General features: G+C 41.0%; 1 protein-coding gene across 2 annotated transcripts; it reads right to left on the reverse strand.

The window, feature by feature from the left end:
- Positions 1-6,330: 6,330 nt before the first annotated feature.
- Positions 6,331-39,314, reverse strand: IDS (iduronate 2-sulfatase). 2 transcript variants are annotated; one of them, XM_045820548.1, is made up of 9 exons: positions 39,098-39,314; positions 38,461-38,597; positions 37,654-37,831; positions 34,790-34,878; positions 31,030-31,230; positions 29,355-29,525; positions 23,671-23,797; positions 18,728-18,841; positions 6,331-7,241 (listed from the first exon to the last, which is right to left on the reverse strand). In XM_045820548.1, exons 1-9 carry the CDS (start codon positions 39,189-39,191, stop codon positions 6,742-6,744), a joined length of 1,611 nt encoding a protein of 536 aa, XP_045676504.1. In that variant the 5' UTR covers positions 39,192-39,314; the 3' UTR covers positions 6,331-6,741. The 2 variants fall into 2 exon arrangements, with proteins under 2 accessions (XP_045676504.1, XP_045676505.1); XM_045820549.1 differs by lacking the exon at positions 18,728-18,841.
- Between the last annotated feature and the right edge of the window lie 32,775 nt (positions 39,315-72,089).

Consider the following 72,089-nt stretch of genomic DNA (forward strand, 5'->3'; position numbering starts at 1 on the left):
TAATAGCATGGAAGAGATGAATTCATAAAACCTGTTACAGAATGATGAGTTTTGAACACAAATCACATGCTAAAGTTTCTTTCCAATACATACCCAAAATTACGATAAATTAGGGCAAAGGCAGTGTAAATGTCAGCCTCAGTCCTTGCTCCAAACCATCTTACCCATGTAAATAAATGGCCCTTGACTTTTATAGACAGAAAAAAGCAAAAGCAGTTTTCTCCTGGCATTTGCTCCTCTCTTTGCCTAGATCCTAACTCTGGATTTCTAGTAGATACCAAATACCTTGAGCCATTGCTCCCTGCTGGAAGTGGGACTCTGCTCTTCCTTCTTGGGCTTTGACACATGATTTTGTGCGGGTACCTGTAAGTGGTTTCCCGATACCTCATCCAGAGCCAGCCCAAGCCATGTTTGTTTTCTCCAGCCCAGATCGCACCCATCAGAGGCCTAGGAATCCATAGTCAAACAAGGGTGTCTTTCAGTGACTAGCACCACTGGCTGCCACTGATCTTGAGTAGTACATAAAACAACAGCCAGAAAACTCTATCACAAAGAAAAGTCCTTGAAGGTGGGCTTTCTACAACATTAGATTGCTTATATTTCAGCTGACACTCGAGAGAAAAATGACCCTACCCCACCTGGTGGGAAAATGGACAGGGATACCATAAGGGGTTTCAGTAGCATGGGGAAGGCAAGTCCTGAGGGAAGGAAGTATTCTTACCCATCATGGCAACACTATGGGCAATTCAAGAACACCAATTAGTGACAGCCTTCTCATCTTTAAGTTCTGAGCAGAGGAGAGACTGCTTGGGGAATGCCAAGGGGACACCAAGTGCATTGGGATGAGGAGAGGCTAAACTAACAGCATTTTCAACCACAAAAGGCTATACCTAAGACCAAAAGAGAAAATGGATGCAGGCCAAACAGGGCAGCTGCATTCTAATTCAACACTGGATCTGAGGCCAGAATTCGAGACTCTTCAGAGGGACTATAATGTACAGGTTGGACTTGGACAATGAGAAGGGACTGAGCCCCATTTGTGAATTTATACCCAAAGCCCCTCACATGGTAAGGTAGAAATCTGGCAGGCATCAGTGAGGTTGGCCCTAGAAGGGGGAAGAGCCAGCCCTTTCCATCATTCAGAGAAATCCTGGCCTCTGCAACCTGGGTGATGCTCCCTCAGAGTTGCCTTATCTATCATTTAGCATACAACCCAACATTTTTAAGTAATTAAAGATGAATATAGGCTGGGTATATACCCAAAATAATTAAAAGCAGAGAGTCAAACAGATAGCTGTATAGCCATAATCATAGCAACATTATTTCCAAAATCCAAAAGGTAGAAACAAAGCAGGTGTCCATCAGAGGTGAATTGATAAATAAAATGTAGTCTATCAATACAATCAGTCTTTAATATGAATCAGTCTCTAAAAGAAATCCTGCAATATGTTACAACATGGATGAACTTTAACAATATTATTCTAAGTGAAATAAGCCAGACACAAAAGGACAAATACTGTATGATATAACTTATATAAGGTTCCTAAGGTAATCAAATTCATAGGGACAGAAAATAGAATGGTGGGAGCCAAGTGTTAGAGGGAGGGGAAGAATGGGAAGTTAGTATTTAATGAGAACAGAGTTTCAGTTTTGCAAGAGGGATAGAGTTCTGTGGATGGATGAAGGTGACAGCAGCACAACAATGTAAGTGTACTTAATGCCACCAAACTGAACATTCAATAATGTTTAAGATGGTAAATTTTATGCTATGTATATTTTACCACAGTTTTTATTTATTTTTATTTTTTAAAGATTTTATTTACTTATTTTTTTAGAGAGGGAAGGGAGGGAGAAAGAGAGAGAGAGAAACATCAATGTGCGGTTGCTGGGGGCTGTGGCCTGAAACCCAGGCATGTGCCTTGACTGGGAATCAAACCTGTGATGCTTTGGTTCAAAGCCTGGGCTCAATCCACTGAGCTATGCCAGCCAGGGGCTACCACAGTTTTTAAAAGTGCAAACATAAATTTGAGAATTCACACACAAAAAAAAATAATGTAGGGAGGGTGGAGCAGTCATTAGTCAACTGCTAACCAAGAACCATCAATGACATGAAAAACCACACTAATGTTATTTTAGATTTAAAAACATCAGGATACAGGATTGTTTGTAGTAGATTTCAGTTATGTAAAGATAAAACTGTCCATATCTGGACTCATGTATGTGGAAAAAGAACAGAAAGAAATACACACATCAACAGTAGCTACATTCTGGACAGTGGGCTTCTTTCCATCATCACAATTCTCCACAATACACATATGTTTGTTACTTTGATAATGAGGTGGGGAGAGAGGATAAATCAAGTATAAAACCAAACCACAAAAAAGCAAAAGAATATAAATATTCATTCAATCTCCAGATTGAGAGAGGTCTTCATGTTTAACAGAAAAAAAGGCAGGAAAAAGACACACAGGAAAAGATCAATTTGTTTAATTACTTGAAAAGTATAACCCATAACCAAAATTAAAAGGCAAATTCACAGGCTGGAAATACAGATGCCCAACAATTGTAGAGAGAGAACATAATCAAAGTCACTAATGAGCAAAGAATTAAACGGTAAAACAGGATACCATTTTCATCAATCATTGTTAAGGGTGAGTTCTGTGGGTTTTTGTTGGTTTTATGGTTTTTATTTGTTTGCTTATTTGCTTTAGTTTTAGTTTTACTACCTTAAGGTATCATGAGAATGGGGAGGGGAACAAAATAGAGAAACTTTTGACAATTTAGCACTGAGAGGCTATCCTAATGGAGTAATTTGAAATACATAAAAACATTTTATTTAAAAAGGTGTTCATCACAGCATTATGCACACTACAAATTTGGAAATAGCCTAACCTTCAAATGACTGGAAGGTTATGTAAATTGATAAAAACTACACAATAAAATATGTTCTTACCAGCATAAAGCATTTTTGCAAAAATGTGTAATAACCACATATAATACTTAAATAAAAAAATAAGAATGCAAAACTACACAGTAGAGCACATAGTATGACCACAACCATATAAAAATTTACACTGCTAAAAAACACATATTAAGTGTCTATCTTGGAGTAAAATATTGGATGTATTTTCCTACCTTTTACTATATTTCTGTCTTCCAGTTTTTCTATAATTAATATAATTTTATGATCAAGAAAAAATACTTTAAGTAAGGGGACCACAAGATTCTTTAATAATGTTAATTTCTTCCCACAATGTAATCTAGAGAGTCACAAATTCTAAGCCTTTTGGAGGTAGAAGAATGGGAGCAGGGTGTGAAGAGTGACCATGAATGTATGGTAAATGGAAGAGGGGAAATCTAGGAGTGGATGGGGAGGCAGAGATTGACAAAGGACAGTGACGGACCAGTGTGCAAACTGGTCAGCCAAGGAAAAGGTCTTTGTGGAGTCAGGGAAGACTCTGACTGCTAGGGGAGGTCTGTATAGACCCAGTAATAGGCACTAATGGTGTTCTCAAAGGACAGGATCAAAGAGGAATTTCAGGAAGACACTCAGATTCTTTAGGGATGAGGGAGGAAAGAGGAAGGGCAGGTAAACTACTTGGGAAAAAGGTAAGAAGGGCTGAGGTGATGGCCATGGGAGTAGAGAAAAAGGCCAATTACCAGAGTGAACTCCCTATGCTATGTTTAAACAAACATACTTCACTCATGTGTGGACATGGCTTTGCAGGAAAACATAGGGTAGGGAATCAATGCACAGGAGGAACTTGCCAACAACCAGGTAGATACAGCTCAAATTCAGTTAATCTTAGAGTAGCTCCATTCAGTCAAATTTCTGTCATGACAAAAAGGTTCTACATCTGTGTTGTCCAACATGGTAGCCACTAACCAACCACATGTGGCTATCGAGTACTTGAAATATGGTGAGTGCAATTGAGATTCTGCTTTTGAAATGTTTCATTTTAATAATTTAAAATTAAATAGTCATATATGTGCCTAGTGGCCTCACCCAGACACACTGAATCAGAACCTTTATGGGCAGACCCAAGCACACTGGATTTTAACAAGCCCTTCAGGTAGTTCTCTGATGTGCTCTCATATTTGTGAGCCACTGAATTAGGACCATTGAAAATTTCTGGGAATACTTGTTCTGGTTTCAACTGAACTATAAAAGGAGCCCTGGTCAAGTAAAATGCACCTTTCTACAAATAAAGTGTCTGGAGAATAAATAATAAAAGATGTCCAGCTCAGTGGGATGAAATAAAGGTTTTGTGAAACAACAAAGATGCGGTTTATCTAAACTAAGGAACATGATCAGGTTTAATATCTGAAAACCAGAAGTGGCTGTTCATTCCAATGTGTGTTGGAGATATGCAAAAGGAATCAAGAAGTCACTCTAAATTGGGTTCAATATCAAAAACAACAACAAAAACAACCTCGTAAGCTGATTTAGAAGAGCATACCACTGAATGTGAAATGCAGCCTTTGCTTCTAAAAGGAGAGATTTTCAAAGGGAGGCCAAGAAAAACTATAAACTAAGGACAGCTGAAACATTCTGAGGCTACGTCCTCATGTAGCAAAGATAGGACAGAAGCACTTCCAGCAAAGACAGACCAACATGTAAAAGTACCCCATGTAGACCCAGACTCAGATGTAGCTTTAGTAATTCAGGTAAATTACTGACAGAATGGCAGATGCACATCCGATATGCATGTAATTTCACTCTCTTCTGGCATAGTTCAGCTTGTGACTTCAGCAAGAGTAGAATTTGAGGATTTCTGATGATGAAACTGTGCTTCAAGAAATGAAGTGAGAAAAAATGATGATGTGTATGTATTATAGTCAACAGGAGCAACAAATGAATGTGGAGTAATGCCCTGTGTTAAAACTTACTATAACTATGGAGTAGGAGATAAAGCTAAATATACTGAAAATATGTCATGAGAAATTTACAGAGTAGACTGTAAAAATCTTATGAAGTGATAAAAGCCATAAAGAGGATGAAGAAGGAAAAAGAAAAGACTGAGGGAAGTCATCTACATGTAAGCTGAGGCTTCCACAAAAAAAAGAGGCTTTAGGATAGGGGGAGATGAATAAAGCCCTCACGCCTGAAGTAGAAATTGTTGTTGTCAAAACACTGAGTCACTTAATCGCTTAGAAGGTCATTGTGTTAGTATATATACCTCTATTGTAGATTACTTAGCATGAAAAAACTTTTGAAATTTTATTGATTTGAAGCAATATTTTAATGTAATATCTTGCCTTTTTGGTTACCATTTAATATGCTGAAGTAACTTAACCTAATTTGCTGTATTTTGTTTCACCAATGAAGCATTTGCACAGAGAGAAATACTAAAAATTATTCATTTTGATATAAAACTATATTTGATGTTTATTTAGAAAATGATTGACTCTTCTGATAACTACTGATAATTTGATCAGCTGCAGCCTATTATAAATGAGTTGAGAATATTCTATCCTTTTAAAGATGATATAGGCTAAGTTTATCACTACCATCTGCCTTTCTGGCTACTTTGATTTTCAGAACTACATTCTGGAGGATTAGAAATGACCTGATATTACAATAATGGATTTTTCACAATTCTCAAAATAATTTTAAATTTAATAAAATTAATGCTGTCTTTAATCAGTAACTAATTAGGATATTTCTTGTTTCCTGAATAAATGGATGTCTGCAACCAAACACCCCTGAAAGAGAACACTAATAAAGTTGTGAGTGATTTGACTCATGCATGCAATTATGTCTTTAAATGTTTTCCATTGTAAATAATGATGTCTTTTAATACATGGCCTTTAGGTTCAAGGGTCATATTATTTACTAACAAATTATTATTTGGGTCAAAAAATATCTAAAAAATGTAACTGAATTTCTCATTCATGTTATGACTCTAGTTTACTGAACATTATTATTTGATATAGAAATCCACATTAATTACTTCATATATATTTTATCTTTAGATTTTGAATTTTGTGCTCTTAGAAACAAAAATTAAAGATAAGATTTTAAGGTCTTGGCATCTAGCATTATTATTTAACTTTATTTTAAAAAGAAATCTATATTACATATTGACATAATACTTTTTTATTTTTTTCAGATTTTATTTATTTATTTTTAGAGAGGGAAGGGAAGGAGAAAGAGAGAGAGAGAAACATCAATGTGCGGTTGCTGGGGGCCGTGGCCTGAAACCCAGGCATGTGCCCTGACTGGGAATCGAACCCGCAATGCTTTGGTTCATAGCCCACGGACATAATACTTTTAATATATTGGGCTAAATAAGACAAAAAATAAAATTATAAACAAAAGACCAGGAACTCAGTGTCAAATTTATTTTGATATATACTTACTTTTTGAAATGCACTAAATTCCACAAATAATTAAAGTATTTCTTAAATATAGTATTATGTTTGGCTGTTATGGTCTTGATATCTGAAGGTATGACAATTATAGTTTACCAATCTGTACTTATTCATTCAATAAATAAGCTATGACTCTTAAAAAAAAAGGAAAGAAAAGGTTCAGCCCAGACCCAGTTCAATTACCAATTAGAAACTAATAAAGACCAAATCAAAATATTTGGCTGTAGTATATTCTTTTGCCAAATTGTTGATGTACATTTTGATTGCATACCCCTTGCATTTCTTCCGATATTAAGAGTGATCACAAAATAACCCACTTTAACTCCTTTTGTTACCTGTCACAAGGGAACACACACTATGTATATATTATACCCCCTTTGTGGTTGGCACAACCCAAGGTATTAATGATTGAAGAAGGTCTCCACCTTGGGAGTCATTATACATATTATGATCCTGCAAAGGGTCAGAATCTACAAAATACAGTTCCCCTGCATGGACATCAGAAAAGTTAGCCAGAAATTCATGGGGATTAAAGCCAACCCACACAGTATATCTATAGTCTATTGTGCGTATGGAATAGCCCATGACTTTTATATCTTTTAAACTTGGCTTGTCAGAATTCCACTGAGGATAGTCTGTAGGTCGGGGGTACTGGCTATAGGCAATGGACTCATGGGGATTATCATGGAGTGTCAGATCCTCTTCCAAGTCCTGAAATCGAAAATGCTTCAGAAGGCTCTGGCCTTCTCGGCACAGCTCCACATGAAATGAGGGAATGGGGCAACGAGGTGGAACGTGCAATCCTGCGAGTCCCGTGAGTGTGGGAAACAGAGAGACAAGTTCCACGAGGTCCACAACTTGCTGGCCTGAGGAGGAAAAGACCCAACAGAATGAGTTACATTACAGAATCCTGCCACAGCCAGGCAAAATGAATAAATGAGCCCATCAGGGCTCCACAGTTTTCTTTTACAACATTTATTTTTAGCATAAAAACTTTAGAAACAATGCCAACTCAGCACCTCGCCCAATAGCATGATGCAAAATGAAGGTGCCCTCAGCCTCTTGGCACTTTTAAAAACTATTGAAACTTTGGAACCACCAGTTTATAATTGAGTCAAGCAAGGATCATCAATGGAAGCCCAAACCACTGGGTAGAAGTCCGTTAAAGAACATGACATTCCAAGTCTCATAGTAACATTCTGCAGGTTACCATTACAATGGCAAGACCTGGCTGACATGACCACCTTAAACAGGTGATCAAACCTGGCATCACTAATAATGGCACAGGCTGCCAGGAAGTGCCCCTGATCTGACACAATGGGAGCAAAAAACCCCACAAGTAGTGCATGTGTTTAAAATATCTACCCTGAATCTAGTCATGAGGAAGCAATCAGACAATTCCCATCTGGGGGCCATTGCACAAGACAATTGGCCTGGACACTTGTAAAAAGATAATGTTAGAAAGATAACAGGACTCGCTCCCACATAAAGCCTCACTCTCACTCTGCCTACCTGGCGCTAGGGGGTGACAGGAAAAACTATGTTCCCAGAGTAGGTGGGAGCTTTGAGTACCAGTATACCTGATGGAAGAGAAAACCCACCAACAAAGGAACCACCAACACATAACAATGAAAGAAGGTAAAGGAGGGAGTGGAAGCCACACTAACCTCAATCCAGGACCAATCTGAAATTACAACTAAACTGTGGAGAAATTACCCAGAACAAACAACTGAACAAGAGCGAGAGAAAAGCCTCAAAATTTTATACACACAGAAGAAACAGCTTCAACGCAACTTGTCTACACTTGCACAACAGAATACAAGATGTGGTAGGTGAAGTGACCCTCAGTTAACCAGCTGGAGGGAAGGACCCACCAAAGAAAGACCCAACAACGATGAAAATCCATAGACGTACAGAGAGCCAACATAAATGACAACCCAAGACCAGCAAGCTCAGGAGATCAAGTAGACTGCACTGTTGAATCTCACGGATCTTCTGCCATAGAAGTTCACACCATAAACCCTGGGGAGTCAGAACAGATCATATTAAGAAGCAGAGGCTAACAAGAAGAGTCTCATAAACAATGGGAAGACAAGCAAACAATCCCCAAATGAAAGGAAAGGAAGAAGCATCAGAAAGAATGCTAAATGAAATGGAGACAACATAACTATCAGATATTGAGTTCAAAGCAAAGGTTATCAGGAACCTCAATGTGCTCACTGAAAATTACCACAAACTACAGGGAAACTACAATGAACTCACTGCAAACTATATCAACATGAAAAAGGAAACAGAAACTATCAACAAGGGCCAAGAGGAAATGAAGAATACAATTTGTGAATGGAAAAACATAGTAGAAGGAATCAAAGCCAGGCTTGATGAGGCAGAGGACCAGATCAGCAAACTGGAAGACAAGGTACAAAACAAAACAAAACAAAACAAAAAAACCCACCCAGAAAGAATAAAATAAGGAAAAGAGACTCAGAAAGAACAAAGAGGGGTTAAGGGGAATGCAGGATAACATGAAACATAATAATATCCATATAATAGGGATACCAGAAAGAGAAGAAGAAGAGAAAGGAATAGAAAACCTGTTTGAAAAAGTAATGATGGAAAACTTCCCTAATTTGATGAGAGAAAAAGTCACACAAATCCAGGAAACAGAGAGTCCCAATCAACAGGAACCCAAACAGGCCCACTTCAAGACATATCATAATTAAAAGGGCAAAATCCATGACTGAGAGAATCTTAAAGGCAGCAAGGGGGAAACAGGAAGTAACATAAAAAGAGAGCCCCAATAAGGATAGCAGCTGACTTCTCAATGGAAATGCTCCAAGCTAGAAGAGAATGACAAGAAATATTCCAAGTAATGAGAACCAGAGGTCTGCAACCAAGGCTACTTTACCCAGCAAGGGGTAAACCCCTTAAGCCTTGCTCTCAATTAAGATGGAAAGTCAAGTAAGGAGCTTCCCAGACCCAAGAAGCCTCAAGGAATATATGTCCTCCAAACCAGCTCTGCAAGAAGTGCTAAAGGGTCTGCTTTAAGAAAAGGGAAAAAGAAGAGTGAGAGAGAGAGGAACACAGGTACAAAAAAAATGGTAATGAATAAGTAACCATCAATAATAACCTTAAAAGTAAATGGATGAAATGCTCCAATCAAAAGACATAGAATAGCTGAATGGATAAGAAAGCATGACCCATACATATGCTGGCTATAAGAGACCCAATTCAGAACAAAAGACCTACATAGACTGAAAGTGAATGGCTAGAAACAAATATTCCAAGCAAATGGACAGGAAAAAGAAAACGGGGTAGTAATATTCACATCAAACAAAACAGACTTGAAAAAAAGAGCCATAAAAAGAGATCCAGAATGTCACTTCACAATACTCAAAGGATGAATCCATCAAGAAGACATAAACATTGTATATATATGTACCCAACATAGGAGCACAAAAATACATACTGAAAATTGTGGAGGACTTGAGGAAAGATATTGACAACAACACAATAATAGTAGGGTATTTCAACACCCCAAAGTCAAAAATTGATAGTTCATAAAAAAAAATCAACAAAGATGTTGTGGAATTCAACAATATCCTAGATCAAAAAAACTTAACTGATATATATAGAACATTTCATCCTAAAGAAGCAAAATACACATTCTTTTCAAATGCACATGGAATATTTTCAAAGATAGACCACATAATAGGACACAAAACAAGCCTCAACAAATTCATGAAAAGTGAAATTGTATCAATAATTTCTTGGACCAAAAGGGACTGAAACTAGAAACCAATCACAAGGAAAAAAAAAAGAAAAAACATTCAAAGTCATGGAGATTGAATAGCATGCTTTTAAACAATGAATGGGTCAAAAATGAGAGTAAAGAAGTAATCAAAACATTTCTGGAAATGAATGAAAATGAACTCACAAAAAAACAAAACTTATGGGACACAGCAAAGGCAGTCCTGAGAGGCAAATTCATAGCAATACAGACCTACCTAAAAAAGATAAAAATATTTCAAATAAGCAACCTAACCCGACACCTACTGGCATGTGAGGAACAAGAAAACCCAGAGCAAGTAGAAGAAAGGAAATAACCAGGACCAGAGCAGAATTAAACACCATAGACACTAAAAGCACAATTCTAAGGGTCAATAAATCCAGGAGCTGGTTCTTTGAAAAGATAAAAAAAACTGACAAGACTTTAAGCAGATTCATCAAGAAAAGAAAGGAGAGGATCAAAATAAGCACAATCAGACATGAAAGAGAAGAGATTACAACTAATACCACAGAAATACAAAGAATTATAAGAAATTACTATGAACTATATCCTAAAAGTTTGAAAACCTAGGTGAAATGGACAAACTTCTAGAAATGCATAATCTTCCAAAACTCAGTGAAGAAGAAGCTGAAAGCCTGAACAGACCAATAACAGCTGAGGAAATCACAGCAGTAATCAAAACACTCCCAGGACACAAAAGCCCTGGACTAGACAGTTTTGCGGGACAATTTTACAAAGCACTTCAAGGATGAGATAACCCCTATCCTTCACAGACTATTCCAAAAAATCCAAGAACATGGAAGACTCTCAAACTCTTTTTATGAAGCCAGCATCATCCTAATCCCAAAACCAGATAAAGGCTTAGGAAAGAAACAAAACTTCAGACCAATGTCGCTCATGAACATAGATGCTAAGATCATAAACAAAATATTGGCAAACTATCCAGCAATACATTAAAAAGATCATACACCATGATCAAGTGGGATTCATCTCAGGGATGCAAAGACGGTACAATATTCACAAAGCAATAAATGTAATACATTACATAAACAAAAGCAAAGACAAAAATCACATAATCATACCAATACATGCAAAGAAACATTTGATACGGTACAGCATCCATTTATGATAAAAGTACTTAGCAAAGTGCGAATACAGGGAGCATTCTTCAACATAAGAAAGGCCATATATGAGAGACCTACAGCCAACATCATACTCAATGGTAAAAAACTTAGAGCTTTCTCACAAAGATCAGGAACAAGGAAGGATGTCCATTTTAACCATTTCTATTCAACACAGTATGGGAAGTCCTAGCCAAAGCAATCAGACAAGAAAAATAAATAAAAGGCATCCATATTAGAAAAGAGGAAACAAAACTGTCATTGTTTGCAGATGACATGAAAGCATACACAGAATATCCTATAGACTCCACCAAGAAACTGCTAAACCTAATAAATAAATTTGGCAAAACACTGGGATACAAAGTCAATATTCAGAAATCAAAGGCATTTTTGTATACCAACAATGAAACAGCAGAAGCAGAAAACAGGAATAAAATCCCATTTGATATAGTGACAAGAAAAATAAAGTACCTAGAAATAAACCTAATGAAGGATGTAAAAGACCTGTACTCAGAAAACTATACAACACTAAAGAAAGAAATTAAGGATGACACAAACAAATGGAAACATATACACTGCTAATGGACTGAAAGAGTTAACATCATCAAAATGTCCAAACTACCCAAAACAATTTAAACATACAACGCAATCCCTATTAAAGCACCAGTGACATATTTCACAGATATAGAACAAGCATTTAAAAAATTTATATGGAACCATAAATCACCCTGGATAGTTGCAGCAATTTTGAGAAAGAAGAACAAAGTAACAGGGATCACAATACCTGATATCAACTGTATTACAAGGCCACTGTAATCAAAACAGCCTGGTACTAGCATAAGAACAGACACATAGACCAATGGAACAGAACAGAGAGCCCAGAAATAAACTGAATTCTCTGTGGTCAATTAATATTCAACAAAGGGAGCAGAAACATAAAATGGGGTAAAAATAGCCTCTTCAACAAATGGTGTTGGGAGATCTGGACAGCTACCTGCAAAAAACTGAAATTTGAGCACCAGCTTACACCATACACAAAAATAAATTCAAGGTGGATAAAAGATTTCAATTTAAGTTGTGACACCATTAAAGTCCTAGAGGAAAACATAGGCAGGAAAATGTTAGACATTCCACGTGGCAGTATTTTCACCAATATGTCTCCTAGAACAAGAGACATAAAGGAAACAATAAACAAATTGGACCTTATCAAATTACAAAGCTTCTGCATGGCTAAAGAAAAGAGCGTTTAAATGAAAAGAGAACCAACTATATGGGAAAACATGTTTACCAATGACATCTCAGACAAGGGTTTGATCTCTAAAATATATGAAGAACTCACACGACTCCACTCAAGGAAGAAAACAAGCTAATTAAAAAATGGGCAAAAGACTTCACAAGACACTTCTCCAAGGAGGGCAGAGGGCTGAGAAACATATGAAAAAATGCTCAGCATCGCTAACTGTCAGAGGGATGCAAATTAAAACCACTATGAGATACCACTTCACACAGGTCAGAATGCCATCATAATCAAATCAACAAATAAGTGTTGGAGAGGTTGTGGGGAAAAGGGGGCCCTAGTATATTCTTGGTGCTGCCACTGTGGAAAACAGTATTTAATTTCCTCAGAAAACTAAAAATGGAACTGCCTTTTTATCTGGAAATTCCACTGCTAGGATTATATCCTAAGAATCCTGAAACACCAATCCAAAAGAATGTGTGCACTCCAATGTTCATAGCAGCACACTTTACAATAGCCAAGTGCTGGAAGCAACCTAAGTGCCCATCAGTAAATGAATGGATCAAAATACTATGGTACATTTACACAATGGAATACTACACAGCAGAGAGAAAGAAAGAGCTCTTCCCCTTTGCAACTACATGGATGGAACTGGAAATCATTATGGTAAGTGAAACAAGCCAGGCAGTGAGGGACAAATACTATATGATGTTACCTTTAACTGATCTAATCAACGAAAGAAAAAAGCAAGCAAAATATAACCAGAGATATTGAAATTAAGAACTATTTCACAGTAACCAGAGAGGAGATGGGAGGGTATAATGGAGGAAAGGGAGAAGGGTTTTGAGGAATTAGTATAAAGGACACATGGACAAAACTAAGGGGGCATGGAAGGAAGGGATGGAAAAGAGTTTGGCTGGGGTTGCGGGGAGTGGTGGGGAGTAAATACAGATAAGTGTAATTGAAGAACAATAAAATCATTTTAAAAAATAGTCTGGTACTGGCATAAGAACATACATATAGATCAATGGAAAAGAAAAGAGAGTCCGGAAATAAACCTATGTTTCTATGGTCAATTAGTATTTGACAAAGTAATATTTGACAATTAATATTTGCACGAGCATACTAAGGAGTAAAAATAGTCTCTACAATAAATGGTGTTGGGCGAAGTGGTCTGATACATGTCAAAGGAAATGAAATCACACTATTCTGGTACATTTTACGATACATCAGAATAAATTCAAAATGGATAAAAAACTTAAATATATGTCATAATACCATAACTCCTATTGGAAACGTAGGCAGTAAAAGTTCAGATGTGCCAGAAAACAATATTTTTGCCAATATATCTCCTAAGGCAAGAGAAATAAGGGAAAAAATAAATAAATGGGCCTACATAAAATTACAAAGCTTCTGCATGGCTAAAAAAAAACTGCCATCAAAATAAAAAGGGAATCCATTGTATCACAGAACATATTTGCCAATGATACATCAGATAAGGGTTTAATTTCCAAAATACATAAAGAACTGAAACAACTCAAAACCAGGAAGACAAACAATCCAATTTAAAACTGGCAAAGGATCTGAATAGACATTTCTCCATGGAGGACATACAGAGGGCCCATAGACATATAAAATGATGCTCAACATCACTAGCCATTAGAGAGATGCAGATTAAAGTCACAGTGAGACATGAGCTCAAACCTGTCAGAATGGTTATCATCAATAAATCAACAATCAACAGTGCTGGCGAGGATGTACAGAGAAGGGAACCCTAGTGCACTGTTGGTGGGAATGCAGACTGGTGCAACCACTGTGGAAAATAGTGTGGAATTTCCTCAAAAAATTAAAACTGGAACTGCCTTTTGACCCAGCAATTCTATTGCTGGGAACATACCCTAAGAATCCTGAAACATCAATTCAAAAGAACTTATGCACCCCCATGTTCATCGCAGCACTATAAACAATAGTCAATGTTGGAAACAGCCTAAGTGCCCATCAGTAAATAAATGCATTAAAAACTGCGGTATATTACACAATGGTATAGTATGCAACAGAAAGAGAGAAGGAGGACTTCTGGCCAAGAGGGAGGTGTAGGTAGATATATTTTGCCTTCTCGCACAACCAAAAGAAGGATAGCAACAAATTAAAAACAAAAATAACTAGAACTGCCAGAAAATCCAACTGTATCAAAGTCCGACAATCAAGAAGTTAAAGAAATATTCATTCAGACTGCTAGGAGGGGTGGAAATGGGCAGCTTGGACAGAGAGGATGTGTCACAAGTCAGTGGCAGGGAGAGCTGGTGGGTGAGGAGGCGGTTGGCAGACTAGGTGGTCACATATTCACATGTGGATAAACTAGGGGGAACAACTGGGAAGCAAGACAGGCTACACAATCCAGGGTTCCAGCACAGGGAAATAAAGCCTCAAAATCTCAGGATGTAAAAACTTGTGGGAATTGCAGTGGCAGGAGAAACTCCCAGCCTCACAGCAGAGTTTGTTGGAGAGACCCACAGGATCCTAGAACATACACAAAAGCACCCACCCCAGAAATCAGCACTAGAAGGGACCAATTTCTTTGTGGGACACCAGGGAAATGACTGAAAGCCAGATCAGCTGAGCACACAACATTATTCCCTCTAGGACCCCTCTCCCACATACAGTGCCACAACACAGGTATGTGGTTTGCCCTGCCCTGGTAAATACCAAAGACTCCACCCATTAGAATGTAACAGATGTGCTGATATACAGAAATATGGTCCAAATGAAAGAACAGTTCAAAACTCCAAAAACAGAACTAAGTGATGAAGAGATAGGCAACCTATCAGATACAGAGTTCAAAACACTGGTAATCAGAATGCTAACAGAAATGGTTGAGTATGGTTACAAAATAGAGGAAGAAGTGAAGACTGTGCAAAGTGAAATAAAGCAACATGTACAGGGAACTAACAGTTACCAGAAGAAAACTGGAATTCAAATCAATGATTCAGAGCAGAAGGAAGAAAGAAACATTCAACTGAAACAGAATGAAGAAACAAGAATTCAAAAATATGAGGAGAAGCTTAGGAACCTCCAAGACAACTTTAAACATTCCAAAATCTGAATCATAGGAGTGCCAGAAGGAGAAGAGGAAAAGCAAGAAATTGAAAACTTATTTGAAAAAATTATAAAGAAGAATTTCCCAAATCTGTCAAAGGAAATAGACTTCGGGGAAGTCCAGGAAGCTCAGAGATTCCCAAAGAAGTTGGACACAAGGAAGCACACACCAAGGCACATCATAATTACATTACCCAAGTATCTTAAAAGCATCAAGGGAAAATGAGACAGTTTCCTACCAAGGAGCGCCCATAAGACTATCAGCTGATTTCTCAAAAGAAACCTTAAAGGTAAGAAGGGGCTGGAAAGAAGTATATAAAGTCATGAAAGGCAAGGACCTACATCCAAGATGACTCTATCCAGCAAAGCTATCATTTAGAATTGAAGGGCAGACAAAGTGCTCCCCAAATAAGGTCAAGTTAAAGGGGTTCATCATCATCAAGCCCTTATTGAAATGTTAAAGGGACTTATCTAAGAAAAAGAAGATGATCAAAACTATGAACAGTAAAATGACAACAAACTCACAATTATCAACAACTGAACCTAAATAAAACAAAAACAATAACAAACTAAGCAAACAACTAGAACAGGAACAGAACCAGAGAAATGGAGATCACATGGAGGCCTGTCCGCGGGGAGGAGGGGTGGGGAGAATGTGAGAAAAGGTAGACGGAATAAGAAACATAAATAGTAGGTAAAAAATGGACAGGGGGAGGTTAAGAATAGTGTAGGAAATGGAGAAGCCAAAGAACTTATATGTATGACCCATGGACATGAACTAAGGCAGAGGGAATGCTGGTGGGAGAGGGGCTGCAGGGTGGAGAGGAATTAAGGGGAAAAAATTGGGATAACTATAACAGCATAATCAATAAAATATATTATAAAAAGGAAGGAATTCCTACCCTTTTTGACAGCAGGGATGAAACTGGAGACTATTGTGCTGAGTGAAATAAGCCAGTCAGTGAAAGACAAATATCACATGATCTCACTTATAAAAGTAATCTAATCAACACAGTAATTAATGAGCAAAACAGAACCAGAGACATGGGAACATGGAAGATACTGACAGTTGCTAGAGAAAAGAGGGGAACTGGGGAATGGTGGAAAGAAGGGGAAGGGATTAGTCAAAGAACTTGTATGAATGACCCATGACATGGACAATTGTGTAGAGATTGAACGTAGGTGTTAGGGGGTAGGCTGGGAAGTGGAGGAATAATGGAGAAAAAATGGACAACTGTAATAGAATAAACAATACTTTAAAAAAAAAGAAGGAAATGAGGACCCAGATCTCATCAGTTCTTGTTGGCCATGATAAGGACTTTTATTCAGATTAATACAGGAGAGTATAGGAAGCTCCAGAGCAGGGCTCTAACACAACATGACTTGGATTTTAAAATAATCACTTTAGCTACTGTGAGGAAGAAAAACTGTAGGGGATCAAGGGCATACTCAGGAGACCTTAACAAGTTGTTGTAGTAATCCACCAAGAAATGGTGGCAGTGTGGTCCACAATGGCAGCAGTGAAGTGGTGAGAAATGTTATGGACAGATTCTGAATGGAGAGTGACAGTCTTGTTGATGCACTGAATATCACATATGGAATATGAGAGAAGGATGGGTACAAATGACTCCATGATTTTTGGCCTGGGAGACTACTACAATTTCCTGAGAAGAGGAAGACTATTAAAGGAAAGGCTTGAGGTGAAAGGTCAGAAGTTCAGCTTTAGGCTTATGAGATGTCTAGGTAAACAGGCAGCTAGAAACCCAAGTTCCAAGTTTAGAGAACAGATATAGACTAGAGAGAAATTTGGGAATAAACTGGATGACAGTGTAAGAATTTATGAGTGGCCAAACATTTCTGAACAAGTTTCAAAAAAGATTCTGAACCTCTCAGAAGACTTTTCCAAGTAAACAAAGGGCTATAATCATGCCTTTAAACTTTTAACATTTTTTATCAATGACATGAAATAAGACATAGCATGCAGAACATAAAAATTACATGTACAGAAAATGAAGTTGGGCAGTAGAAAGCAAACTTGGAAAGATCCAGAAAGCCAGAACAATGGTCCAAAACCAGGAAAATTTTAAACAGGAATCAAAAGAAAGCACACAATGCAGATGTTAAAGATGGATTAAATGCAGAACTCCAGAAAGGGGGCGACCTGCTTTAGCAGATTTCATAGAAAAAAGCCCTCGAAAAGCAGCAAATGTTGTCTAAACTGCATGCCTCATTTCTGCACTGAGCAGATCAAGTCAGAAGAAATCTAACAACAAAACCATCCAGGTCACCCTTACAGCAGGGAGGGGATCATGCCCAAAGGACATTTCTGGAAGTGCTTTCTCAAACTGGAACATTTTGGAAGACAGAGACCAGGATAACCATGGGTATCACACTATCTTAAGAACAGCTAGATTGAGGGTTTTGGCCTAAAGAAAAAAATATTATGTTGTTTTCAAAGCTTGAAAGGACTGAACCTGTAAGTCTAAGTTAACTTGACCTCCACTGTTAGGGAGGGCAGAGGGAGAATCACCTGGTAATGTTACAGATCTAGTGGTTCACTAGAATGATGAGCTGACTCTCATCAGACATGGCAAATGTCTGTCTGTCTCACAAAGGGCCAAGTCTCTGCCAGATGTATGTAGGTAATGGACTTGTACTCATCGTTGAGGGTTGGTAGGGACAGCCTCTGCCCTAGCTGAGTCTGCTACCCGCTTCATATGAGCTCTGGAGTAGGCTGTTGTTGTCTGTCTCCTCTTTGAGAGCCCTCTCAATCCTGGGAATGCCTCCTGCTCCTCTGACTCCAACCATCCCTGCCACCCATGGCTCCTCAAGAACAGGGGTCATACTTGTCAGCTGCAGCCCTGCCACTCCCCCCTGACCGAGGGCATGGAAAGTACCCAAGAAATGTGTATAGGAATACGTTGGTATGCCCTATGTTGTAGGGCAGGAAGGTGGACTGGGTAAGCCCCTAGGCTATGACTTGGTTAAGTGATTTATATAAATTAAAGAAGCTATTACTGCCAAGCAATATCACTTTAGCATACTATATACCTGGCTCCATCAATTCTGAGGCAGGATCAAAAGGGTTGATATAAGGGAAAAGCTTCTTGCCTGCCTCTGGAAGCAGAGCTGTCCTTCCAGGAACATAGAACATCAGGGGCACATGAGTAGCGACATCAAAATTGCTGTATTTGGCCCATTCTCCATGTTCACCTAGAGACCACCCTGGTTCATAAAAAGCACAGAATAACAGAAAATAAAATAATCACATTACGACTTACTCATTTTAGATATCATTTTAATTCCTGTTATTATTAAAAATCAGAGGAAGCAAAAACTCTTCACCAACAAGAAATTTTCCTCTACAATCAGCACAAATGGGTGATTTCACCTAAATACTACTTTATTTGAAGTTAAACACTTATCTTGAATGAGGAAACATTTAAAAGGAAAAAATATTAAATTCCTAAACTAAAATATCTTCTTTTAGGAAACAACTAGCAATATATGTTTAGGTAGGGCTCCAAGGGACCACTGCTCTCCCCAACCCACAGGCCCACCTCCCCTGCTTAGATGGGCTTGTTCTTGACAGGGACCCCAATAGCTGTAGTGTCACTACTGCCTTATCCTGTGCCTACCTATCTTGACTCAAGTTTCACAACTCTGGTTTCACTTTTTTTTGGAGGGTGTACCACCAAGAAATAAGCTGTAAAACTGTGGCACAATCACTTAAATTAAAAAAAAAAAAGATAAGGGCAGCTTGTCCAACTTTTAAGACATACCATAGACCTAAAAAATATAACTTTTGATTCCAAATCCTTAACCTTGATTAAAAACTACACTTAACCCTGATTAAAAACATGCCTTGAAAAAGATAATTTGAAATCCCCCAGTTGGAAATTTCCAATCTTTTTAAGTTTGAGTACTCTTTTTGATATGAAAGACTATAAAAGACAAAAATCATACATTAAGTATTTTGTGTTACAAAACAAGAAATCCACAAAAAGCTGTTATGTGTGGATTTGAGAAGGTTTTAGAGCTCAGATGTAGGAAATCCAAGGAGAGCTCTTTGAGAAGAGCCATTTGTAATCAACAGCAGCTGCCAAGCAAAGAGAGCTTACAAGTGGGCCTTATTCTCATGGGGTGCAGTAGGCTGTGTTAGCACTATAAGAAGAAACTGGGCACTGAGAGAGAGGTCAGAAGTGGATAGCAGATCATTAGGGAAAGAGTGAAAATTATGACACTTCCATATATAATGAAACAGGCCTTTACAAGGCATAAGGTATGTCTGTGAGAAATGACACAGAAAACTGTATATGACATTGTTAAGTCATAAAAAACAAACTAGGGAATAAAACAGTACACATAGCACAATCAACCCTACCTTGTTCATTACTAGTGTATTATATACATATGCACACATAACCCACAGCCACAGGCATATGCATAAAGGCTGGCAGATGCCCAATGATCCGTCAGTGCCAGTTAGCTCTAGGCAGGGGCAGGTGGAATAAAAGGTCAGGGTGCCCTGGCCCTATATGTTACACTCTATTATCCTTTTTTTGTTTTTATGATGAGTACATGTTATGTTCTAATATTGTTGTGTTTTATACTATATGATATTAAACACTTGTCTTCCTGGTACTAGGTATGATAATGATATGACACTGTTCAGAAAAATGAACAACCTTAAATTTGCTTCAAAACAATTTGGGAGTGGGGGTGTAGAGGAGGATGAAATAAACAAGACTTCCATGAGTGGATATATGGGGCCAGGAAGATCAAGACTAGGAAGTTGTTGTTTATCTTCTTCTCTTATGCATGTTTAAATTTTTTCAAATTAAAAATATTTTTTTAAAAAAGATATTTCCCTTTTTGAAAAAAGTTAGAAACTGCCTTAGAAGAGATGACAGTTGTGAACCCAGGCTCTTGGCAGAAAAGACAGCAGGGCTAGGATGGAAGGGTGGAGGCAGATCTGAAGGCCTTATTGAGTTCAATCATGAATGTCCTGGATCCTCCTAAGACCAACAAAAAGTCTTCCAACCATCTAAGTTAGAAATGGTGATTACAACTTCCGGTCAAGGTAGTAGCATAGGCAGACATGGCTTGCCTCTTCGCACAGCCACATCAAAATTACAACTAAGCCCTGGCTGCTGTGGTTCAGTGGATTGAGAGCTAGCCTGTGAACCAAAGGGTCATTGGTTCAATTCCCAGTCAGGGCACATGCCTGGGATGCGGGTCAGGTCCCCAGTTGGAGGTACACGAGATGCAAGGAAACCTTTAGGTTTCTCTCCCTCTCTTTCACCCTCCCTTCCCCTCTCTCTAAAAATAAATAAATAAAATATTTTTTAAAAATTACAACTAAAATATAGAACAACCATTACTCAGAACCATCAGAAATCAAGTTTAATTGAAGTCTGACAATAGCAGAATTAAAGAAACCACATCCATCCAGACTAGAATGAGGCACACAGACATGGGACAGGTTGTTCCCACATCCATGTGTGGTGGATAAATATTAGGGAGGGATATCTTAGAAACAAGAAGTCCCAGCCCCACACCAAGCCCCGCGGCCCGAGGTTCCACTGCTGGGAAGGTAAGTCCCCAAAACTTCTAGGTCCCCCCAAAAAGTGGGGCCTAAAGAAACTTTTGGAGTCCCAAGCACTTCCCCTTAAAGACCTCACATACAGACTTAGACCCACTCCCTCTGAGCTCCAGCACTGAGGTAGCAGCTTGAAAGGCACCAGAGGCATAAAAGAAGGCACTGAAGTGACTGGCATCAAGGCAGGAGTTGGGGGACAGCTTTCTCCCAGACAGAAAAGTAGGCAAAGGTTATTGTCCCTTTTCTGAGCCCTCCTCCAACAGAGCCACAGAGCTGGCAAGTAGTTGCTTTATGTGAGATGCCATCAACCTAGTTAACACTGTTCGCCCCACCCTAGAGATACCCTGAGACTCCATCCCGCCCAATTTATGGTCCCACCCACAATGTTAACTATGACATTTCCATATGAATGTCCAGACTTAGCTCATGCTTCACAGCTTCCTAATTTCTATCAAGCAATCAACAGTAAGCCCGCAGGCCCATACCCCTTGCTAAGTGGCCCTAGGCATGGCACTAGCACCAGTCAGCCTAGATTCACAGGTTGGCTTTCCTTTGGAATCTCCAAGCCCAGCAGAAGAAGCAGGCATCTCAGATGGCTTTATAGTTCAGGCAGGGTGTCCCCAGGCAGAACACAGGTGGGGGTGGACCTTGGCCTGTACCACCCAGGAAACCCCAGAGCCTGTGCACCCAGTGACAGCTACAGACCACATTGGAGTACTACCACCCTGCCCCTGCATAGCTGATCCTCCATGGTGGGCAGAGGTTGGTGGTCAGTGGTCACAGCCAGTCCTTGCAGCTAACTGGAATGAGTAAATCCCTCCCATTGATCTGCCAACAGCAATCAAGGCTCAACTACAAGAGGAGGGTGTATTCAGCCCACATGAAAGGCATAACTCAAGTACCCAGCTTTGGTGATAGAGTAGGCTGTGCCACTGGACCCTATAGGACATCTACTACATTAGGCCATACTACCAAGACAGGGAGTCATAGCAGCTCTACCTAATACATAGAAACAAATACATGGGGGCTACTGAAATGAGGAGATAAAGAAACATGGCCCAAATGAAAGAACAAATCAACATGCCAGGAAAAGAACTGCACAAAATGGAGATAAGAAATCTATTACATGCACAGTTCAAAACAATAGTTATAAGGTTGCTCAAGGAACTAAGTGAGGACCTCAGCAGCATAAAAAAGACCCAGTCAGAAATGAAGAATACACTAATTGAAATAACATTTTCCAGGGAAACAACAGTACAGTGGATAAAGCTGAGAATCAAGTCAATGATTTGGAACATAAGGAAGCAAAACACAACCAATCAGAACAACAAGAAGAAAAAGGAATCCAAAAAACAATGATAGTATAAGCCACCTCTGGGATAACTTCAAGAAGTACAACATTTGCATCATAGGGGTGCCAGAAGGAGAAGAGAAAGAGCAAGAAATTGGAAATCTACTTGAAAAAATAATGAAAGAAAACTTCCCTACTTTGGTGAAAGAAATACACATGCAAGTCAAGGAAGCACAGAGAATCTGAAACAAGATGGATGCAAAGAGGCCCATTCCAACACAAATCATAATTAAAATGCCAAAGGTTAAAGATAAAGAAAGAATATTTAAAGAAGCAAGGAAAAAGAAGTTAGTTACCTACAAGGGAGTTATCATAAGACTGCCAGCTGATTTCTCCAAAGAAACTTCACAGGCTAGAAGGGATTGGCAAGAAATATTCAGAGTCACGCAAAGCAGGGACCTATATCCAAGACTGTTCTACCCAGCAAAGATATCATTTAGAACCAAAGGACAGATAAAGAGCTACCCAAACAAGAAAAAACCATAGGAGTTCATCATTACCAAACCATTATTATATGAAATGTTAAAGGAACTTCATTAGGAAAAAGATCAAAACTATGAATAATAAAATGGCAATAAATACATATCTATCAACAATTGAATTGAAAAAAAAACAAATAATTGAATCTAAGCAAATAAGAACAGAAACAGAATCATGGATATGGAGAGCATTTTGATGGTTGCCAAATGGGAGGGGTGTATGGGGGAATGGGTGAAGTGGTGAGGGGATTCAGAAGGTATGAATAGGTAGTTACAGAATAGCCATGGGGATATAAAGTACAGTACAGGAAATGGAGTAGCCAACGAACTTATATATACAACCCATGGACATGAACAATGGTGTAGGGATAGCCTGAGGGAGTGGGGTGTGTTATATGAAGGTAGACAAAAGTGGAAAAGTGCTCCACTGACCCACAGAGACATGGAGAGAGGTCCTAGGACTAAGAAGGAGATCATAAATTCCTCCTAAGACCCCACACTCAGGGCACTACTGATTCCCAACACAGAACATGCCTATGTTTAAGGCAATCTAGAAAAGCACATTTTACAAAAAAAGTTCAGAGACTTTGAGTGACTCACCAGGACATTTCAGAACACTTACCATGATCAGAGGTAAATGCAACAATAGTGGTGTTGGCCAGATGAAAATCATCCAAAGCACTCAAAAGGTGGCCAACCTGTGTATCCAAGTAGGAAACAGAGGCAAAGTAGCTCTGGCGTATTTTCCTCTATGAATTAAAAATAATAATAATGAGAGTGACTGTGATTTAAGTTCCTGTAGCATACAGTGTTCACCTCAACATCCTGCCCAAACACCACTCCTCTGCTGATGCCCTTGATTTTCTCAGTCACAACATGATGTTCATTTCTCTACCATCTACATCCCATCTCCCCATAGTCAAAGCAAAATCTGTAGGTCTATAAGTAAGATTCTTTCTTAAGAGGATCAGCTTTCATTTAGGGTACAGCTGATGGATATGCTACTTACTATTTCTTTCTGTCTCCTTTACATATTTTTATAGGTCCCAGAAGAAGACCATGTACACAGAAACTTATCCATCAGTCCCTCTGAACTCGGTTGAAGTCATGTCAAAGATACCATAAAGCTGTATCCAATTCCTGTTGCTGCTATAACAAAGGATGACAGAGTGTGGGGCTTAAAACAACAGAAATGTGTCCTCTCCTAGTTGTGGAGGCCAGAAGTCTGAAATCAGGGTGTCCACAGAGCCATTCTCTCTCTGATAGTTCAAGAGGAGGGTCTTGCCTCTCCTAGCTTCTGGTGGTGGCAGCAGCGCTTGGCGTAACTTGCATTGCAGCTGTAGTGCTCCAATCTCTGCCTCTGTCTTCACATGCAATCCTTCCCTTCTCTCCTCGTCTCATAAAGACACCAGCCAGATTGAATCAGGGCCCACCCTACTTCAGTAGAACCTCATCTTAATTTGTTATATCTATAACAACCCTAGTTTCAAATAAGGTCATATTCTGAGCTACTGGGGGTCAGAACTTCAACATGTCTTCTTGAGGGACACAATTCAACTTATAACAACATCAGTGTATGGCCCTTTCCTCTGACCACTGTCTAATCCAGCAGAAGACAGCAACTGCTTATCCTCATGGACTCCAGCTGTCATGTGAGGCTCATTCCTAACAAATTTGCAGCTGGCAGGAGAGCAATGGAGGGACAAGAGAGTAGCACACCCTCCATGGTCTCTAAACCCAAGCAAGAGGGACTTTGGGAGCAGCCAGGCCAAGCACTGATGTAAAACAGCCATGGCCCCTTCTGGAATGTCTCCCTCCCAGCCTTGTTCACAAATATTAAAGAAAAAGATGAACCCCCTCCCCAAACAAGTTTGAGAAAAAAGGGGCCACTAACATATCAGAGCAGCCACAGCTTCCACCATCTTATTAGCTGGACCAGCTGGCTTCTTTTCTAACTGCCAGCTGAACACAAACATGAGACTCACCCATTCTCTCCATGAGGTAAAGATGACAGATATTCATCTAACAACCTTCTAGGAGGATTATGCAGAACTCCAGCCTACTTCACCGTTCTACTAGATAAAGGCCTTCAGTCTGTAACTTGGGGAACTTTAATCCTCCTGGGGATCAAAGACACCTGTGAGGACGGCTGTGTCCTATTCAAGAATATGCCCTCCTTCCTATACTGAGCCCTGGAGATAGGGAAAGGAGCAGATGTGGTCCTTACTCTTAACAAGTCACCTGTCCAATGAAGATACCAGCTTGCAGACAAGAAAATGCACATTACTGGTGGGGCCCAGGTATGACATGGGAGAATGAGCCCTCAAGTCAGCTTTGGGAAATCAAAAAAGACTTCACAGAGGAGTAAGCATTTGAAAGGGGTGCTGGCAGTCAGACAATTTAGTGTAAGAGTTGCTTCAAAGGATAAGATGGGACAGAGTCACCAGAGCAGAGTGTGTTTGGGGTCAGTGAGCTGGCTGCTGTGGCTGGAGAATGAAACAAGAGGGACAACCAGGTCAGGGAGGATGCTGAAAAGGCAGGTCAGGGCCAGATGATCCAGACCTGGTGGGTCCATCCAAGGAGTAGAAGTCCCACGCTAGAGACAAAGGAAGGCACTGAAGCTGTTCAGTGTGAAGAGGCAATGTGGTCAGGGCTACAGATCAGCATGAGTCTTCAGGCAATAGCCCAGAGCAGATTCCAGGAGCTCAAGGGAAAATGACACTATATTAGTGTTCGGCACACAAGAAGGTCTCAATAGATATCTGTTAAACAAATAACACCCAGACCCACTGTAGTGGTCAAGGAAGACATGGTGAAGAAGCAAGAGTTGAATATAGAGTTGAGAAGAATTAGGGAAACCAAATAGGAGTGGGGAAGGGGAGGGGGCAAGTGTGGTAAGGAGATAAGGACTCCAAGGGTGACTCCAGGTTTCTTATTCAGCTGGTGGCATGATTCAATGGCACAGGGTGGCACAAAAGGAGGGAGAGGAGAGAGAAAAGCAAGAGCAAGAGTGTGGCCATGTGAGGCCTAAGGCCCTGAGGTCGCCCTGGGCAGTGACTCTTGTAGACAACAGGACAGACATGTCTGAAAATGAGAAGCAAAACCAGCGCTGGAGGATTAGTTCAGCAGGGTTCACTTGAGCCTGGCTGGGGACGAGGGGCAGAAAGGAGACAGTGGAGTCCCTGGGGATGATCTTGGGGTACAGCACTCCTGAGTGGCAGATGCAGGAAAAGTGGTTTGCCATGGGAACTGAAGTACTCCAGGATGTGGACATTTCCAGAAAGGGTGGCAATGGCCAACAGTGAGGAAGCAGCAGAAACTCAGGGAAGGTCACATCCACAAGACAGATTTTATTTGCCAACAAAGTTAGTGCTGACCCAGGTGAGAGAATTCTTTAGTGGGTTGCAGAGGCAGAAGACTCCACAGAGGTGTATCAAGAATGGACAGACAGTGAGGGCACAGACACAGCCAGAACAGACCACATTTCATTCATTATTCCTTGAAGGGCAGGTGAAAAAAATAGGAAGGGAGAACTAACAGGCAAGGGCAAGGGAGGCAGGACTTTTGAAGATGGGATGGATACAAGCAGCTATATAAGCTGATGAGGAGAGGAGACATTGCCTGTAGATGTGTGAATAAAGGGGAAAGGCACTGGGGAGAAGTCAAGTCCCTGCTGCTTTTCTTACAAGACTAGGGAGAAGGCCACTAGTCCAGCACACATGTACACATGATTCTGGCTACTGGTGAAGGAGACTATTAATAGCACTATTTTCCACACATCTGCTGGGTACCATCTAATCCTCTCAAATACCCGTTAAGGTGAGCATTACCATTCCCATATTACACAGGAGAACTCAGAGGCTCAAAGAAGTTCATTAACTTGCCTAGAGACACAAAGCTGGCAAGGGGCACAGCCTGGATGTGTACTGACATCTGTCTTGTGCACTCCCCTCTCTCAGACTGTCCACCAGCCTCCATTTCTGAAACAGGAAGTGCAGTAATCACTGAGAGACCAGGCAGAGGAGAATGGGGGGCAGAGAGGCCTAAGGGGTTGAAGGGAGCTGAGACACACAGGACTGCTGGAATTGGAAGCTGAGAATGGGTGTCTCTGCCTCATGGCTACATGGATTCCCTTAAGATTCAGGCTTGATAGCAGAGGTGGTGGCTGAACTATCCCATGATTAGGGTACTGCAGGTAGGGCAAAGATAAATAGACAAGAGCTGAGGTGCTGACAAAAAAATAAGTGATCTTCCATGGGGCATGAGCTATTTAGGGAATGAGTGAAGCCCAAAAGGACCTAGTCACTGTGGGAGAATAGGAATCCACATACTGACAATCCAAGAGAACTGTGTGGCAAATGAGGGCATGGGGTAAGGGAGACAGTGGTCAGGTGGTGACAAAAGAGGAGCAGGCCTGGTAGATGACAAACTCCCAGGTGTGGCCCTAAAGTATCTGGCTCACACAAAGCTCAGTCAAAAGGCTGGGGGTAAAGAGGGTATAGGACTGAAAGACTCAGGAGTGGAATGAGATGGGGTTTGGGCAGAGACCTCCAAAACTACAAGAAGATGGTGAGCAGGACCCCCATTCCAAGTACATGTGGGACAGGGAACAGCACATGAGCATTCCAGGGAGGTCCTCTGGGTCATGCTTTCAACTCTGTGTGCAACTGGGCAGCAACACCACCAATGGATAAAGGACAAGAAAACTTTGAAGGAGCCCTCACCAGGCAGCTGACACTGTCCTAGATGCTTTCACATGTTCACTATAGTTCTCACTGAATACCTCCAAAGTAGATGTTCTCAGAGAAAACCTTTCTTCATCTAGTTTCTATTTTACAGATAAGAGATCTAACGTTCCAACAGGTAAAATGACTTGACAGAGGTCATGTAGCTGGTATGGGGTAAAACAGAAATTTGAACCCAGACTGTTTGGAACCAACAAAATAAACCATGGGGTTTTGACATTACACACTCCCTTATCACTAGCTGTGTGATCTGGGGCAAGTCACCACACCTCCCTGTCTTTAATTTCCTCACCTAGACAGCAGAGATAGTTGACACCTCATTAGGTTCCCATGGAGACCAAAATAAAGAACACACATAAAATGCTGAGCACCCTTCCTGGCATACAGCCCATTTTAGAGTCATTTTAAGTGACCATCACTAAGAAGGTGTCAAGTGCAGCCTCAGAGCTACAATCCAAGCAACCTCACTATCAGAATCCCTACAAATGGAAATTAGGAACCAAACAAATTGATGAATCCACTGCTTTCCAAACTCTCATCACTGCCATCTGAAACTCAGGAATAAAATAGATGTCAGAAACACATCCCTCACCACCCTAACTCAGGAGCAAACTATGTGAGCAGCAAGAGATACCTGTACATTATGTTTTGTTGTGAACTATACCCTATAGCAGTGGTTCTCAAACTTTTGTGTACATAAGTGTCAGCCCTGTGCTTTTTATGGAAATGCAGGTTCTTGGCCTCCACCTCCAGCTTCAAGTTCCCTACGTATGAGTGGGTCCAGGACTCTGAACTTCTAATAAACCCTCATGGTGATTCTGATGCATGTGGCCCAGAAATCACATTTTGAAAGCACAGCCCTCTTCCTTCTACTGTAGACTGCCTGCAGGAGTATTCACATGGTAGTGTGGAATATTCCAGAAATGTCATTGGTCAGCATGTCTTCTGCAATCCAGAGAGACGGTAACTGATGAGTCAATGTGAGGACTTTAACTCCATGTCTGCTCTACCCCCACATCATGGCAAAGGGAAACCACACATTGCAGCTGGATAGAAGTGGCTATGTTGGTCCCCCGCTCCGTCTGCACCAAGACCCTACTCACCAAGTTACCCCCTGAGAGTGGTATGTGCCTATGTTGGCTTTCCCTCAGATGGGACCTGCAAGTACCAGAAAACTGAATGTTCTAGGCTGCACAGGAGTTGCCCACCACCCAATAACTGATGAACTGTTGCCTAGATTAAATAGCATCCTCCATGAGTTAGTAATGAACATCCAGGACTCTTCCCCACCCCTGTGCCCACATCCAGCGAGTCACCAAATCTCCAGATGCCCCTTTCTTGGGAAGTGGAGACACTGACTGGGAGACTCTACCCATCCAGCACTTCCCATGTCCTAAATGCATCCAGACTACTCCAACCCCAGCACTTTGCAAGATGTCTTACACAGAGAGGTTTCTTAGTAAGACATGATGGATGGAGTAGTGTCAATTGAGTAAAATGGCATAACCAGTGACATCATGCCATAAGTGTACAATACTTCCCCAAAATATGTCCTTGGTACCTGAAAGTCCACAGGAATTGGGCCATAGGGAACACTGAGGTTTAAAGCTTGGATGTCTTCCCGCAGCCTGATGTCCATCCAAGGGTTATAGGCCACAGGAGGGAGGCCAGCAGGGACCTGGGGATCAGGAGCCAGGGTGATGTTCTCCAAGGGGTACAACTTCTGAAATTCCTTGGGAGAAAGCACACAAAGCCAACAGGTTGTCACTCTTTTGGCAAAGGTACAAGGCTTAGAGTCTATTGGCATTTATACTGCCTTTTCTCTAAGCCTGTGATGCATTTACATGGTGGCTCACTAACACTGCTGAAGTATTTCCCCCACCTTAAAGTCAGATATTAAGTCACTACCACAAGATGTCAGTGGTAGTGAAATAATGCAACTTGTTTTCTACAGAGTAGTGACACCTCTCTTCTCTCATACAAATCATGCCTTCTTGTTCCTATCTCAACCTAAAGTTATAGACAGATGTTGTCAGTCCCCAAACAACCCTCAGGTTTGTTAATTCACTGGGACTCAGCACATAGTCATACTCATGGCTATGACTGGTTACAGTAAAAGGAGACCAAACATATTCAACCAAGAGAAAAGCCACATGAATGAAGTCTGGGGAAAACCAGACATAAGCTTCCAGAGTCCTCTCCTAGTTAAGTCACACAGGATGTGCTTAAATTCCCCCAGCAATGAGTTGTGTGATAACATGCATGAAGTGCTGCTACTAGGGGAGCTCATTAAAGCCTTTGCACCCAAAGTTTTAACTGGGTTTGTTTTGTCTGCACATATAAAACTTCTAGACTCGAAGCAGGAAGGTAGGGTTTTGCATAAATGGTTTAGGTATAGTGAGCCACTCATCAGTACTGGGAATGGTAGGAGCACACCAGAGACCCAGGTTCCCAGCCAAGGGTCAAGCTCATAAACAGGATTTCCAAAAAAGAGCTTGTGCAACCTCTTTTTTTGCACAAGAAACAGAAGTGAGACTCACTCCATCAAGGGGCTGACAGCTCCTGCTAGGAAGGCGAGATCCCCTCAGCCAATCAAAGCAAGATACCAGCAGCATCAAAGAACATGCCTTCTGGTCTCAACTTTCATCAAAAGTAAGGGATATTCTTTTTCAAAGTCAAAAGAATGGGCTTCTCAAGCCCAGGAAAAACATGATAAGGAAAAACTGAAAAAAAGAGATTATAATCTCTTAACGATATACATGCAAGCATAGGATTTGAGTTTCCAACTAGAAATGCAGTGCCCTGTGTGTAAAGGGTCTGACCTGAGAGGCTCTATAGGAAAGTCAGTTACTGAAGAGGGATTCACATTCCCTGGAACTGTGTCCCAAGGACAATCCCCTATTGCAGGCTTTGGCAGCTCTGATTCACTTCTCTATGATGATTTCACCAACCAACCCAGCATTTACTCACTGAGTTCAAGGAAAGAAAATAAAATCTTCCAGTGAGGGAAATTAGAAAGCCAAGCATTTCTAATAAGATTCTTATATGTCCTAAGTCTGCTACTTAGCCTTGACCTCTGAATCCCATCTTCATACTGTTAAGTATACTAGTGTCATCAGGCATCTCTAATGACCAGCGACAGCAGGATGTGGTCACCCTAACTACACAAATACCTCCTTTAACAAACGACAAAGCTGTCATAGTTATATTGTATCAGCCCTCAGCCAGCTTTTCACCTTGGGGTATCTGAAGGGTATGTGTGGCTTGTGATACCCAACAGCCAGGAAGAAAGGACTGGCAGATGTTTTCATTTTTTCCAACAATTGTATGGCTTGCTTGGTGCTCTGTTTGTCAGGCAAGGTACCCTCGGGTATATCTGCCATATCCACAGGGCAAATCAGGTTGGCATGGAGTTCTCCATCTGGCCCCCTACATGTCTTTCAAAACAAAACATAAAAAGTCAGATTTTTAAATGCAAGAAATAGAAGTCATGAATGTTACACACACAATGTATTTAACATTCATACCAGCAGTCCATTAAGTATTAGTCATGCAGGACAGGCACATAACAAGTAAGAACTAAAACAGAGAAGTATTCTTATTTTCCAGGGAGGGGCCCGAAATCAACCAGCACTTACCTCCCTGCTATTAATCTTCTGTCTCTAGGTCATAATTAAGAGAAACCCAAGTAAACTAATAATGAAGAAATCTGTCTTCAACTCAACAATAAAAATAAGCCAATTAAAAAATGGGCAAAGGACTTCAATAGATAGATATCTCTCCAAAGAAAACATACAAATGGTCAATAAGCACACATAAATATGCTTAACATCTTTAGTCATCTGTTGGGAGCTGCCCTACCTGGTTTCAGGAGCTGTAACCCCCACCCCCCACCATGGCTAAGGCTGACTGAGCGACCTTCGGACCATAAGCCTCTAAGGAGACAAAGCTTATCTCCCTATCAGGAGTGCCACTTCTGCTCCTTTTTCCATAACTGGCCCCCAATGCTTGATCAGTTAGCCAATGACAGGTAAGATTCCCTAATCAGGGAATGATCTAAGACAGGCATGATCACATGGAGGCCCCAGGGAAGGACTTGGGGGGCTACAGCAAAAGGGAGTGATGGACCCTCACCCCTTGGCTTTGACAAAGCCTGAGTCCTCATTCTGCCTACGAGACATCTCCTAATTTCTTGGCTATCTTGCCTCCTCTGCCTGACTTAAGCCTGAAACAATGACAGAGGGCAGTGCAGCCCTGTGCTGGAAACGGCAGGTTCCCCAGGTAATCAGGACTGAGAAAGAATACATAAACTCCTGTGAAACCTGCTTTGCTAAGCATGCTCCTAATTAAATGATAAAGGCCTGAACAGGAAATGAGTTTGTTTCCCAAGGTTTTGTAGCCTTGTAGCTGATAGACCCTGACTCAGAATGAGCCCTAATAGTTCTTTGTATGCTATCTATCATTTGATTCTTTCTGCCTGACAATGATTAATAAGCTGTACCCGTATTCCTGCACAAATTAAACCCAATAAAAGCCTGTCTAGGCAAGGGTGCTCAGTGCTCTCCTCTTGAGAGAGTGGCCAAGTCGCTATGAGGCACCCTCCCCTTGAGAGGGTAGCCATGCTGTCCCTTTTCCTCGACAGGACTTGGCAGTCTGTGTGAATTTGTCTCATATCTCATCCATAACACCGCAGACACCATGGGCTGGTGTCTGCGACAGTGATCATGGAAACAGAAATCAAAACTGCAATAAAATAATTACTCATACCCACTAGGATGGCTATAATTTTTTAAATTTTTATTTATTTATTTATTTTTAAAAAGAGGAAGGGAGGGAGAAAGAGAAGAGGAGAAACATCAATGTGTGGTTGCGTCTTGCACACCTCCTACTGGGGAACTGGCCCACAACCGAGGCATGTGCCCTGACTGGGAATCGAACTGGTGACCCTTTGGTTTGCAGGCCAATGCTCAGTCCACTGAGCCACACCAATGAGGGTAGATGGCTATAATTTTTAAAAATGGAAAATAACAAATATTGCCAAGGATGTGGAAATATTGGAATCCTCATGCATTGTTGGTTGGAATGTAAAATGATGCAGCTGCTTTGAAAAACACTCTGGCAATTCTTTAAACAGTCACATATAGAGTTATTATATAACTCAGCAATTCTTCTCCTGGGTGTATACCAAAAAGTAAAATCCTAAGTCCACACAAACACTTGACCCAGCAATTCTTCCCAAGAGAATTGAAAACTTAAGTCCATAGAAAAATTTGTGCATGAATGTTATAGCAGCTTTATTCACAGCAGCCAAAAAGTGGAAACAACACAAATGCCCATTAACTGATGAATGGATAAATAAAATGTATTTGACTATACAATGGAATACTATTTGGCTATAAACAGTAATGAAGCTCTAATCCATGCTACAACATGGATGAACCTCAAAAACATTATGCTAAGTGAAAGAAGCCAGACACAAAAGGTCATATACTATATGATTCAATTTATACAAAATGTCCAGAATAGGAAAATCCAAAGAGAAAGAAAGTAGATCAGTTGTTACCACAGACTAGGGGTTGAGAGGAAATGGGGAGTGAATAATAATGGATACAAGGCCATTTTGGGGGTAATGAAAATGGTCTTAAATTGATTTTAGTAATAGTTGTACAACTCTGTGATTATAATAAAAATCATTGAATTATACACTCTAAAGGGTGATTTTTTTATGGTATATAAATTATATCTCAAAATTTTTAACAAAATAAAAAATCTGTCTTCAATTTCAAAGACAGATTAAGGCTTGTAAGTGACAGGGTCTCAGTCAACTAGATAAGGTGACAGTCCATGAAATTCCCAGATCTTCAACCACATCATGCACAGAATGGAATCTCCTGTCTCATTTCCCAAAGTGGCCATGGTGGCCAAAGGCCAAAGTCAGTTTTGACTATGATTTCTACCTCACAAAGACTCAGAGGCAATGACAGCTACTGCTCCATCTCAAAGAAGAGTGTCCTTCCACAGGCTGCCTTGTTCACCCTGCCCCAGGAATGGACAGCCCAGCACCTGACTCCCAGTACCTGCTCCCCTCTTTATGACCCACGGCATTCATGGGGGATTTTGTGCAGTCAGACCCACCACTTTGAGAACAAATATGAAAGGTGGGAAACAGTGATCTAGCATTTGAGAAGTCACTAGAAAATAGCAAGATGAGAATGGGGGGATTGAGATGGGGTCTTCTAATCTCATTCTGTTAATATTCAAGTTACAAGTCAAAGGTCAGAGCCCTTAGCTTTCACTGAATTTTGAAATAGAAAGTTGTCAAGAATTTATAATACTCCTCTGCACCACACCATCCCCCACAAATCTATAGCCTTCTCCACATAATAGCTCTAAAAACCTCCAAGGAGCATGTCATTTCTCATTCCTACAGCTGGTTTTCTGAATTTCTCAAATTATGGACTTAAGTTTCATTTATGCATTGGGGATGCCAAGATTAAGTTTAAGTTTCTTTGTATATCCCTTTTTTCCATAATGCTCTAAAACTGTAAAACCCCTATCAAAGCACCTGAACATAACCATTAGGCCTAACACAGACAGGCAGACAGATGGTATGCCTTTCTTTCAGCCTGGGTTGAGGTTCCTGGAGCACAGGTCTCTATTCTCATTTCCATGTCTCTGCATCTCCTACAACCCTTAGCACAGAGTCTTATCCAGAATGAGCACTAAGGAGCTATTAAATGAGTTTTAGGCACTTGAATATAAGGTTCTAGAATAAGACATGCCCACCAGGTTCTAAAACAAAGCTACCTTTCCCATTGGACCTAATGCCAAAGATCACAACACTTGTCTGCCAAGTCATGATCACAAACAAAACTCACACACCTCAATGGATAACTGGCTTGGAAGAAGGTATAGTATACATAATAGTTCAACTTAAATTACTAGACAGGGTAAAAGGGGTTCCTCTTCAGAACTGTATCCATTTCACTTCATTACCTTAGTATTTTCATACTTTTCAGAGGAGGGATGATAAGGTGGAACAGACCAGCTATATGGAGAATCATCACTATGGTTAGAAGATATTCCTTAAGGGGGAAAAGAAGAAAGTCATTAAATAAACTATGGACCATCTTTCAATGCCCTCCCCACCAAAAGTTAAAACTTTGTAAACAACTGGGGAAGAATCATCTCCCCTCTTTGGGCCTGTTATTTTATCTATAAAATCAAGAGCTTAGGCCATATGATAAGAAGCCCCATTAAAGTCAACTCTCTCTAGGTTTCTATTTTAGTATTAAGCATCTGACCTCCCACTCTTTTAAGCCCTGGCAGTTCATGCTAGGCTCTGAGGAAGAAACCTAAAATAGTAAGTGACTGAGATAAGCCAGCCTGTTAGAGCAACAGAGCCCTGCAGAGCCCTTGCTGGAGCCTTACACCTGCCCTATGAAGGAGATGGCAGAGGCATTGGCACCACCATGGGCCACTGGGGAGGGGGAGGGTCAGAGAAGGTTGGGGCCCTACCCAATGCCAACCAGATATTAGATGAATGAGCCTGGACTTCAATCCATGGCTTAGAACTCCAGGTTCGGTGCTCATTCATGAAGCATAAACCCACTTCTAAGCTCAGTACTTAACATCCTATTTGGGAAGACAAAATAACAAAGTGTGAAACCAAGGAAGGGCTGCTAGCTATGCAGAGAGTAGAAGTGCTGTGTTAAATGTGGGAGGCCCAAGGTACAGAGGTGATATGGGTTCAGTGATGGTTGGCAATGAGGGCTTCTAGGGGTCATCAAGGCTTGCAAGGGGTCTGAAGGGAAGTTCTACCTATGGGATAAGCCAGGAGGAGCAGAGAGTGTTGTACAGTCAGAACCAGGGGAGAAAGAGCATCTCCAGCAGTGACACATTGGGGGACAGTGGATGGAGGGCTCATCAGCACAATAAGCCCAGTGGATAGAGCACAGGCCACTGACAGACTTGGATTCAAATGCCTGCACTGCCCCTTAGTACTTGTGCAATTTTGGGCAAGACACTTGACCTCTGTGATCCTCAATTTCCTCCTCAGGAAATGATGACTATGATAAAAATCTACTTTGCATTGTGCTGAGAGGATTAAAGGAGGAGCCAGCACAATAAGTGGCACATACCTAACATTCAATCAATGGTAGCTGCTGTCATCCTGGACAGGTTCTTTCCTGACAGAACAAGGACCCAGTTGAAAAATGTGTTTCCACAAGGACTGCAGGCAAAGCTTTTGTTCTATGGCTAACATGCAGTGCTTACAGCCTGATCCCAAAATCTAACCATCCAATGGGAGGCCAAGCAACACCACTCAGGCATTGTCTGGCCTACCTTCTTGAAACATGATCTCCCTCCTGCTGGACTTCTTCCTCTCCCCAAAACTGTCTTTTTCTCCAGCTATACTGAGACAAGGGTTATTATAATATGAGTACTGACTACAGAAGGTTCTCTTAATGGTGGGCTTTTGGTTGCACAACATGATTCCTGACAGATTCACCTTCAAAAATGAGCCCAACTTAGTCCAACTATAAGTTACTTTCAACCTGGACTGGTCAGCTGGGTTCCAGAAGAAGTCTTCTGATCCTGCCAATGTAAGCAGTGAGCAAAAAGAAAGCTACTGAAAATGTTCAAGTAATAGCCCCTAATGATAAGCAATGTGGTCCATACAGAGCTTGGGTTTTCAATGTACTTTCACACTCTTGGACTACCAGCATTGGGGTGCTCCCCTGGAAGGTAATCAAGGCAGCTATGACTCCAGCTTCCCAGAGAAGGAATCTGAGACTCAGAGTGTAAATGATTTGCTCAAGGTCAACTACACAGTTAAGAAGTGGCAGAGCTGGGACTGGATGCTAGGGACCTAAATTCCTCGTGGCACTACCATCAACAGTTCACTCTGCCTCCAGAGATATTCATCCCAGCTGAATGCATGACAGCAAAAACCTGAAAACAACTTGGACTAAAGTACAGTACATGTATATGTTAGACTACTGTACTGTTATTTCAAAAAAACAAAAACAAAAACTTTGTATTAAGAGTAACCTAAGAGGAAAATTTTGTTAAAAAATCACAACACAAAATTTTATGTACAGAAATATCTCCAATTAGAAGAACAGTGTGCCCAGAAGAGGGTGGACATCGAATGCAGCTCCCAGCAGGGTTCTGTGATTACAAGTGATTTACATTTAGTTTACACTTTCCCTTTTTACCAACTTTTTGTCAAGTAATCATGCAATTCTTCTGTAAGTTAAAAACAAGTCTTAGAGTTAGTCTGTGCTTCAGCATTCTCATTTTGGCATTAAAGAAAGTCAGTTTTTCAGGGGGTGCTGAAGGTCAAAACTGGCAGACCCTGGCACCCTATAGGTCCTGGATACCAGCTTACATTGCTCTTACTGACCTAATTCACAGACCTTAAGCAGCAACCCCTTTCTTGGGAAAGAAAGCAACAACAGCTGGCCAAATGGGACATCCTCAGATGTTCTAACCCTTAAATTCCCAACTTTACTAACAGGGACCCTGGGGTACAGAGGCATAGAGCTAGAACCTCACCCAACACTGTCACATCCCCAACCAGTTCACTCCCTTCTACCCCATGAGCTGACAGAACCAAACAGTACCATGACTGATTCCTGAATGGAAGAAAAACTCCTTCTACCCCTTTTTACTTTGGGTGAGAACATGAAGCCAGGTTGAGAAGTTAAGATTTTGCAAAAAGTAAGCAGTGAATAATGAGGTGTCTACCCAGTCCCAAGAGGCCTCTCCAAAGACAGCCCCAGCCCCAGTACAGGATACCCTGTGGTTGGGCATGAAACAAAAAAATAACTCAGACTTTGGACAGTAAGCAGTACCAGGGTGAAAGACTTTTCCAACCGACATAGTCACGTAGCCATTCTCCTTGAAGTACTGGGGGATGGTGGAGAAGTTTCCAGCCTGTACTCTCCAGTAGGAGTTGAAGTCATATAGGCGCGTGGTGTCAGGTCTCCTCCCAGTAAGGAACGACACTCGGCTTGGGGCACACACTGCTTGCTGTTAGGGAGCAGAAGCAGAGGGAAACACTATCAGAGGAAAATAGTCTGGGAGCTAAATTGTAACCAGGGAACCTCCAGAGTCCTTAGCAAACAGCTTGGCTGAATCATGCAGATCTGAAAGCCAAGTAGTGGGATTTGGGTCTTACCCAGTCACCAAAAATGTCTCCCAGGAAAGAGGGAGGAAAAACTCAGCCCCTCAAACCAGCAGATTTTGTTCTCCTTCTACACAGTTGTGTCTCACAGGTGCACAGAGCGGGCAATGGTACTGGGTGTGGCCCCGTGAAGAGGTTCAGGAAGGAGTGCTGCCATAGCAAGCTGGCTGGCACTTGCTCAAGGATAGCTGGCAGGTCTGAGGGTGACATTCTGCCCCACCCCTTCCTGCTCAGCCCCAGGAAACCTACTCTTTGGTGAATGAAGCTGGTCAGGACCATCCTAAGGAGAGGACCCCTTGAAAACACAGTCTTCCTTGTCAGTGGACAACCAGGTTATATCAATGCGATTTTCCAGATGACGCTTCTCTCTGATAGAGATGCTGGGCACAATCTGTGCCATCTAACAACTGCTGAGGCAAGCCCCCCCACTCAGCGTACAAGACACACATCCACACCTAAAGGACCCCAGACATACCTGGGCAAAGGCATTCTGGAAGAGGAGACTGTGGGATGCCAGTTGGTCGATGTTTGGGGACTTTATGAGCTTGTCCCCGTAACAGCCCAGGGAGAGGCGCAGGTCATCCACAATGATTAGAAGGACATTCAAAGCATCTGCATGGGAGGGTGGGGCTTCAGTGAGATGACCTGCACTGACACTGAACCCTTCACTCATGGTGGGTGCTAGGGTATTGAAAGGGCCAAGGCTGTAACCCCCACCCTAGCAACCCAGCTAACCAAGCCAGAGATGGTGGGAGAGGGTAAAAAGAAGAAGCCCCAGTCTTAGGTAGCAGGGTGAGGCTTTGGCAATAGCCTCAGGCCTGGATGAGGGAGGGAAAGAGGAAGAGATCAAGGGAGAGAGAGGGTGGGAAGTATAGAGGAAAGGAAAAAAGGATTTAGGGAGGGAGGGAAATGTGAACAGAGGGAAGAAAAGACAGTGGATGGGATGGAAGAAGGGTGGGTGTAAGGATGAATAGATGGAGGGAAGGAAAAAGGAACACTATGAGGAAGAGAGCTAGGAAGGAAAGGATGGATGTAGTGAGGGAAGAATGGAAGGGAGCTGGGAGGGGAAAAGCGGGCCCTACAATCAGGGCAGGGAGGGGCATAGGCATAACCTTTGGTATTGTTGCCCCACACCGCTGACTCAAGAGAAGCGCAGGAGCCCAGGACCAGGCTTAGCCAGAGTAGGCCCCGGTCCAGCAGCGGCATTTCTGCCTCCGTGCAGCCGCTCCTGGGCGAGGGTGACAGGCCGCAGCGAAAGTGTAGAACCTCAGGCGCTGCTGCCGCTGACTCAGACTGTGGGGCACGGTCTCCAGACTCACAGGCCCGGGTGCCGCCAAAGTGCAACTGCGCCTGCGCGCTTCGTTCCCGCCCCACTTCTAGGAGGCGGGGCCTGGTGGCGAGAGTGAGGCTCTAGTGAGCTACGGATCCTCTTGGGAGACCTGCTGCAGGGAGTTTTTCCAGGTGTTTCCAAAGTTTTGAGATGCAACCACTGTTCTTAACCAGCAGTGTCCTGCCTCTTTGCCCTAGCTTGAGTTATGCTTCTCACCTGGATGCCCTTTATTTCTTCTTTCTATGAAAGTAACTTTTCCTTACAGACAACACCAAATGCCATTCGCCTTGAGTGAGGCCCTTTAAGAACCAGGCTTCCTGATCCCCTTTCCCATGCATTTGTTCAGCAAACACTAAGTACCACAGATATGAACATCAAACACTATAGGGGGCTTGAGAGTTCTAAGTCCCTGGCCTTGTGGAGTTTGCAGACAATAAATAACATAACAAAACAAAACAAAAACAGAATGTCAGTGGACATGAATGGTCTGGAAGGGAGTTGCTGCTTTTTGTGGAAGTGGTGGGTAAAAGGACACTTGAACAAAATCTCCAAGGAGGTGAGAAAACAAGCTATGTGGATGTCTGCAAGAAGGGTGATCTAGACAGAGGAAGCAACCATTGTCCTGATCATGTTTGACAGTGTTAGAGGACCAGAGCCCAGGTGTGGCTGGCTGGTGACATGAGATAGGAGGAGTGAAGGTAATAACTTCCTAACAGAAAACATTTACTGTCTGTCTGGGACTGAAGGCTGGGAAAGGACATCACAGTCCCACAGTCCCCATCCTCCTTCTGACTCACCCCAACTCCTCAGTGAAATAACCTAACACAGTTCCAAGTGGACTGGAGATCTTTTTTGCATGAAGAAATGCATAAATATTAGTATTGTTATCGAGTATCCTTATGACCCAGGCAACATACTAATTTTCTCCTCATAGCAATAATAGGAACTAGATGCTGCTATCATTCCCATTTTACAAACCCAGAAATTAAACTCCAAGAGGCTGAATCACTTGACCAAGGTCACACAACCAGGAAGCAGAGGAGCAAGGTGGCTGTCAATGAGAGGCATGCTTCCTCACATGATAGCCAGAACACGGTTATGGCCTGTGGCCTGCTGCCACTGCTGCTGCACTTGCTTTGCTATTTCTTCAGGATCCAGCATGGGTGATTGTTTACACTGGAGCCTGACTGGATTCCCCCTGGGGAGGGCCAGCTTCTGGCTGTTCTCCTGTCTCAAACTCCCAAAAAGAAGCTAGCCAAACAATGTACTGGTCCCTACGATGTCTTGTTGACAATGCACACTTCCCTAAAGCTGATGGGACTCAAGCCCTAGATCCACCACACACAGATAAAATAGGCACTGCCTGAGGAGGACTTGAATTCTGCTGCTGTTGTTGATGCTGAAAGGGAAAGTTGGACCTGCACTCCAGAAGGAAATTTGAAATTTTTCTTTAGGAAAACGACAGTGACTCCCAATGCAAACTAGCAATGTTCCTTTTATTTTATTTATGCATTTGCAAATCTAGGGACCTTTAATTGCCAGATCCTGAGTTAGAGTATGTTCTTTCCCACTGAGGAAAAAAAAAACAAACAAAAAACAAGAATTGAAAGTGAGTTATAGTTATTTCTGAACACGTAAAAGTGTATAGAAGGTTTGTAAAAGTTTCAGGTGTGTAGAAAATTGTAGAGGATATAGTATGTTGTGAAACTTTTAAACCTGAAAGAAAGAAAACCTCAGCTCTTAGGTGCAATTATACTTTGCTTGATTTTTTTCTTGCTTACTTTCTGATCTTATAGAGACTTTGTTCAAACTCTATTGTTCTGTGTGAATTGGGAATCCTCTGTCTCTACTGTTTGGCCATTGGCACCTAGTAGAGATCATCAGAGGCAAGCCTGTGGTGAGAGGTCATGTCTCTGCCAAGGGACCAGTGAATGCACTGGTAGGTGAGAGAGTGCCTCTATCATTGGGGCTTTGTACCATTGAATGCTGGTGGGCGTACCATCTGTGGATAAGAAGTCATGCCTCTGTCAGGAGACCAGTGGGCATACTGACAGGTGAGGGAATGCCTCTACCACTGGGGCTTTGGGCTATTTAGGACCTGAGAAAGGCTGTCTATGTGACCAGTTAGTGTGACCGGAGGTTATGAGACAAGGTTCTAAGACTGGTTCTAGTCCCCCCTTTTTTGGAACTCTATCTTTGCTTTGGACTTCGCTTTGGTTTCAGAAAGAATTTGAAGTTTCCCAGGGAGAGTTAAAACTTCACATCGAGTGGAACATAAACAGTGAAAGGTATAAGGCATGGAAATGCAATCTTGATGGATATTGGAAGACAAGGATTTTTTCTTCACACTTTGTATTTTTCTCCCTTCCTGAGTCCTCCAGAATTTGATATTCTGAAGATTGTATAAAGTTTCTTTGCATAAAACCAATTAAGACCAGTTTCCAATGGTGGTTTTGTTAGCCAAGACTTTGACTGGAATGTCATGCCTGAAGCATGAGGCATGAAGCAGGAGGCATGCCGGAATTCTAATTGTTACCAGAAGGCCTTGAGGAGCTGAGATTGACTCTCAAAGCTAACAAAAGCCCACTGGAAAAGTGGCCTGGTACTGAGGTTGGTCATGTGGTTCATTGCAGTATTTCCAGGGAAGGAACAAAGATTGCTTCCCTGAAATATGACAAGGAGGAACCTTAAGACCCTTTGGGAACCTCAAGGACTTGAGGAATATAGGTACTACAGGAAAATCTATATGGAAGTTGTGTGGCTTGGTCTCTGTGCCCTGAAGGGTTGATTAAAGCTCAGTCTAAAGGTTCCTTGCATGAGTTCCAGCAAAACAGATTCAAAGAGCCTATGTGATCAATTGTTACTCTTGTTGTGTTTTTGCATATGAGTGGGCAAAAATTAAAACTGCACTTAATGCAGTCCCTTTAGTGACAATGAGGGTGATCTTAAGGAGAAAAATCATGTTTCAAGGAAAATCACAATGCTCAGTGATAGACTTTAGACTCTAATATAGCTAACTGACTTCAAAGTTTTGTTTTCACTTAGAAGTTGAACTGGGTTTGTGACATCAGAGATGTTCAATTTATGAGCAGGAAGAATTTTGTCAGATTGTCACTATTTAATATCATTCCAGGAAAGGCCTTGCAACTGAATGTCTTCTCAAGAGGCAGCCTCATGAACCCAGAGGCCGATTTGTGGGTTGTTATGTTAATTAACCTGCATGTTCTTCCTGTTTTCATAAGGCATATACCTATGACCTCATTATGTAGGTGATTGTTTACACTGTATAAGCCTTATTTGAGAAGCCTATGTGCATTAACACCTCCTGAGACTCAACAGTTTGACTAGACTGAGTTGTTGAGTTGGTCAAGTATAGGGTGGTCTGTCAGCTTCACTTAAAACTGCTTTCCTTTTCTGCCCTAATGGTTTAGACAGAAAGGGCCTAGGAGTGTTAATGGGGGAATCCTAGATATTCTCCTCAGCCCAAGTATAGTGGGCAAAAAGGCTTCAGATATGTGTGACAGACTTAGCACACCTTCCTCCAAGGAAACCATTTTTAAAATGTGGGACATTGCAGAATTGAACCCTACATCTATCATTTAGTTGTTATGGTTCTGATTGTGCCTTCTAACACTCTTGCCAAATTTGTCACCTCAAGAATACACCAAGGATGCAACTTGTCCAGCAATGCTATCCTTTAGACATTGTGCACACCACTTCCTAGGGACAACCAACCGACCTGTACTTTGCAGGATCCTTTTACCTCATGTGCCTCCTTTGAGCTTGTAAACCAAAGACCTAATTATCTACTTATCCTTATCAAAAAAAGCCATTAAGAAAAAATAACTCAGCCCTGGCTTGTGTGGCTCAATGGATTGAGCACCAGACTCCAAATCAAATGGTCACTAGTTCGATTCCCAGTCAAGGCACATGCCTGGATTGTAGGCCTGGTCCCCATAGAGGGCACATGAGAGGCAACCACATGTTGATCTTTCTCTCCTACTCTTTCTCCCTCCCTTCCCCTCTCTCTAAAAATAAATAAATAAAATATTTCTAAAAAGAAAAAAGAATTCAGTATAACCCAGTGTTAACAAAAGTAGAGAATGAGGTAAAAGTCACACACAGTTCCTGTTTCAAAAAATGTCTGCGTTTTTTTGGTGTACTGAATACTATGCTATCCAGGCTCAGCAGCAGGGATGGGGGAATACATAAGGGATAAAGAGGCAGACTTGTCCATGCCTGCCACCCTCCTCCAGGAGAGCACAGTCTATGGGAAGAGGGGTGGGGGGCAGAAGCATAACGTGATCATTGTAACACAGGCAGACTTTTAATTTGTCAAAAAGAAGGGTTTCCAAAAAAGAAACAATTGATGTGAAGACAAATTCACCTGACCCAACACTGAGTAAAACCTGTCTGACATGTTGCTGAGGTGTTAGAGTCCACCAAGAAGGAGCAGCTGGAAAGCCTGTTCTGAAAAAGAGCCAGGCCTCTAATAACAGATATGATGGATGAAAGACCAGACATGCCATCTCATCTGTCTTTCTGGGAAAGTTTAAATTTGAATAAAGGTGAAAAACTAGTATTCATGACAGCTGTGGAAGACACACCCTAAGATGACCCCAAATGAGTCACATCCTTAAATAATTCCTTCTCTTTGGGTGTGGATGGAATATGTACTTCTAACCAATAGAATATAGTGAAGGTGAGACAGGATATCACAACTGTGACTACATTATGATGGAGATATAAGTCAATTTTGCTAGCGCACACTGGAGAGATTCTCTTGTTGATCTTTGAAAAACTATATTGTAACTGCTCATAGAGAGCCCCACATGGCAGGGGACTGTGGGTGGTCTTAAAGACCTGAGGGCAGCCTTTAGCCAAGACACAGTAAGAAGCCAAGAACTCGGTCGTATAATCACAAGGAAATGGATTCAGCCAACAACCATATGAGCTTGACAGAAGACTTCAAACTCCAGAAGGGAATGCAGCCTGGCCAATACTTCAATTGCAGCCTTGCAAGACCCTAAGCAAAGGATCCAGCTAAGAGGTACTGGGACTCTTGCCCCCAAATCTGTGAACTAATAAATGTGTATTATTTTCAGCTACTAAATTTGTAGTATAGGAAATGAATACAACGATATCACTCATTCATAATATGAATAGAATTTGACCCCAAGGTCAGATACCTTCCTAGGGCCACCCAACAAAACTCAAATAGACGTGGAAGTGGCTTCTATATGGTTATGAAAGAAGCGATGCCACAAAGGAGTCAATGAGAGTAGGTATGAATTGTTCCACAGAAACTGTACCCATAAGACCAATCCACAAGCTCCCCCACAGTATGTGATGGCTACAAAATTCTGGGAGAAAAAACAACCTCTCTGTCCTCAATCTAGCTGTGGCTGTAATCAAAGAAAAGGTTGAGGGAAAAGGGATGTATTCAAGTTCCTGACAAAACTCAACAAGACAGAGATACAAATGAGCTTGAATTTGCAGAGCAAACAGAGGGGCTTAAAAGGTAAAATGTGGAAGTAGAGGGAGATGTGGTGCAGAAGAAGTGAAAGCAAAAGCTGAAGCCTGACTTTTTGGACACAAAATCCAAATTAAGGAACACAAAGCAGCAGTCATTGTTATAGACACCCTACACTGAGTAACTCCCACTTTTGCAGTTTCAAAAATGATATTTTTCAAAGTACCTAACACCCCAACTGACCAGAAAGTGAAATGCTTCCTAAATTATCAGGTGCATTCACACAGTAGCTTCAATTCATTGAGCACTTTTTAAGGGGATAGCTTTAGTTTCACTAAAATATTTGGCTGAAAGTATCATAAAATCAGGCCTCTGAGGTCTCCAGATTGATACTGCTCTGTAGCTTAGAGCCTACATGAGGTTTAAGAAGGACATAAAATGCAGAGTCCCAATCTTGCTATATAGAGTATATAAGAGAAAATATTAAATACATTTCTTCCTAATTCTTTTTTTTACCTTTTTTTTATTGATGTTCGAATACAATTGTCTCCATTTTCCCACCACCACTTCCCCCCACCATACTGACACCCACCTCCCACCCTCAATCCCACCATGCCTTGGTTCCATCCATAGGTCCCCCATAGCATGATCATTTATGTTCCTTTCCATTCTTTCCCTTGTTATTTCCCTCTCCCCTCCCCTCTGGTTACTGTCAGTTTGTTGTCAATATAAAAGTCTGGCTATATTTTGCTTGCCAGCTTGCTTTGTTGATTAGGTTCCACTTATAGGTGAGATCATGGTATTTCTCTTATACAGCCTTCTTATCTAGTAGAGCCCCACCCCCTCGTCCACTACAGATGAGAATAAGTCTACCAAGACATGATCCTATTGCGGAGGAAAGGTGGCCAATCTCTCAAATGAGAAGGGCCTCGAGCCTGTTCTTCAATGGGCTTTTATTAGGTTTAATTTCCAAAGGAATATAGGGCATATATGTAAAGCTCAATCATTGTCAGGTAGTAATGATCAAACAATAGATAACATTCCAAGAACTATGAGGGCTTATTCTGAGTCAGGGTCAGATAGCTAAGGGGCCATAAAACTTTGGGGAAACAAACTCATTTCATGCTTGGACCCTTATCATTTAAATTGAGGGTATTAGCAAAGCCAGTTTCACAGGATTTTATGCATTCTTTCTTAGGCCTGATCACCCCTGGGAACCTGCCCTTTCCAGCACAGGGCTACACCCACCTCTGGTGTCATTTAAGGCTTAAATCAGGCAGGGGAAGTAAGGCAGCTAAGAGATTAGGAGACTTCTTGCAGACAGAATGAGGACTCAGACTATGTCAAAGCCGAGGGGTGAGGATAAGCCACCCCCTTTTTCTATAGCCCCACAAGTCCTTCCCTGAGAGCACCTTTGTGACTATACTTGACTTAGGTCATTCCTTCCTTGAGGATTGTTACCCATCATTGTCTAAACAGTCATCCACCCGTGGCCAAGCAGGGTGAAGTAAAAGGGGGCAGAGGTGGCACCTCTGTCAGGGAGATAAGCTTTGTCTCCTTAATGATTTATGGTCTCAAGGTCGCTTTATTCAGCCTTACCCATGAGGGGACTACAGCTTCTGAAATCAGGCAGGGCATTTCCCAACACCACCTGGCTTACTTAACTTACCATAGTACATTCCAGTTCCATCCATGTTGTCACAAAGGGTAGAATCTCCTTTCTTTCTGCTGCATAGAATTCCATTGTGTAAATGTACCACAGTTTATTGATCCATTAATTTACCAATGGGAACCTAGGCTGCTTCCAGCACTTGGCTATTGTAAATTGTGCTGCTATGAACATTGGGGTGCATAGGTTCTTTTGAATTGGTGTTTCCGGATTCTTAGGGTATAAAACCAGCAGTGCAATTGCTGGGTCAAAAGGCAATTCCATTTTTAGTTTCTTGAGGAAATTCCATACTGGTTTCCACAGAGGCTGCACAAATTTGCATTCCCACCAACAGTGCATTAGGGTTCACTTTCCTCCACAACCTCTCCAACACTCATTGTTTGTTGATTTGTTTATAATGGCCATTCTGACCAGTGTGAACTGGTCTTTGTGGTTTTAATTTGCATCTCTCTAATGGCTAGTGAGCTAAGAATCCTCTCATATGTCTCTGGCTCTCTGTATGTCCTCCTTTGAGAAGAGCCTGTCCAGTCCTTTGCCCATTTTTTAATTGGATTGTTTGTCTTCCTGGTATTGAGTTGTATGAGTTCTTTATATGTTATGGAGATCAAACCCTCGTCTGATATATCATTGGCAAATATGTTTTCCCATATGGTTGATTCCCTTTTCATTTGATGATGTTTTGTTTAGCCACTCAGAAGTTTTTTATTTTGATGAAATCCCATTTGTTTATTCTTTCCTGTATGTCCCTTGCTCTAGGGGACATATCAGTGAAAATATTGCTGTGTGAAATATCTGAGATTTTCCTGCCTGTCTTCTCCTCTAGGACTTTTATGGTGTCATGACTTATATTTAAGTCTTTTATTCACCCTGAATTTATTTTTCTGTGTGGTGTAAGTTGGTCATTCAGTTTCATTTTTTTTTTTTGCATGTGGCTGTCCAGATCTCCCAACACCATTTGTTGAGGAGGCTATTATGTTTCCATTTTATGTTTCTGCCCATTTGTCGAATATGAATAGACCACAAAGACTTGGGTTTATTTCTGGGCTCTCTATTCTGTTCCATTGATCTATGTGTCTGTTCTAATGCCAGTACAAGACTATATTGATTACCATGGCATTGTAATATAACGTGATGTCAGGTATGGTGATCCCATCTACATTGATATTTTTTTACAAAATTGCTGCAGCTTTTCAGGGTCATTTGTGGTTCCATATAAATTTTTGAAGTGATTGTTCTCTATCTGTGAAATATGTCATTGGTATTTTAATAGGGATTGCATTGAATCTACAAATTTTGGGGGTAGTATAGACATTTTGATGAAATTAATTCTTCCAGTCCATGAACACGGTATATGCTTCCATTTGTTTGTGTCTTCCTTAATTTCATTCTTCAGTGGTATATAGTTTTCTGAGTACAAGTCTTTTACTTCCTTGGTTAGGTTTATTCCAAGCTATTTTATTTTTCTTATTGCTATATCAAATGGGATTTTTTCTTATTTCTGTTTCTGATATTTCATTGTTGGTGTACAAAAATGCCTACTATTGCCCTGGCTGGTGTGGCTCAGTGGATTGAGCACCAGACTGTGAAGCAAAAGGTTGCTAGTCCAATTCCCAGTCAGGGCACATGCCTGGGTTGCAGGCCAGGACCCCATTAGGGGGCACACAAGAGGCAACCACACATTGATGTTTCTCTCCCTCTCTTTCTCCTTCCCTTCCTCTTTCCCTAAAAATAGATAAATGAAATCTTTAAAAAATGTCTTCTATTTATTAATATTGACTTTGTATCCCACTGTTTTGCCAAATTCACTTATTAGATCAAGTAGTTTTTTTGGTGTAGTCTGTAGGGTTTTCTATGTACACAATCATGTCACCTGCAAACAATGATAGTTTTTCTTCCTCCTTTCCAATTTGGATGCCTTTTATTTATTCTTCTTATCTGATCACTGCGGCTAAAACCTCCAATATTATGTTGAATGGAAGTGGTGAATGTGGACAACCTTGTCTGGTTTCTGATCTTAGTGGGAGTGATTTCAGTTTTTGCCCATTGAGTATGATGTTGGCTGTAGGTCTCTTGTATATGGCCTTTATTATGTTGAGGAATGTCCTCTCTCTTCCCACTTTGCTGGGAGTACTTTTCCTTAGTAATTTCTTACAATCCTTTCTATTTCTGTGCTTTCAGTTGTAATTTCCCCTCTTTTATTTCTAACTGTGTTTATTTGGTCCTTCTCTTCTTTTCTTGATGAGCCTGCTTAAACACTTGTCAGTTTTGTTTATCTTTTCAAGGAACAAGCTCCTGGATTCATTGATCCTTAGAATTGTGCTTTTAGTCTCTATGTTGTTTAATTCCGCTCTGATCTTGGTTAGTTCCTTCCTTCTACTAGCTGTGGGCTGTCATTGTTGCTGTTCCTCCAGTCTTTTTAGGTGTAGTGTTAGTTTGTTTATCTGAAATGTTTCTATCTTTTTTAAGTAGGCCTGTATTGGAATGAAGTTCCCTCTCAGGACTGCCTTCACTGTGTCCCATAAGTTTTGGACTGTTGTGAGTTCATTTTCATTTATTTCCAGAAACTTTTTGAAATCTTCCTTGATCTCATTCTTGATCCATTCATTGTTTAATAGCATGCTATTCAATCTCCATGAGTTTGAGTGTTTTTTGTTTTGTTTTGTTTTCCTTGAGGTTGGTTTCTACTTTCAGGCCCTTGTGGTTTAAGAAGATACTTGATATAATTTCAATTTTCTTGAACTGTATTTTTTAAATTTTATTTTAATTGTTGTTCAAGTACAGTTTTCTGCCTTTTACTCATATCCCAGCAAACCCACCCACCCTCCCCATCTCCCTCCCATTTCCACCCCCCCATTTTTTGTCCATGTGTCCTTTATACTGGTTCCTGTCAACCCTTTCCCTTTTCCCCTGAAATTCCCTCCCCTCTTCCTTCTGGTCACTGTCACCCTTTTCTCAATTTCAGTGTCTTTGGTTATATTTTGCTTGTTTGTTTGTTTGTTTGTTTTTTTACATTCCTGTTAAAGATGAAATCATATGGTATTTGTCTTTCACTGCCTGGCTTATTTCACTTAGCATAATGCTTTCCAGCTCCATCCAAAAAGGACAGCAGCTCCTTCTTTCTTTCTAGTGCATAGAATTCCATTGTGTAAATGTACCACAGCTTTTTGATCCATTCATTTGCCGATGGGCACCTAGGTTACTTACAACACTCAGCTATTGTAAATTGTGCTGCTATGAACAATGGGGTGCATAGGTTTTTTTGGATTTGTGTTTCAGGGTTCTTAGGATATAGTTCTAGCAGTGGAATTGCTGGGTCAGAAGGCAGATCCATTTTTAGTTTTTTTTTAAATATTTTATTTATTTATTTTTAGAGAGGGAAGGGAGGGAGAGAGAGAGAGAGAGAGAGAGAGAGAGAGAGAGAGAGAGAGAGAGAGAGAGAGAGAGAAACATCAATGTGTGGTTGCTGGGGGTTATGGCCTGCAACCCAGACATGTACCCTGGCTGGAAATCGAACCTGGGACACTTTGGTTCCCAGCCCACACTCAATCCACTGAGCTACACCAGGGCCATTTTTAGTTTTCTGAGGAAATTCCATACTATTTTCCATAGTGGTTGTACTAGTCTGCAATCCCACCAACAGTGTGCACTAGAGTTCCCTTTTCTCCACAACCTCTCCAACACTTGTTGTTTGTTACTTTGTTTGTGATAGCCATTGTGACTGGTGTGAAGTGGTACTCATTGTGGTTTTAATTTGCTCGTTCTCTGATAGCTAGCGGTACTGAGCATCTTTTCATATATCTCTGGATCTTCTGTATGTTCTCCTTGGAGAAGTGTCTGTTCAAGTCCTTTGCCCATTTTTTAATTGGGTTTCTTGTCTTCTTAGAGTGGAGTCCTGTAACTTCTTTACTTTTTTGGAGGTTAAATCCTTCTCTGAGGTATCACTGGCAAATACATTTTCACATACTGTTGGTTCTCTTTTTATTTTAATACTGTTTTCTTAGCCATGTGAAAGTTTTTTATTTTGATAAGATCCCATTTGTTTATTCTTTCCTTTATGTCCCTTGCTCTAGGGGACATATCAGTAAAAACGTTGCTGTGTGGAATATCTGAGATTTTCCTGCGTATGTTCTCCTCTAGGACTTTAATGGCGCCACGGCTTATATTTAAATCTTTTATCCACCTTGAATTAATTTTTGTGTATGGTGTAAGTTGGCACTTGAGTGTCATTTTTTTTTTTGCATGTAGCTGTCCAGTTCTCTCAACACCATTTGTTGAAGAGGCTATTTTTACTCCATTTTATGTTGCTGTCCCCTTTGTCAAATATTAATTGACCATAGAGACTTGGGTTTATTTCTGGGCTCTCTGTTCTGTTCCATTGGTCCATGTGCCTTTTTTTCTGCCAGTACCAGGCTGTTTTCATTTACAGTTGCCTTGTAATACAGTTTGCTATCAGGTATTGTGATCCCCCCTACTTTGCTCTTTTTTCTCAAAATTGCAGCAGCTTTTCAGGGTTGTTTATCGCTCCATATGAATTTTTGAAGTGTGCGTTCTATGTGAAATATGCCATTGGTACTTTAATAGGTATTGCACTGAATGTGTAAATTGCTTTGGGTAGTATGGACATTTTGATCATGTTAATTCTTCCAATCCATGAACACAGTATGTGCTTCCATTTGTTTGTGTCTTCCTTGATTTCTTTCTTCAGTGTTGTGTAGTTATCTGAATATAGGTCTTTTACCTCTTTGGTTAGGATTATTCTTAGGTATTTTATTTGTCTGTTTGCTATATCAAATGGAATTTTTTTCCTTGATTTCTGCTTATGCTGTTTCATTGTTGGTATACAAAAATGCCTTTGATTTCTGGATATTGACTTTGTATCCCATTGTTTTGCCAAGTTCATTTATTAGGTTGAGCAGTTTTTTGACCGAGTCTATAGGATTTTCTATGTACAATATCATGTCATCTGCAAACAATGACAGTTTTGTTACTTCCTTTCCAATTTTGGTGCCTTTTATTTCCTTTTCTTGTCTGATTGCTGTGGCTAAAACTTCCAATATTATGTTGAATGGAAGTGGTGAAAGTGGACAACCTTGTCTGGTTTCTGATCTTAGTGGGAGAGATATCAGTTTTTGCCCATTGAGTATGATGTTGCCTGTAGGTTTCTCAAATATGGCCTTTATTATATTGAGGAATGCTCTCTCTATTCCCACTTTGCTGCGTGTTTTTATCATAAATGGGTGCTGTACCTTATCAAATGCTTTTTCTGCATGTATTAATATGATTATGTGGTTTTTGTCTTTGCTTTTGTTTATGTGATGTATTACATTTACTGATTTGCGAATATTGAACCATGCTTGCATCCCTGGGATGAATCCCACTTGGTCAGGGTGTATGATCTTTTTAATGTATTGTTGGATGTGGTTTGTCAATATTTTGTTGAGGATTTTAGCATCTATGTTCATCAGCGATATTGGCCTGAAGTTTTCTTTCTTTGTTGTGTCTTTATCTAGTTTTGGGATTAGGATGATTCTGGCTTCATAAAAAGGGTTTGGGGGTCTTCCATCATTCTGGATTTGTTGGAATAGTCTGTAAAGCTCTTCCTTAAATGCTTTGTAGAATTCTCCTGTGAAACCATCCAGACCCAGACTTTTGTGTGTTGGGAGTTTTTTGATTACTGCTTCAATTTCATCTGCTGTTATTGGTCTGTTTGGGCTTTCTGCTTCTTCTTCAATGAGTTTTGGAGGATTTTATTTTTTCTAGGAATTTGTCCATTTCACCTAGGTTTTCAAATTTCTTGGCATACAGTTCTTCATAGTAATTTCTTACAATCCTTTGTATTTCTGTGGTGTCAGTTGCAATGTCTCCTTTTTCATTTCTGATTGTGTGTATTTGGGTCTTCTCTTTTTTTTTCTTGATGAGTCTGGTTAAAGGCTTGTCGATTTTGTTTATCTTTTCAAAGAACCAGCTCCTGGATTTATTTATCCTTAGAATTGTGCTTTTATTCTCTATGTCATTTAATTCTGCTCTAGTGTTTGTTATTTCCTTCCTTCTAGATTGCTCTGTGCTGTCTTTGTTGTTGTTCCTTGAGTTCTTATAGTCATAGGGTTAGGTTTTTTGCTGAAATATTTCTATCTTTTTTTAGGTAGGCCTGTATTGCTATGAACTTCCCTCTCAGAACTGCCTTTGCTGTGTCCCATAAGTTTTGGGTTGTTGTGAGTTCATTTTCATTTGTTTACAGAAACCTTTTGATTTCTTCCTAAATTTCATTCTTGACCCATTCATTGTTTAATAGCATGCTATTCAATCTCCATGATTTTGAGTATTTTGTGTTTTTTTCCATGGGGTTGGTTTCTAGTTTCAGTCCCTTGTGGTCCGAGAAAATGCTTTATATGATTTCAAGTTTCTGAAATTGTTGAGGCTTGTTTTGTGTCCTATCATGTGTCCTATCTTTGAAAGTATTCCATGTGCATTTGAAAAGAATGTATATTTTGTTTCTTTTGGATGAAAGTCTCTATATATATCAGTTAAGTCCATTTGATCTAGGGCATTGTTCAATGCTGCAATATACTTGTTGATATTCTGTTTGGAAGATCTATCCATTTTTGACAGTGGCGTGTTAAAATCCCCTAGTATAAGTGTGTTGCTGTCTGTATCTTTCTTGACATCCTACAAAATTTTCCTCATGTATTTGGGTGCTCCTATGTTGGATGCATATATGTTTATAATGTTTATGTCTTCTTGATGGATTCTTCTGTTGAGTATTATGAAGTGTCCTTCTGTGTCTCCTTCTGGTATTCCTATTATATGGATATCACTGCTGTTCATGTTGTTCTGCATTTCACTTAACCCCTCTTCATTCTTTTTCAGTCTTTTTTTGTTTTTCTTGCTCTTATTGGGAGGTTTTTTCTACTTTGTCTGCCAGCTCACTGATTTGATCCTCTGCTTCATCGAGCCTTCTTTTTATTCCTTCTACTGCATTCTTTAATTTAGAAATTATATTCTTCATTTACCTCGGCCCTTGTTGATTGTTTCTATGTCTTTTTTTTATGCTGATATAATTTGCAGTAAGTTCCTCATAGTTTCCCTGTAGTTTTTGGTAGTTCACACTGAGTTCATTTAGCTTCCTTATAACCATTGTTTTGAACTCAATATCTGATAGTTTACTTGCCTCTATTTCATTTAGCACCCTTTCTGATGATTCCTCTTTTTCTTTAGATTGGGGGCTATTTTTTCTTGTTTTCCCATGTTTGTGGGACTATTCTTGTTGCTTCTGTTTCTTAAATTTATCTGTTTTGACTTTCTGATTTTGTGTTGTGCACTTCTATGGTGGGAGGTCTGTGAGATACGGTGGTGTAGTCTCCTTGATCACCTGAACTTGATGTTCTTGGGATATCCCTTATGCCTTTTATGCTGGTTTTTTGGATGTAATTGGGTTCTGATTGTTGTTGGGTTGGTCTGTCCTTCCCTGCTGCTAGTTGACTAAGGGTTCTCCACCCAGCATATCTTGTGTGCTGTTGTGGAGGCACTTCCTGAACAAAACCACAGAGTCTGAGAAAGAAATCCACACCCATAAATATAGCTCCCCCTACAATCCCACTATCAATAGCAAACAAACCAGTATTAATGAGGGTGTAAAGAGATTAAAACTATTATAAGAAAAGAGAGTGGATATGAGATGACCTACTGAAATAGAAATGATTTTGAGAGGGTAGAGGGAGAAGCACTAATAAGAGTTGGGAGTTGGAGCAATTGAAGGAGAGAAGGTAAAGTTTACCTCATGAATAAAGAAAGGGATGAAGAGTGTGGAATGAAGTATGAGAATGGAAGTGTATAATATTCGGTTTAAACAGAAATTAAAATAGTATAAAATAAAGTGAGAGAGAGAAAGAAAAAGGAAGAAAAATATTAAATAATTAATAAAAATATCAGAGCCAAATTGGAGAGAATGATCCACCAGAGTACTATCAACAACAAATGAGCTAAAATTAACATAGGTGGTATGAGAATAAGAGGGAAGAAAGAAACAAAGAAAAGTCTAAGAGATGTTTAGAGGAATGGGAAGTGAGTTTATAATGATAGAGGGAGAAGGAATACTAAGAGTGAGAGACAAAAACTAGACAGAGGGAGAATTAAAATTTGTGATGTAAAGGAAAAGAAAAAAGGAGAATAAAGAATAGGAAAAGGGCAGGATGACAGAGAAATAGAAGAAAGACAGAAAAGTAAAAGAAAGAAAAAGCAGGCTAAGATGGCATAATTAAAATTTGAGTGAAGAAAAAAAAGTAGAAGAAGGGTCTAGTAAAACTTGTTATTTGAAATACAGAATTAGTGAAGGCCTAGAGATAATCTTGAAAAAACAATGCAACAACAACTACCCTACCCCCAACCAACTAGCAAATTTTGTTACAGGTGTAGAGAGAACACCAGTATTTTAATAGCTAGGCCAGAGACTGTGAAATCACCCTTGACAAGAGAATTTGTTTTGAGTGTCTGGACAGGGGAGAAATAGTAAGAGTGTGGAATGGAAACAAGTTGTAGTTTGAGAGAAAACCAAATTTGAAATGAGAATATTGCAAGGAAAGAGGAAGGTAAGATGGGCTAAGAGAAGGGAGGGACAAACTATGTTGATTGAAATACAGGATGGTATAAAATCTAGTGACTTATTATATACAAATTTGCTAGATAAGAAATGAATATTATAAAGCTATGCAGGAAAGAAAATATTCCAAATCATGAAGAAGACCACAGTGGCTTTCATATAGGTAGCTTCTTGTATTTACCACTGTTCTTTTCTTTCTGTATCTGCCTCTGGTGATGTCAGATGTTGACCCCCTCTGACTTTAGGCAGCCTGTTCAATACTTCCAGTGATCTGCTGTCATTGGCTGTATTCTTCAATTGTTAATATGGTCACTCTGCACTCAGCAGTCATATTTAAGCACTGTAGGGTGGGGCTACATCCCTCCTGCAGTGGGGGCTATTGGTTCCCCTCAGGTAGCTGCTGCTTGGAGGGAAGTGGTCTGCCTGAGCTGGATAGTTGCTGAGTATGGGGCTTGGCTCAGCACCAGATCCCAGTGACTACTTTCTCAGTTCTTCCCCCAAAGCCTATGTCCCCAGTCTCTCCTGAAGTCTCTCTAGTCCATTCTGCCCCACCTTTGCCAGTGATCTTCTGTCTCTGGGTATCTCCTTCAGTTGTTTATCTGGTCACTAGGACTCAGCAGTCAAGCTTAAGCACCAAGGGGCCAGGACAGAGACCCTCCTGGGATTAGGGCTATTGTTTCCCTGAGGCTATTGCTGCTCAGAGGGTAGTGGTTTGCCTGAGCACAAAGGCTGCTGCTGTCTAGGGGATGACTCAGCACTGGGATCCCAGGAGCTATTCTCTCAGTTCTTTCTCCAGTGCCTCTGTACCCAGTCTCTCCTCAGGCATCTCTAGTCCACACTGCCCCTGCCTTTGCCTGAAACCTGAGTAAGTGACTACAAATGAAAATTAGTGTGCTGGCTCTTTAAACAGCCCTTGCATCTCTACTCCACTGTCTCTGGCAGAGAGCAACCTTGCTGCTCTTTCCACTGGTTGTTATCTGTATACTTTTGGGGCTCTGGTGTTCTAGGCTGGGAATCCTAGCTTAGGGTTTAGGCCCCAATCTTCTTTGGGGGATCCAAATGGCTGCTTAACCATCCTGTTGGCGCTGCCACCTGTGGGTGCCCAGCCAGCCCTCTCAAGTCTCTACTGCACTCCTTACCAGACTGGTTGTGCTGAAGCTGGTTGTGTATGTTCAAAGTTATATGCTTTTCTCTGGCTATTGCTCAGTTGTTTGTTTCAGGTGGGTTCTCCACAACTGACTTGTAATTCCAGATTGGTCCTGAGAGAAGGTCAGTGTGACTTCCATTTACTCCTCTGCTATCTTCCTTCCTAGAGCTACATTTCTGGAAAATTAAAGAAATAATAATTACTTCTACTTCAAGCCCAAGTCAATGAACCAGACATACACATTTATTGTCTGTTATGAATTGGGTTCATCAGAAGGCTGACACTAAAGCAGAGTTAAGTGTACAGGGGGCTGTTTATTAGGGAGTCCTTTTTGGAGAAACATCCATCGAAAGGATGGAAAGGAAACAAGAGTAGACAGATTGATCAGACAAGCTGTGATACAGGCCTTGGCTAATCCCCACAGGGCAGTCTAGAACTGGAATAGCCCTTCACAGTTGTCTCAAGTTAGGCTGAGATGGCCAGATATTTATATACCACCTTGATAAGTCATTAAATGTGCTATACTAGGAGGGGTCTGATCTTGGGGAAGTCGGCTCTCTGCAAGTGAGGCAAGCCCTAAAAAGGCAGAAAGCCCTAAAGAGGAGCCCTCTCAGCAACAGGGCAAGAAGGCCTTTATTTAAATGGGTTTAGGTGGCATGTATCTGTTTTTATTACTCTTCCTTTAAAATAATCATGAACAAACAAAAATAATATATGACAATAATGAGTGAGAGAAGATGTTCATATTCATTGGTTACTAGGAAAATGCAAATCAAAACCACAGTGAAGTAGTACTTCAGACCCACTAAAATGACTATTATCAAACAATATTGTAAACAGCATGTATTGGAAAAGATGTAGAGAAGCTGGAGGCCTCATACATTGCTAATGGAAATGTAAAATGATTTAGCCACTGTGGAAAACAGGGTTTTTTTTCAGTTCCTTAAAAAGTTAAACATTGAATTACCATATGACTCAGTAGTTCTCCTCTTAGATATGTACCCAGAAGAACTCAAAAAAGTATTCAAACAAATGCATATACAGGTATGTTCATAGCAGCACTATTATCAATAGCCAATAATAGAACTAGCCACAATGTCCAACAACAGACAAATAGATAAACAAAGTATGATATATATTTACATACACTGGAATATTATCCAGCCATAAAAAAGAATTAAGTACTGACACATGCCACAACATGCTGATTATTGAAAGCATCATGCTAATTGAAAAAAGTCAAACACAAACATCACATATTGTATGATCCCTTTTATATAAAATATTCAGAGAAGGTAAATCTATAGAGACAGAACAGATTGGTGGTTGCTAGGGGTTTGGGGAGCAACTGCTTAATGTGTATGTGGTTTCCTTTAGGGTGCTGAATATGTCTTGCAACTAGATAAATGTAAGTGCACTAAATGACATTGAATTGTTCACTTTAAAAGGGTTATTTTATGGTATGTGAATTTTACCTAAAAAAAAAAAAACACAAGTGGGAAGGGTTCTGCAATGGTTTAAAATTTGACCAAACTTTTGGAAGCTGTCACATCAAAACTGCTGAAGCCTGCGGCCTAGAATACCTCCAAAGGGGACTTCAGCTAAGGAGGGAACAAAAGTATCTTAGACAGTTTCCCAACTCAGAGACAGCAGGAAAAACAGAGGGCAAGAGTAAGAAATGGGACTTAAAACACAGAGATTAACTGAAGGTTTCTATGTGGACAGTACTCTTTCCAAGAAGGATCGAAAGCCAGTGTTTAACCAAGAATGAAAAAAAGAAAAAATGAAGAGTTCATCTCAAAAGAAATTAAATGAATTGTCTAGGGAGGTCTAGGAAAGCTGCAGTAGGCACTGAAATCACAGAAAACTATCTCCATATTATAACATTTGGAAGGTCCCCCAAAAAACTCTTCTCCTCTTCATCTTAAAGCAAAGCCTGCTCCCTTTTAAAAAGAGCTTTGAAGACATATGAGCTCATCCTTTTATTTACTGACTCTGAGTCTAATTTTCTAGTGCATATCTTGCTGCCAGCATAAGGATGAGAAGGGGAAAGGGGTTATTTCTCTGTACAGCAGAGACATTAAAAATGCTGTATCCAGGCTACATCATCTTTCTGTATTGTTTTTGTTCTCTATGTTCACATTTTTCCTGTGAGTTTTAAGCTACTGTATTTTTTAAATGAGCTGTGTAAACACCAAATTTAAATACCATTTTCTCACTGTTCAAAACACTGTCATTTTCTTTTCATTCTTTAATAACTCTAAGAGCCTTGAAACCTCAGTCTGATTTTTGGTGGAAACTAAAACAGAACCATTGACTAGTAATTTCAGAACCTCAGATGTTCTGCAAACAATCCTTTCCTACGTGTCTCCTGTTACTCTAGCAGCAGAGTTATTTTTATTGGCTGTTTGGGGTTTTTTGTTTTTATTTTAATTCCTGGCTGGCACTCCACTCAGTGCACTGGTGTTTATTATCCCATAACTGAGGAATTCAGGCTGACTCTAGAAAGGAGATCTGGACTTCAGAGTTTTCCCATCTAAGAAGAAAACGTCCTAGAGTTCTCAAGTTTTTTTCAAGAAGTTGCCAAACTTTTATTTATAGCTTTCACTTTGTCTTGTCCAAAATTTATCTTTGAAGCAGTTTCCCTCTGTGGCTTTGCCTTTTTTATTTTCTCAGAGGCCTCAGGTCCTAAGTAAAATCCCAGGATAAAAGAACCAAGGGGAGGGATGGGATGGCACTTTTTATTTTTCATTATTTTGAGGTGAAGTTATTTGTTTTTAGTTTTTTTGTTGATTGGTTTAAGATTAGCCATTCTCTGCTGCTATTTCCTTGTACAATGTAAGTTTTTAACTACAATTTTGAAATGATTGAGATTTACTTGAGGCTTTTCCTGTTTTTTAAATGAGGAAATGTTTTATGAATCTTAGGATGAGTCTCCCTCAGACTTGCCCTAGGCTTCATATTCTTTGGGTCAGATTGAAAAGCAAAAGGGGCATGATAGAGATCACAGCCACTTGTTCCACTTGGACTAAGTGGGCTTTGGGGATACAACATTCTCCAGAAGCAGCTGCAGGACTCTGATTCACAGAAGGCCAAAGAGGTGCACTTTGAAACTCTACTAGCAGAGCTACCACTAAGACTTTTGTGTAGCCAACTTTCTATACAGGAATTAGAATGGGGATTCTGTCATTTATCTACCAACAGTGGCAAAGGGAAAAGTGGTACAATTATGCAATCAATTTAACTCAAACATGTTACCCTGAGTAACTACAGCCAGCCATTTATCAGATCTTTGATTGGGTAGTCCTGAAATCAGACAAGTTCCCATAGAAAGAATTTTAAGTCAGGTTATCCATACATCTATCAAGAAGAAACAGAATAAAAAGATTGCGTCCAACAACGGCAGGAAAAATCCTTCAGCAACTCTAATCTACTTTGGGTTTTCAGTGATGTACACACACACACACACACACACACACACACACACACACACACACATTTAAAGCAATACCAGAATAGAACTGAATTCTTTTCCACACTGTAAAATTGTAATTGTGGAGTTATAGGAATTCTGGGGATGATATTAAGGTGAAATACCCAAAACACAAATAGAAGTCCTATTTTAAGAGTTGACATGAAAATGACTTTTACTAGGAGAACCTATAACTTCATTTTGGGACTGTTTCTCATGAAATAAGGGATTTCCCCATCATTTAAGGAGCCAAATGAATTAGAAGGCATAGAAAGAGGCAGCTGTAGAATTTGATCTTCCAAGTACCCCATGTACTTTTATTAACATAATCATAATACTGTCACATTGCCATGATTTTACTAAAGGATTTCTTTTTTTAAGATTGTATTTGTTTTGAGAGAGGGGAAGGGAAGGAGAAAGAGAGGGAGAGAAACATCAATGTGTGCTTGCTTCTTGCATTCCCTCTACTGGGGACCTGGCCTGCAACCCCAGAATGTGCCCTGACCAGGAATCAAACTGGCTACACTTTAAAGGTTCAGAGGCCAGTATGTAATCCACTGAAACACACCAGCAAGGGCTACTAAAGGATTTCTATTTGCTGTCAGTTAAAAATAAAATCCTGAATACATTTTTATTCTTTCTACTGGATGCATTGTCTGTTTTCTTTGTAAATGCAATACAATAAATAATTTAATAACCTACATGTTAAAAAGAAAACAAAGGCTGCCAAATAGTATGTCCCACCCATGTACACAGAGTAACCACTTAGCCTTAATCTTAAGTGTAATCAGACAATAAAGGAAGGCCAAACATTTGAGGATGGTGTACAGGATGACAGAGAAATAATCAAGAAATACAATTAGCAAAGTTGGCCCTAGAAAAAAAGATGATAAAGGAACAGGAAACTTAAAAGAAGGCAATAAAAAGATCTTGTATTAAAATCCTCAGAATAATCTGAGAAGATTTTCAATGTAGAAAACAAAAACAAATTACTAGAAAAAATACAATAGAACATGAAAGATCACTTGGAAATTAAAACCACAATTGCAAAGTAACAATCCAATGAAAGAATTTAAAATCAAATTGAGAAAAACTTGTACAATATAGAACAGAAATACAAGAAAAGAAAACACCAAGTACTGACAAGAATGTGGAGCAAATCAAACTTGCACACAATGTACATATAAGTTGTGAATTCATACAACCACTTTGGAGAACTTTCTGTCAGTATTTACTAAAGCCAAAGCTGAACATATGCCTACCCTATGAACCAGCGATTCTATTCCAATGCATATACCCAACAGGCATGAGTACATATGGTCACCAAAAGACATGCACAAAAATATTCATACTAGTATTATTTGTAGTAACCCCAAACTGGAAGCTACCCAAATGCCCTTAGACAGTATCCAATACTTTGGATAGACAAACTGTGATTTAGTCACAAAATGCAATGCAATGCAGAAATAAAAAAGAACTATTGAGGAACTCAGCCAGAGTTGGAAGATGGCAGAGAGGAATGTGGGAGCTGAGTCTGCTTCCTGCCTCTGCACAGGTAGAACACCTAGTCAATCTTCTGAGGAACAAAGTGAACAGCCAATGGTATCCCAGCATATATGAAGGTTGGAGGCCAAAATTGTAGAGGACACTGAAAAACATACTGTAAGGAGATTTCTTTGGGACAGCAAGGTCCTTGGGACCAGCATGGGGACAAGGGCTGCTACAGCCCCCGGCCGGGCACCTGCCAAGGCATGCCACAGGATCCTTAGACCAGAGCCAAATCAACAGCTCCCTCCCCTGACAAACAGGGGGGATAGAGCAGCACCAGGATGGACCTGGATGCTTGAAGTCTCTGGGGGGAATAAAGACAAAGTGGGAGACTCACAGGGGCCTGTTCACCTACTGAGACTGTGGATGCCAGCTGGGTCATTACAAGAGAAACTGGGGAGTTGGCTGATGCCTGGAGAAGGGAGAAGAATTGAGCTGCGACAGACCCTGACCCAGATAGTGTCTGGTCTGCTTGGAAAGTTGGACTATGTGAGAGGCCAGGCACTTGTTAGGAGTAGCAGGCTTCAAAAGGAGGATTGTGTTCCAAAAAAGGGCTCTCGTTGGCTGTTTAGGGAACTCTCCTGCAGCAGCTGGCCATGCTGCCCTGGCTGCCCGCCTGCAACCACCACAACCAAAACCTTGGATGTGCCTCACCCCATGTAGTAGGATTAACTCTCTAAGAGGCAGAAGAAGGGACCTCCTGACTTACCCCCGGCAGAGGAAAGCAGCAGGGCTCAGGTAGCTAGCAGTAGCCAGAAAGATGCAACTCAGTGGGAATGTGAACTACCCTGGAGAGACATTGAAAGTGCCTAGAATTTAGGACAGCAAAGAGCAAGAAGGTGGTGTGTGAGTTGCCCCTAATTGGTGAATGTCAAGGATAGCACTACTGGTGAAATGAAAGCACCAACCCGTTCCAGGGTAGTGAGGGCCCAACAGCAAACTGAGGAACTGGGCTGGAGGCTGGGCAACTGTGAAGAAAGTGGCCCAGACATGGCTCTCAACCTCAGAAAACCATAGGAAAGGAGCAAAGTAAAATCCAATCCCCCTCAGCATGCTGCAGCCAGGAACACCAGCATAACTCCCTTGGCCTGTTCAAAGTGAGCAGGAGGCTTTTCTTTCTTTCCTTTTTTTCTCCAATTGAGAAAATAAGACTGGAACTGTGAAAGAACCATAGTCATACACAAAGCTAATCCCAAAAACTGAGATAGTGAGACAAATTTCACTTTACTATACCAAAGAACTTGCATGATACTATTTTATTTGTATTACTACTATTTTTTCATTAATTTTACTTCTTTTTTATTAGTATTTTGTATTTCACTTCTATCAGTTTAGTTTTATTCATTTTAATTGTTTGTTTAATTGCATTGTTTGAAGGGTTTTCAAAATTTGAAAACCTAGGTGAAATGGACAAATTTCTAGAAAAATATAATCTTCTAAAACTGAATAAACAAGAAGCAGAAAGCCTGAAAAGACCAATAATACCTGATGAAACTGAAGCAGTAATAAAAAAAACTCTTGACACACAAAAGGCCTAGACCAGACAGTTTCAGAGGAGAATTTTACAAAGCATTTAAGGAAGAGCTAACCTGTATCCTTCATAGATTATTCCAACAAATTGAAGAAGATAGAGGACTCCAAAACTCTTTTTATAAAGCCAGCATCATCCTAATCCCCAAACCAGATAAAGACATAAGAACGAAAGAAAATGTCAGGCCAATATCGCTGATGAACATAGATGCTAAAATCCTCAACAAAATATTGGCAAACCACATCCAACAATACATTTAAAAGATCATAAACCATGATCAAGTGGGATTCATGCCAGAGATGCAGGATGGTACAATATTCACAAATCAATAAATGTAATACATCACATAAACAAAAGGAAAGACAAAAATTACATGATCATATCAATAGATTCAGAAAAAGCATTTGATAAGGTACAGCACCCATTTATGATAAAAACACTCAGCAAAATGAGAATAGAGGGAGCATTCCTCAACATAATAAAGGCCGTATGTGAGAGACCTAGAGGCAACATCATACTCAATGGGCAAAAAGTGATATCTCTCCCACTAAGATCAGGAACAAGACAAGGATGCCCTCTTTTACCACTCCCATTCAACATTGTATTGGAAGTCCTAGCCACAACAATCATACAAGAAAAAGAAATAAAAGGTATCCATATTGGAAAGGAGGAAGCAAAATTGTCATTTTTTGCAGATGGCATGATAGTGTACACAGAAAATCCTATAGACTCCACCAAAAAACTACTTGACCTAATAAGTGAATTTGGCAAAACAGCGGGATACAAAGTCAATTTTCAAAAATCAAAGGTATTTTTGAACACGAACAAGGAAATATCTGAAACAGAAATCAGGAAAAAAATCTCATTTGATATGACAACAGAACAAATACAGTACCTAGGAAAAAATCTAACCAAGGAAGTAAAAGATCTATACTAGAAAACTACACAAAAATGGAGAAATCAAGAAAGACACAATTAAGAAAGACACACAAACAAATGAAAGCATGTACAATGCCCAAGGATCGGAAGAATTATGATCTTCAAAATGTCCATACTGTCCAAAGCAATTTATAAATTCAATGCAATCTCTATTAAAATACCAATGATATACTGCACATATACAGAACAAACACTTCAAAAATTTATATGGAACTATAAATGACCCAAATGGCTGCATCAATTTTGAGAAAGAAGAACAAAGTAGGAAGGAATCACAATACCTGTTATCAAACTCTATTACAAGGCCACTGTAAATCAAAACAGCCTGGTACTGGCAGAAGAACAGACGCATAGACCGATGGAACAAAATAGAGAGCCCAGAAATAAACCCAACTATTTTATGGTGAATTCATATTTGACAAAGTGGAAGAAGCCTAAAATGGAGTAAAAATAGCCTCTTCAACAAATGGTTTTGGGATCCGGACAGCTACATGCAAAAAAAAAAAAAAAAGAAGAAGAAGAAGAAGAAAAAGAAACTCGAGCACCAACTTAGACCATACACAAAAATAAATTCAAGGTGGATGAAAAACTTAAATATAAGTCATGACACCATAAAAGGTCTAGAGGAAAACATCAGCAGGAAAATCTCAGCCATTCCACGCAGCAACATCTTCACTGAAAATGTCCCCTAGAGCAAGGGACATAAAGGGAAGAATAAACAAGTGGGACCTCATCAAGTTAAAAAGCTTCTGCATGACTAAAGAAAACAGCATTAAAATGAAAAGAGATCCAATCCAACAATAGCCAACTATTGGGAAACCAACTATATGGGAAAACATGTTTGCCAATGATACCTCAGACAAGGAAGGGTTTGATCTCCAAAATATATGAAGAACGCCCACGACTCCACTGCAGGAAGACAAAAAAGAAAACAATTAAAACACGGGCAAAAGACTTGAGTGGGCACTTGACCAAGAAGGACATACAGAGGGCCCAGAGACATATGAAAAGATGCTCAGCATCACTAGCCATCAAAGAGATGAAAATTAAAAGCACAATGAGATACCACTTCACACCGGTGAGAATGGGCATCACAAACAAAGCAACAAACAACAAGTGTTGGAGAGGATGTGGAGAAAAGAGAACCCTAGCGTACTGTTGGTGGGAATGCAGACTGGTGCAGCCACTGTGGAAAACAGTATGGAATTTCCTCAGAGAACTAAAACTGGAACTGCCTTTTGACCCAGCAATTCCACTGCTGGGATTATATCCTAAGGGCCCTGAAACACCAATCCAAAAGAACGTATGCGCTCCAATGTCCATAGCAGCACAAGTTGCAGTAGTCAAGTGCTGGAAGCAACCTAAGTGCCCATCAGCAAGTGAGTGGATCAAAAAACTATGGCACATTTACACAACGGAATACTACCCAGCAGAGGGAAAGAAGGAGCTCCTACCCTTTGTGAGAGCATAGATGGAACTGGAGAGCATTATGCTAAGTGAAATAAGGCAGGTGGTGAGGGACAAATACCATACGATCTCACCTTTAGCTGGAACATAATCAACAAAAGAAAAAAGAAACAAGCAAAATATAACCAGAGACATTGAAATTAAGGACAATCCAACAATAGCCAGTGGTGATGGTGGAGGGGGTCAATGGGGGGGAAGTGTTTTGAGGAACAACTATAAAGGACACATGGACAAAACCAAGGGTGGTTTGGAATCAGTGGAGGGAGGTGGTGGGGAGTGGTGAGGGGTAAATGCAGACAAGTATACTTGAACAACTATAAAATAATTAAATATAAATGTAAAAAGAGAACTACTGATACATGCAACAATGGAGTAGAATTCCAAAAATATGTTGATTGAAAGAAGCCAGACAAAAGACAGTACATAGTGTGCAATTAGCTTTACATAAAGTAGTGGAATGGCAAAACTGCTCTATGGTGATAGATAAGGTTACCTTTGGTTACCTCTGGTGAAGGTACTGACCAGGAAGGTGGCATGAGGAAGTCTTCATGGATGCTGGGAATGTTCTAGTAGTTTATCTGATTAGTGGTTACACGAATGACTACATATAAAAAATTAAACTCTACAACTAAGATTTGTATACTTTACCATATGTAAGTTATGCTTCAATAAAATAGGTAAAATGAAGTGTAGAAAATGTGAAACAAAATGTAAGAGTCTATTAGGAAAACCAAGATCTTACTAACATAAAAATGGAAAAAGAAAAAGTTGAAGGGAGAAAAGTATTAAAGATATATTGGAAAAATAACTTCAGAGCTAAGTAAAAAAAAAAAAACTGAGTTCAGTCTGAAGTGGCTTATTAAGTGTGTAGCACACTGAATGAAAACATACCCAAGCCGAAGCAAAGTTTTGTGAACATTCAGAACACCAAGGATAAGAAAGGAATCCAAAGCTTTCAGAGATGAAAAAAATTACATAAAATTTCAGCGAAGTTTTTACATTGCCAAGCTCTCAGACAAGAATGAGAAGAGAATAAAGACTTTTTCAGATGTGCAAGGATTCGAAAGCTTACCTCTTATTCAACCCTTTCTTAGGAGGTTGCTTAAGAATGAACATTAGCGAACCAAAGAAGCGAGGAAATACACCACCATCACGACCACCACTACCAATAAAAATATATGTGTTATATAAGATGTATGTTATTTTATATATCATATACAGCTATGCATCACATAATGACATTTCAGTCAACAGTGGACTGCATATGACAGTGATACCATAAGATTATAATGGAGCTTAACTTCCTGTGAGCAATGAAAGGATGTGTGGTTCAGAAGGAACTTTTTTTTTTCTCTCACAGGAGCAGTATGTGTGGGCCTGGGCAATAGATTCCCTCTCACCCATAACACCTCACTTTTGAGTGCACAGATTACCTCCCAATCAGTCAGCCACTGACCTGTTTCTGTACAGAGAAGCCTGTACCCCCGGTGTGACATATTCAGAGGTTGCTACAGCCCTCCCAGATCTAGCTTGATGGTCTTCAGATTACACTGCTGCAAATTCTTGTGGAGTTCTGAAGATCCTATACAAAGTCACAGGTACACAGGAGCCTCCTTAACAAGTATTATGTGCCACAGCCACTTAAGTAAAAGCTTTATGTGGTAGCATGGAGGCAGCCTGTCCCTGGACTTTGGAAATATTTTCAGGTTGTAATGACATAAAACATGGATACATTTTATTTCTTCTATCAGTTTAGTGCCACACAGAGCCCTTTTTGCCAGAGAGGGTAAATGGGAGCAAACTCAAATTTCCAAAATCAAATTATCAAGTCCTCGGTTTTACACCCTCTCCATGTTAAACAACCACTTTTCAAAATTAAACCACAAAGTTCCTTAATCTGACCACTGCTCCAACATGCAATCATCAAAAACACATTGCCATGACGATCCCCTATGTTCCTTTATTTCTCCATCTTGATTTTTTATTCCTACTGATCCTCACACCACCTTTCACTCCCTCTTGACAATTAGTGTTATGGTGATCTACACCTTACCCAGCCAGCTTCTCCTCAATATTTCCAATTAATCCAGCCTTCATCCCTGTACATGGAGCAGCACTGACAGCTTTGATGTTCCATTTCTGACCTCGTTGAAAGGAACAAGGGGGAAGGCTTGTGGAACCATGTTTATAAAGTCTACAGTAGTGCACAGTAATGTCCCAAGCCTTCTCATTTACTCATCACGCACTCGCTGACTCACCCAGAGCAACTTCCCCTTCCGCAAGCTCCACTCACAGTAAGTGCCTTACCCAGGTGTACCATTTTTAAAATTCTTTTTACTGTATTTTAATTATACCTCTTCTATGTTTAGATATTTTTAGGCACACAAATACTAAACATTGTATTACAGTTCCCTACAGTAGTCAGTACAGTAACAGGCTGTACAGGTGTATAGCCTCGGAACAACAAACTATATCACAGAGCCCAGGTATGTAGTAGCGTATACTATCTAGGTTTATGTAAGTGAACTGTATGATATTCCCACAAATGAATGAATTGCCTACCAATGCATTCCTCAGAATGTACCCCTGCCATTAAGAGTCATGCTTGTATGATATCATATATATCACATAAATATGGATATATATGAAATTCTGCAGCATGACAACAGTGCAACAGGCCTAGAGATTACCCAGTCCAGACTAAAAAGAAACGTTTGAGGCTCTGGAAGCAAGATCTCCAGGATATCATAGGATTTCATTCAACAGATAGTATAACTGAGATATTGCAAAAGCTCACATGTATGACAAAAGCATAGAGTGCCTAAAAACAACAACAAAAGTCTCTACTAGTCTTTGTACATATATTAAGCAAGCAGTTCAAATTGGAACAGAAGTCAGGGACTTTTAATAAGAATGGGAATGTAGTCTAAGACATAAGTCACATAAGAAGCTAAAAGATATTAGGGCTATGGCTATAAGGTGGCTACATTTCAAAACCGGAGACCCCCAAATCGCGCAACACCCCCAGAATTCTGTGGGTGGGCCCACACTTTGTGTGACTCCACTAGGGAGCCATACAGGGCTCCGGATTTTCTGAAACAAGACAGTGAGCAGATTGTCAGAGGTATAAATGACTAGTGTACACACGCTTGTCAACAACCTTCTTACTTTTTATCCCAATTCCGCCAATGAAAACTGTGGTTGGTACCAAATGAGATTTCACATCCTGATGCAATTCAGCAGGAGGTGGGGTATCCAGCCATCCAGCTGACTGGAGGCAGGGTTTCAGTCCTGCCTCTCGCAGGAAGAGCATCCCTGCTGGCTGCGGGCTAGAGAAAGGACACACATTTAGAAACCCTGGCCCTTTATAAAAGTCCTCAACAAATGTAGGCTCCTACTGGTGTTAGTTTCACATGTGCACAACGCCTCACTCCAAATTCTTGGAAGTCAGGTGGGTTTCAGAATTCAGAAAGGTGACAAGGGGCACAGACAATAATACATTAGTAACACTCTTGCAGGGTCTAGCAAACACATTGATATCTCTACAGTAAAACATATTAACATCACATGGGATAAAGAAAATGTGGGCTGACATCCATTCCCACACAGATAAGGAAAGAGGCGTGCCCTTTATTTATTCCTAGCACTGATACTGCCCTCAATTTTCAAACCCTTTCAGGTTGAGTCATTTTACACTACCTCCCCAACTTTGGTCAAAATCCATGGATGGTACCTGAGTCCCCAACCAGGCCACAACCTGTAGGAACTTTGGGGACTGGGGTCTGATGGTGGCAATGCTCTCCCTACTCCTTTCCAAGCTGGCAGTTTTTCACAGCCTGCCTATCTTTCATCTGTGGGCTTCCAGACTCAGGCCAGGACCCCGACATTCTTCCCTACTTTTCAAAGCCTTCTGGGGAAAACAGAGACGTCTTTTCAACCACTAGTAGAGTGCTTTATGGTTTACAGATTTCTCTCACATGAATCAACCTGTGCCATGCTCATCTCCATGCGACAGACTGAAAAACTTGATTACTCCTTAGGGGCAGTTGTTTATATTGTGCCAATTTTTCATATGAGAAATTTGAGGCTTACAGAAATAAAGTGATTTGCTTAGATTCACACTCCAGCAGTGGTGGTTCCAGGGATCCATATGAGGCTTGTAAGCATAGAAGAAAGCTTCTGCTTCCCACCATGCTTTCCCTGTGGAGGTAGGAGCCTGATCAGCCTTCTCTGGGTGGGTAGCTAAGGACACACTCAAGTGTGCGCACAGAACACACACAACATATACACAGACACTTGCCTCTACAGGCAATGAAAGAAACTTCACAGCATATCAAAAATCTCATACCAAAAAGTTCCTAAGTCAACAATCACAAAATGGACCTGAATTCATGGTTCCAGATTGGGTAGTCTCCGCAAATGTGTCTGCTCCAGCCACGAACCTTCTCAGTTCCCTAAATGTATCTGGTCCTTTCAGGCAGCCTTCTCCAATGTCCAACCTGCGGAGACCCCTTTTACTTTCAAGATGCAGTTCAAATGGCCCTCTTTTCTGAAGCCTTCCACAACCTCTTGCCCTGAGCCAGCGGTTCCTTCCTCTTCATTTTCACGTAACTTCATACTGCTTCATTTCACGCTCTGCAGTTTACAGGTCTTCCTGGCAGGTACAGTCTCCCTGCGCTGAGTGAGGTAGAGGGGAGGGTGCACTTGTGTGCTTGCACCATCAAGAGCCTCTTACAGGGTGGGTATCTGCTGACTTTAATCTGCTTTGCCTTAGGTTGTATACCAAGATCTTCCCTCTCCCTTTGGGCATGCTTACAGGGCTGACAGATGCCTAGTTAGTTGGCAAATGTGCTGGAAGGACAGCCCCTTCCTGGCCCAGCAGTAGCCTGATGCCCAAGAGGCTGGCCACAGGGTGGAGCGAGTTCTGCCCAAGCAAAGGCGGCTGCTGCCCTATGTGTGCTACTTAGCATACATCCATTCCTGTGGCACCAATTCCAGGTGTTGGTTCACCCTTTCCATTGACATGTATTGCAAGGACCCAGACACTGTGAGAGACTGACCCCTACCCCCACCCCAGGCCAAGTGCGGGCCTCTGGTGATGACCTTGGCTTTGTGGCTCCCTGAGGGGCTGGTAGAGACTGCCAAGTCCATGTTGCAGGCTGAAATGATGCCCTGCACATCCCTGCTCCTTCCCTGCCCCATAGTGGGTGTTAGTCTCCAATCAGCCTTTGAACTCTTTTTTTTTAAGATTTTTATTTACTTTTAGACAGAGGGGGAGGGAAGGAGAAAGAGAGGGAGAGAAACATCAATGTGTAGTTGTCTTTCATGTGCCCCCTACTGGGGACCTGGCCCACAACCCAGGCATGTGCCCTAAACTGGGAATCAAACCGGCGACCCTATTATTCTCAGGCCGGTGCTCAATCCACTGAGCCACACCAGCCAGGGCAGCCTTTGAACTCTTAACTCCCTCTCAGCATCACGTACCTGAGAGACCCAACCTATGACAGTTGGCTCTAGAGTGATCCAAAAAGCAGGTGACAAGTTAGAGGCTTGGTACACAATTGTTCCTCATCCACCCCACTGGAAATGAGGACCACAACCTGGGGGAGAGGTGATGTTCAGACAGCCCCGGGCACAAAGAGACAGCCCAGCAGGTAGAACTTTCTTGTTGGAACTTTTCACCTGGCCTCCAGGTGGAGAGGACTTTCCTGGCAGGTGAGAAGATACAGGTGTGTGGAAAGTATGGGAATGGACAAGGGTGACTTCTGTGATCTGATGACCCACAGGGGGATGAGGAGCTGAGGGTGCCTAACAAAGTGAAATCCGAGGGAGAGACCTGGAGTCTCTGCCATAGCTTCCAAAGTAGTCCCCATTTCAGGCAGTGGGAAAAAGTCAAAGCCAGGATTTGCTAGGAATGGCTGAACTTCCAAGACGCTGAACATTCAACCAAGGCAGGACTGTCACGCCAACATCAGAAGCCCACTTGGGAAAACCTGCATCCATGACATATGGAACATGGGCATCTGGGCAAAGACCCAAGGAGATGTGGACTCCCCAGATTTTTCTGAAAGGTCTCAGTCTGTGGCTGCAGCCCAACCCTTCCCATAAAGAGCTGCTGCGCCCACCCTATGCCTGAGAAAGCAACAAATTACACACATCTTTCCCCACAGGTGCCCTCGATCCCTGGAGGTAGGGTGACTAACCATCCCAATTTGCTGAGGAGAGCCCCAGGAAAACCAGGAAGAGGTGACAGCCTACTGCCAGGCAGGACCCAGCCAGAGTGAAGTCATCACACAACACAGGCTGGGTGTGCCGGGCTTGGTAAGGGAGGAAAGGGACTACACCTGTCCTTCCCAGAAACTGCAATAAAAGTCCCTGGGAGGCACTGAAGGGCAGAAGCCAGGGGCTCATGACGATGAATACCACTGACAAGGAGGCTCCCATAGAGAGTGGTGGAAGTGGGCAATACAACATACCCTCCCTGAGGGCACAGTGGATGGCCAACCAACCAAGGTGCAGCCTAAAATGGAAACTCAAAAGAGCAAAAACAGACGCAGGAGGCTGAGGGCAGCTACCCCAATAAACAAGTCACAATGCCTTGCCCAAGTTCTGCCCCAGAGTCAGTTTTCAGACCTGGGACCATAGAGTAGGGAGGTGCCTGGGTCCCCACGGGGGAAGGACCCTGCAGCACCATGGCAGGAAGAAGGCACTAGAATGATCCCCCAGACCTTCCCAAAGGGACCTCCAGCTACGCGTGGGTGACAGAACACTAGGAAATGGGAAACCCAGACAGATTGAAGCTGGGGCAACACATTGTCCAATCTGACACTGACTTGGGAGACTCAATAAACTCTGCCTCTGCATCCACTTGAGGAAGGCCCCCTGTACCAGAGTTTCTGAGCAGAGGATGCCACTGGGTCCAACATACATGC

This window comes from Phyllostomus hastatus, unplaced genomic scaffold, assembly GCF_019186645.2.
Source record: "Phyllostomus hastatus isolate PE091 unplaced genomic scaffold, TTU_PhHast_1.1 phas_scaffold_397, whole genome shotgun sequence".
NCBI classification, from domain to species: Eukaryota; Metazoa; Chordata; class Mammalia; order Chiroptera; family Phyllostomidae; genus Phyllostomus; species Phyllostomus hastatus.

Excerpts from the sequence above, each read along its gene's own strand:
- IDS (XM_045820548.1), bottom strand. The coding sequence starts at position 39,191 with ATGCCGCTGCTGGACCGGGGCCTACTCTGGCTAAGCCTGGTCCTGGGC. Across the intron at positions 38,598-39,097 it reads GTGGGGCAACAATACCAAAG|ATGCTTTGAATGTCCTTCTA; the intron begins GTTATGCCTATG and ends CCTCCCATGCAG. Across the intron at positions 29,526-31,029 it reads TACCCTTCAGATACCCCAAG|GAATTTCAGAAGTTGTACCC; the intron begins GTGAAAAGCTGG and ends CTTTCTCCCAAG.